The 62,353-nt window shown below is 36.5% G+C and overlaps 2 protein-coding genes and 1 pseudogene across 3 annotated transcripts; all 3 read right to left on the reverse strand.

Moving 5' to 3' along the window:
• Positions 1 to 1,311: 1,311 nt before the first annotated feature.
• LOC112703288 (histone-lysine N-methyltransferase family member SUVH9-like) lies at positions 1,312 to 6,927 on the reverse strand (annotated as a pseudogene).
• A 12,409-nt stretch (positions 6,928 to 19,336) lies between these two features.
• LOC112703289 (UDP-D-xylose:L-fucose alpha-1,3-D-xylosyltransferase MGP4) lies at positions 19,337 to 44,628 on the reverse strand. 2 transcript variants are annotated; one of them, XM_072199524.1, is made up of 5 exons: positions 43,918 to 44,628; positions 21,648 to 22,299; positions 20,728 to 20,889; positions 20,406 to 20,621; positions 19,337 to 20,124 (listed from the first exon to the last, which is right to left on the reverse strand). In XM_072199524.1, exons 2-5 carry the CDS (start codon positions 22,125 to 22,127, stop codon positions 19,939 to 19,941), a joined length of 1,044 nt encoding a protein of 347 aa, XP_072055625.1. In that variant the 5' UTR covers positions 22,128 to 22,299; positions 43,918 to 44,628; the 3' UTR covers positions 19,337 to 19,938. The 2 variants fall into 2 exon arrangements, with proteins under 2 accessions (XP_072055625.1, XP_025610465.1); XM_025754680.3 differs by having other exon boundaries at positions 19,337 to 20,148.
• A 914-nt stretch (positions 44,629 to 45,542) lies between these two features.
• Positions 45,543 to 60,287, reverse strand: LOC112703290 (ATP-dependent zinc metalloprotease FTSH 12, chloroplastic). The gene is made up of 19 exons (XM_025754682.3): positions 59,656 to 60,287; positions 57,864 to 58,048; positions 56,015 to 56,241; positions 55,327 to 55,601; positions 54,773 to 54,850; positions 54,415 to 54,657; positions 53,757 to 53,897; positions 53,490 to 53,657; positions 52,802 to 52,914; positions 51,074 to 51,290; positions 50,929 to 51,000; positions 50,254 to 50,373; positions 50,054 to 50,170; positions 49,488 to 49,664; positions 48,237 to 48,356; positions 48,077 to 48,151; positions 47,645 to 47,752; positions 46,103 to 46,183; positions 45,543 to 45,869 (listed from the first exon to the last, which is right to left on the reverse strand). The coding sequence occupies exons 1-19, from the start codon at positions 60,085 to 60,087 to the stop codon at positions 45,792 to 45,794; spliced, it is 3,027 nt and encodes a 1,008-aa protein (XP_025610467.1). The 5' UTR covers positions 60,088 to 60,287; the 3' UTR covers positions 45,543 to 45,791.
• Between the last annotated feature and the right edge of the window lie 2,066 nt (positions 60,288 to 62,353).

The following is a 62,353-nucleotide window of genomic DNA, read 5'->3' on the forward strand; positions in this document are numbered from 1 at the left end:
GTTCTGAAACACCATGAACGTCATGGTGCATGAAACCACAAACAAAAACGGATTCTGACACACAAACCTCACTCCCTCATGAATATTTCGTATAATCTCACTGTTGCAATCCACTACCAAGTTTGCGGTATCCTCAATCACACCAGAAATACACTCAAACAACTCTTTTCTTCGCAATGACATGGTACTGAGCTTGGCTTTATATAGGCAGAGCACTCAACACGCATACCACGTGTTGCATCGCCATGGAATCACAGTGACACGTCGGCAATATGTACCGCACGTGTTGAAGCTGCCCTCCAATCACACTTCGACACGTCATCAACACTCCCCCCACGTGTTGGAAGTGCCCTCAAATCAGACGTTGCCACGTCAACACGTGTTAAGGGCAGGGACGGATCTATATATTATGTTGTGGGGGCAAGCGCCCCCACTACAATTTGAAAATTTTTTGAGTAGCATATGATAATAATATTTATTTGCCCCCATTAAATTATTGAATTTGACCTCACAATAATTTTTTATTTAATTTTTGGTATTTAATAGTCAGTTTAAGAATTTTATATTAGATGTTTATTAGAATGATCAATTTTCAATTTAAATAAGATTGATGTTCTTTCTTAGAAGTGAACTCAAAAAATATTATTTATCATTTTTTTAAAATTAGTTTTAGTTTTTTCTGTAACAACTACATTAATTGAAAAAAAAATTTTAACTATAAATATCACCGAGAGTTGGCTTTTGATTTTATGAGAAATGAATTTCTAATAATTGTTTGGTGATATATATATATATATATATATATATATATATATATATATATATATATATATATAAGAGGCATTTCATTTGTATTGTTAAAAAAATTATTTAGTTTTTTTAAAAAATATGAATCCTAAAAATTTGAATTATAAATTTTATATTATTGTTTAAATTATTATTTTAATATTTTAATTTGTAAATTATATATTTTGATGACTAATAATATTTTATAATAATAAAATATAATTATAACAATAATTATGCTATATGTATATAAAAAGTAACTATCTGTATAGAATACATATAGAATACATATTGAAATACAAAATATATATTAAAAATGAATTAAACAATAAATATATTTATACACAAATACATAATGGTTAATGAATAATTTTATAGTTAATTTTTAAATATAATATTTTTATTATAAAAATTATTAGAGTTTATTTATTGTGTCCTAAAAGCACATATTAAGATTACAAATTAAAAATATTTTTGTTGAAAATACAAAAAATTTAAGTTTTTAATGTATTTATTTTACAATTATTAAATAAAAAATTTAAAATATTTTACTAATAGTAAGTTTGTCATGTGTATTTTAAGACACATATTAGCTAAACCTAAATTATTATGTTACATATATTTTGCCCCCACTATCAAAACTTTCTAAACTTTCTGAATCCATCACTGGTTAAGGGTGCCTCGAATCACACGTTGTCATGTCAGTAACACGCCCTTCACGTATTGCCAGCTTGCCCTTCATGTGCTGCATTAGCACACCCCTCACGTGTTGATACTGCACATCTGACACGTCCACCAACATGCAAATACACAAAAAAAACGCCTATTCCCATTCAAAACACCAACATACTCTCCATATTAAAAAAAAATGAGCCAAATATCTAAAGTATATTCTATGGGCCAAAAATACCCAGAGCCTATGATGATAGATACCAAGTTTGCTAACACATTTTGTTTCCAAAACTAATTAGATTTGCTGCATTCTATCCATCCATCATTGCCAACCACAAGTATCATCCCTGTACTAGCTTTGAACTTACATTATATACAATGACAAAAACAGGTTAGCGAAGCCGGGCTACTTCCTAGAATTGGTGGTGACAAGATTTGCAAATATTTTGCCAGAAACCAGGTATCGAAGAACAAATGATGGCAGCAACAACTGAGTATATTTTCAGATTTGTTCCAGTTGAGGAGAGGAACACTATTTCCTGATCTTCACCATGCAGAAAAGGCCATGAATTGGCCAACAGAAGTTGGATAAAACGATTATGTAATATAGCTATTACGCGATTTACGGTACCCTAAGGGTTCATAAGCAGGCACTCCAATGGTTCCACAAAATCTGAGTACGTTGAACCCTTCTGAAAATCAAGCTAAGTCTGCAAACAAATACAAGAATGAGTCAGTGAGTATCTATTACTAAGCCTAGTGCAAAGTACATGTGCAATCTAAACTCGGTTAGTCAATTAAACACAAAAGTCAGAGACAAATAGATACAATATTATGAACAATGTTAAAAACAATAAACCGACCCAGCTACCTGACAATTTTATAAATTATCCATTTCAGAGTTAAGTTGGGTTGCTGGATTATCCAATGATTAAACCTACTTAAACCCTTTTTATTCATTTTTAAGTACATTGACCTACCAAATATATGAAAATAACAACCCAGGATCCGGAGTTCCTATGTGTGTAGAGCTCAATAATAGAACCTAATGGAAGAGAAGGATGCAGAACTTATTCACTTGTGCATAAAGTTCGGTAGACATGGTCAAACTATTGTTACCCTAAAAAGTAGAATACTGTGTTTTAATAGTCCCTTTTTCAAAACGCCTAAATACATGAATGTTTCAATGAATCTAAAAGAGTGAAATTGAAAGTTGCCTATCTTTTTTGGTTTTTCAAAAGTCATAAGAGTTATGTTTGCTAAAACAAAATAAAAGTAGTTTTTAAAAAGCGTAAGTTACAACAATAGTGTTTGGTGAAATCACTTTTAAAATTTAAAATAATTATAATAGACATAAATATAATAAAGAATAAGAATATATTTGGATATTCATTAATATATAAATTTATATGAAACTTTTTAATTTGAATCCAACTTTGAAAAGTAAAAAACACAAGCACAAGATATATGTTTTTTACAAAGTGTTAACTTAGGCTTTTGAAAAGTTCATAAAGGTGCCAAGATTTGTAACGAAGGCATGCTAAGGTAGAATAAGTCCATTCTTCTACTTTTTTTTTTCTATTTCATTCATTTGTATCTTTGAGAAGGATGCCACCAACGACCACATTTACGTTGCGCCACTAGAAGAGAAACCACCTATTAAGTATGGCTTGGGGCCTGCTTGGACACCAAAGCCCAAAGACTCTTTTGCAGTGGCTTGCATGCATTTCTACTCATGTCATGGGGGGTTCGGCTATATTTTTACGTTGGGCATGCATTTCTACTAATCAATTTAAATTTTTAAGAGAATTGATTCACAATGGCATCTTTCCAAGGAGAATGTCTTTATCAAAGCAATTTCTACTAGCATTGCATTGAAAAGGAATAATAGTTAGTGGTCCATTCAAGCATTTTTTCAGTATGAATAGGTCCTGTTACAAACACAAATGTACCCAACCTTTCCTGGCAGGAAAAGCTTAGTTTGTTGTATTTATAGAATGCTAAGTTAGGTTTGACTCCAATTCCTAGTTTGATGGTTAATTGTAATATCCAAGTCTGAGTTGTATCAAGCAATGAATTTTCTAGGAGCTTCAATTGTCAAGTAAAGGCCTAATATTGGTTTATAAGAACCTAGTTGGCTACACATATGTATATTAAGAAACTTGTTATGATAAAGAGGGTTATGTTCGAAGAGAGACAGACTATATATATATAGACAATGGTATTATAGTAAAGCTCTTCACAAATTACTAACAAACTAAGTTCAATAATTAAACACTAGGCACAGAATGATTACCAAATCAGAAAATCACCAGATATGAAAATCACATCAACATGAATATGGGAATTCAAAACACAAAATGAGTGTATAATTACACGAACCATTTTGCAAAGGAACCGAATGGGAAAAAGTCAAGTCAGTACTCAGTAAGGGACATTTGGCTATGTGAAACAAGTTTTAAGGGGATATTCAGTAAAATATCACCCATGGAAAGCAGATGAAAGTAATTATGAACTGCATAATATGTTAATATATCAGTGAGCAACCATGGTCATAATGCGTTTGCATTTCGCAATGCAGACTGCAAAAAGATACTCAAAAGACAACAAGGTGAGGTCAGTCATCACCCTCACCGCAAAATGTCTCCAACATCCAAGGTGTTTGAAAACACCAGAATACTAATATGATATTCCGATAAGTCACTATCATATGGATTATGATATTAAGTCAACAGTTTGCAATGGAAACTGCACAAGAATGGATATGCAGATGACATAATCTAATGAAAGATAATGGTGAAACCAGACGAGTTAAACAATATAAGATGGCTTTACCTCAGTGAAACAATGCCTGAAACTCCACTTCAGCAAAAAAAGAAGGGCTTGAATCTTATGAATTCACCCATTACATATAGAGAGCTTGCCTGTCCACTCATTAGCCACCCCATAATCAAGGCTGAGCTCTCTCAGTGGAGGGATATTCTCCATTGCAAACAGCATAATGTGAGGGAACATCAAATTGTTGTGATCATACAACAAATTGAACCATAACATTTGGACTTGAACTATGGCTCATATAGCAAGCAACGTTTCGGACTGTTGACACATCCAGAGAAAAATCCAGAGGAGGAATTGACGGATAAGATGGACGCACATAGTCCAAGTTTACCTGAGACAAATCACCCCATTCTGCCCACCTTTCAGAAAACCGATTAGGATATATCAACGAGTCACCATTCATCGTCAAAAGCTGTGCTTGCTCCCTAGTCAAAACAACACCTGAATACTCACAGATAAAAGCACCAGCATGAATAAGGTCCAAGGACCTTACTCCCCAACCTGTCTGCTTCGACCTAAAAACTTCCAACTTGTTCTTCACCCCATTCTGCGACACACGGTTCCTACATTGAGGTGGACAACTGCAAAAAGGGCCACACTCAAAAATCAAAGGCTTCCCCCTCACAAGGATCGCCTGCTGATTATAAGGAAACTCGCCTCCATTCTTCATACTGCAAAAGCATCCATCCATACAACCGCCAATACAATCACAGCCAGTAGCTGTCCCGCTCTGATGAAACACAAATGGAGGGAAAATAGTTGTCAGAAGATAATCAAAACAAAGCGGCTCCTTACTATCATCAATATCATTAAAGAGCCGAACCGCAACCTTCTCCTTCTTATTCGAAATATCAACAGAAAGACAATACATTGGTTGAAAATCCACTCCACTTTTCCTAATGCTCCTAGCTTCCTTAAGAATAGCACTACCCATCTTAGGCTGCCATTCAATCCTAACAAGCTTATACTTATAAACACCAAAACCGGACTTTCCAACATCAAACCAGCACTCAGAAATCCTATATAAACCATCATAGACATAAATCTTACCGGATTTTGCAGCGGCTCCCTCATACTTCATCCCTCTAATCACTCTAACCTCAATATTATGATACATACTCCTCTCCAATGCCAGGTTCCCACTCTCCAACTTCTGGTGTGTGGCTTGCCTCACGGAATTCGTGGCCTGCCCGCCTTGTCCAGTGTAGATTATAACATCTCCTTCGTCCATATCATCCTCGTAGCCACCGGAGACAATGACACTCGTTGCAATTGGTTCATTGTTGGGGCTCATGGAAGCTGCCAGGTAATCAATGCCAGCTTGGATCTGACCGTGCAATCCAAGGACACACAATTCCATCCGAAAGAGGAACACGTCGCCAACATACACACCGGGAATCGCTCCGACGATTCGCTTATCGCAGTTCAGCCAAAGATGCTTCAACCTCATCATCTTCGCCGCACGAATATCCCCTCTTTGCCGCATCCGCCGCGCCATCTTGGCATCAGCTTCGCCCCTGTTGACTGTTTTCGGCTGTTTATTGCCGGCGCCATTGTCGGTCGCCGATTGTTGTTCCCCGGCGGATTCAGGAGCTGGCACGGCAACAGAGACGGTGGTTTCAGCTGAGGAAGAACATTCAATGGTGGATTCAGATGCAGCGAACGGTTCATCAGCGGCAATAGTAACAACGTCAGCGACGGCGGCAGTTCTCTTCTCCTCGGCAGCTCTTTTCTCCTCCTGGACGCGCTTCTCTTCCTCGATGGTGCAGAGAACGCGGATCGAGTCGTAGATCATTCTCGTTCGCCTCACGACCTCACGGAAATGAAGCTGCTCGTGAAGGCGGAGTTTGGAGACCCTCACCAGCAACTTCTTCTTGCTCACGCGCTTCGAAGGAGCCGCGACGACCAACGACGAAGATGGCGGAACGGGAACCAAGGCGCGTGAATCCGCTTCGGGCGTTGCCTCAACCTCAGCCTCAGGTTCAGGTTGGGAACTAGAAGCATAGGAAAGAGAATCTTGAAAATTCGAGTGCGACTGTGACTGTAATTGTGGCGTCACGGGTTCCGGAACGGCGTCCTTTTGGAAGAGAGTATCAGAGAAAGCTGTACGGAAGAGCTGAGAGACTCGGAAGAAGTGGTTGTAGAGTTCGGAGTCTTCTTGTTCTTCTGGAGAAGAAGACGCGAACGGTGGCGCGTGTAACTCAAACTCGTTGTTGTTAGGTTGGGGTGGTTGTAGTTGTTGTTGGTGAGGGAACCAGTGAGGGCGTTGTTGGGAATTATTAGAAAAGAAGAAATCGTCGAGAGGCTCTGGTTTTGGAACTAGTAACGGCATTTGTGTTGGTTGTAACCGTAACGGCGTTGGGGTGAGGCCTGGCGGTGAATGAGGGTGTGGGTTGTTGCTTGGGGTTTGGAGTGAGAGAAGAGAATCCATCGTTTGAAACGGGAAAAGAAATGAGAAAGAAAAGAAGCTACATTGGATGCATTTTATTAAAGTTCTTGTTTCTTGGGAAGAAATGAAAGAAAGAAGCGAAGGAAGGAGGAGAATGAGCTATGAGGTGGTGCTTTTTTGTTGTAAAGAGGAAAGAGTGAGAGTGCCGAAAGATGAGACAAATGGAGTTGGAGTTTTGTTTACAGCAAAATAAGTTAAGCAGCGCAAATTAGTAAATAAACTATAAATTATCTATAAATGTAAATAAAATATTTAATTTATTTATTTAAAAAAATTTAAATAAAGAAGACTGACGAACCTTAATATACTGAAAACAAAAAATATATATATAAAATTATAAATCTACTTAATATATTAGAATTAAATTTTTTCTAACTAATAAAAGTGAGATGTCAATACTTCATTAATCTATTTTTCCGTTAGAATAAACGCACTATTTTCGCTTCTAAGTTTATTTTATAAAAATATATTTATTATAATTATACTATAATTAACATTTAAATAATAATACATAATTATACTAATTTAAAAAAATATTTTTATTATAATTATATAAAATCAATATTTAATACATTATTAAATTACTTATCAATTATTAGTCAAAAATATTTTTAATTATTTTAATAATAATAATAATATTTATATAACAATGGCATCAATTATTAATAACCAATTATATTTCTCTAAATAAATTTATTTTAAAAAATATTTTTATTATAATTATATTATAATATTATAATTCATATTTAATTAATAATGCATAATTATACTAATTTAAAAAATATATCTTTATCAAAATTATATAAAATTAATATTTAATACATTATTAAACTAATTATCACTCGAAAATATTTTTAATCATTTTAATTATATTGATACAATTTTAATTCTTATTCATTATCCAATGATTTTATTAATGGCAAGTTGTTATCTTAATGGTGATCCATTTTTGTTAATAATAATAATAATAATAATAATAATAATAATAATAATAATAATAATATGAAGTGCCCCAATTACTCTTTTCATGATAAAAAATAATAATTCTAATCATAATATAATATGATAAAATCATATAATTTTAACAAAATAAATTTATGATGTATTATTAACGAAAATAATAAAAAATTATCTTAATAATATTTTAAAATTTTAATCTTTAAAATTATTAAAATTAAAATCGTCTTTGATATTTTTATTTTTTAAATTATCTCTAATTTTATAATAAATTTTAAACTGGTCTTTTTGTTAAGAAGTTCTATATTTTGGACAAATTTACCTCCTTTCCACTTCTGTCTCACTTCCACAACTCTCATCACTAATATGATTCATCCCTGATTCTTACCACCACTATCACCTCTCTTTGGTTGATATCTATTTCTCTTTATTTCTTGATGATCTATATATGGATGTGATGTGACTGTGCAAATTGAGATGAGTAAGTAACAGATGGAGAGTTTATATCACAAGAATAATTTAGTCTCAAGGATCATTTTAAAATTAATTTTAATGATATGGACAACTTTTAAAAAAAACATTTAAGACAATTTTGATTTTTACCAACAATCTTCAGAATCAAAATAGTATTTAACCCTGTATATAACATGTTTGACCCACTCAAAAATCACACTCTAATTAGGATCAAAATCATCCATATCTTGCTCATTGTGGGTTATGGGGTTTTAGGTCGTTTTGTAGCTCGGAATTGGAGATATATAACTCAAGCTTTTATATTTGTTGTGATCAATGTTTTCTAATTGTTTGTGTATATGCTTCTGAGAAGAAAAATTCGGGGTGTCAAATTTATGGACAAATAATGACCAGTGATTATCACAACGACTTGATTCGAATGGGTATTAATCCCTCCCTGAATGCTGGTAATGTTAGGTGAGAAATCTAGTTGCTTCCATCATTTTGTTTTTGGTAATTAAAGGTCAAAGGAATATAACACTTGGTTATGATCAACGTGAATGTTATTGGTAACCCTGTGAAAAGTGAAATTTACTTGGCAATAGGAAAATTTTCTCATATAGTAGTTGTATTCTTATGCGCTCATGTAAATGATAATGGATCATGTAATGAGATGGGTTGCAAATATGATCTGTCTTTTTTATTTTTTATTCACTTACCTTAAAATACTAGTTTCTCGATCTAAGTTACTATGTAGTAAACTTGCAAATTATTTGAAGGTGATTGCTATAGTGTCTAAAAGTATTTGTTTAACTTATCAAAAAGAGTTAAAAATTAATATTTAATTTTAAAAGTATAAAAATAAATAATTATTAAATATTTAAAAGTTGCCATAAAAAATAAATTAGGCAAAAGTTAGACACCAAATTATAAGCACCATAAAATTCACCTTGTTTGAATTGCTTCATTTGTTCAATTACATTACTTATATTTTTGTGTTCAAATCAATTACTTTATATGGTCAAGTTTATGTAGAGCTTCAAGGTTTATTGATTTATGCTAATGAGATATACTTCTTTCCTTAGAATTTTTCATTTGTGCCAATTGGGAGAGTTGATATCCTTCTAAGAGCTGAAAACATGGTACTAAAATCTGCAGGGCTCTAAATATTCTTTATGAGGTTCAAATTATCCCAATTAAATATTTTTCTTTTAAATTTATCTAATCATTGCTGATATGCTTTTTATCTCAATGCAACCTTGACCAATTTAGCAGATAGAGGTGCGCACAACTATTATATATTAACGAGATCAGAATGTCATTGCATTTCTACCCATTTTTTCTATTTGGTTTCTCAACATTTATTATTGAAATAATATTAGAAAGCTTTTTTAGCTAAAATTAACCAAATTTTTAAAAGTTATTTTATTTATCTTAATTTTAAATTATAAATCATAAATCATAAAACTTATATTCTAGACTCTAAATTTTTTGTCTATTACAACACATCACATCTACACAACACCCTCATACACACTACACTACACTACATGGTTCTTTTTTCCACAAGTGAAATTTGAATCCACATGTGGTTTGTAACACTCTACCATACAGAGTCTTATGCTTAAGTCATAATTCAAAGATGACAAGGTATTACGACCTCAAAAATAAAAGTTTAGTACATATAGTAGTATGAATGATTGATTATAACTAGGAGCCTTTGTAGAAAAAGGGGTAAACAAAAACCGCAACTCGAAAGCGCAACACTCCGATCGATAACGTAACGAACAAGGATAACCAACGCGAGAATTATATATATACAAAGGAGTGTCAAAAACAGGAATATCAAGACTCAAGATCCGGCTGCGAAGATAACCGGTCCGAGCATAACAATATATACATATGATAGAAATAAGGAAAACCCCAAAGGAAACCCAAAGGGACACAAATACATAAAACCTATTCTCCAAAATCTCCCATAAGAGGAGTCATCACAGTTTGTATTATTTAATGGAGATAAAAGTATCTAAGCAGAACATATAACCAAAACATAAACCCCAAGAACAAGGAATCTTCGCAAATCTAGAAGTCTCCAGCATGCCTCAACGGGAAACATCACGTCCTGCATCTGAAAACCACAAAATCCGCATGGGTGAGAACCAGAGGTCCCCAGCATGGTAACAGCTTCCACATATATAATACATAATAATGGAGGAAAGCCGAAGGCAATCCTAGAACTCCCTCCAAATAATATCAAGCTTATAAACAAGTTAAACCATAAAAGGGCATCTGACTAAAGATACTTCAGTCTAACTAATACTTCCCTTTCCAATTCCTTCAGACCTCCCAACCACCAGTAGGAGTATAATGTAGCAAACACAGTTATATCAAGCAAGAGATATACAATTAGGAACAAGTAAGGCATTTAGACAATTAGCAAGTAATATGCAGTCAAATAGGCAATCTCAAACAATTCACATAATATGCATATGATGAATGCCTGTCCCTAGTGGCTGATGATATCATCTGTCGGTTATAGAGCCAACCCGACAAGTCCTGGTAGCTAACCATTGGACTGTCCCTCTGTCATGCATCCCCAACTCGAGTTATACTCGTCATAAACTTGATCATAATCATGATCTATATCCATCACCCTCACTGGTGAATATTTACGGGGGCGAGCTCATCCGGGTCTTTCACAGTGCCCGGCCACACTTATGACATAGGGTCAAAAGAGTATCAAGTCTCAACCTGGAGCACATGGTGGCTAGCCACTGCTACTACCCAGGGAAACTCGTATCTCCGATAGTGGAAGTGCAAATCACAATTATCAATAATTCAGCATAAACATGCATGAATTCTCATCCATGGATCAACATCCATATCAGCCATCCGGCTCACGGTTAAATCCATAACCAGCCAATATCCATAGCATACACAGCTATTCCGGCTCACGGTTCAATCCAGAACCAGCCAATATCCATAACATACACAGCTATTCCGGCTCACGGTTCAATCCAGAACCAGCCAATTCATAAACAATTACGGCCCTTCGGCCAATGGCATAACAAGCACTTCCACCACCATCCTCCACATCTCACATAATCATCAATGATCCTCATTGATTATTCATTTCCCTTGCTTCACTCGCAAGTTACCACATCCACTAGCTCCTTCTCTCATAGCTAGGCATATCATAATGATTTAAGATATAAGTGGTGAGATCGGAGGCTTAGAAGTATGAAATTTGGCTTTTAAAACTCAAAAATCAACTTTGGGATGAAAACAGGTCCACGCGTACGCGCACTCCACGCGCACGCGTGAATGGCCTCAAAACTTCATCGACGCGCAAGCGTCATGCACGCTAACGCGTGGATTAAACATTTGTCAATCGACGCGCAAGCGTCAACCACGCGTACGCGTGGGTGTTCTCGTGCCCCAGGCACAACACTGGCACAGTTCTGGCATAACTCTCTGGAAAATGGCTGGGCATTGGGTGCAGCACCATCGGCGCGCCCGCGCACATCACGCTCACGCGTGGATGGCATTTTCGGGAAGAACGGCGCGCACGCGCCAAGTGCGCCCACGCGCAAGGGGTCATTCTGCTAAAAATTTTCTAAGTTAAAAGCTGCAGAATTCACCAATTTAAACCCCAATCTTCCAACGGACATAACTTTCTCATTTTAAATCGTTTTTCACCCGTTCTTCGAACGGCATGGACATCCCGGATCCAATTTCATTTCTAAACAGATTTGGCACAAAACAGAGATCCGTAGTCCAAGTTATGTCCAATTAAAGTATGCCCAAAAACCATATTTTCATACAAAACCACAATATGCCATTTTCAAAACAAGCCATTTTCAACTCTTTTCAAAATCAATCAAAACATGCCATTTTCATCCCTTTTCTTTGAAATCAATCAAAATATATCAATTTCAACATCAAGCCTCCTCAACTCACACATTGACACTTTACCACAATATACAAAATCACTATCTCATCATTTTAACCCACTTCACCCAAGTGGCTCAAACTCAAACATATTGACATATCATAGACTCTTCCTCATGCCAATTCCAACAACACCAATCCCAATAAATCATTATTGTACACAATCAACATCATACTCACCATAAACATGGTTCAACCCACAATTCAACCATAACCAATCATCAAGCATATAGCACAACATGCATATTTCTCATACATCATACCACCAAGGCATCATTAATCATCATCACATATATGACCACATCATATATATCAACAATTCAATAACACCAACCATTCAATGCCTATCTTAGGGCCTCTAGCCTAAGTATTTTCTACCACATTACATATTAGATACGGGAAACCAAAACCATACCTTAGCCGCTTTCCCAAGCTCCACCGGAGCACTTTCAAATCACTTATCCACAAGCTCTCAAGGCCTCACACCTCCAAGAACAGATTTTTCACCACCAAACCCTTTTCAAGCTTTTCAAAATCACCAATCAAGCTCCAATATTCACATATACACAACCTAAGCCACAATCATCATACCCATACACAACATCTCAATACCCAAACATCATAGAACAACAAAATTACACTAGGGTTGAGAATCTTACCACACCCAAGGTCCAAGGAGACAAGATTAACCTTCTCCTTCAAGAGAGTTGGGTCCTATAACATCAAAGAACCCAAAATCTCAACATTTCACCCATGAAACTCGAAAATAAGGGCTGGAATTTCGAACAGAAACTTGTGGCTTACCTCAAGATTGATTGTATGGATTTTGTAGAGCTCTCCGCGGTGAACGCGTGGCCGCAAACGGAGCGGCAATCGGAGCTCTAGATCAAAAGTTATGGTGGTTTGAAGATCAAGTGAGAGATAGAGGTTTGAGAGAGTATTCTTCCCCCATTTCTTCTCTTTTCAGCGTGTTTGGTGTTGTGTGAGGAGAGAGAGTGCTGAAAACTAGGGTTTTGGTTAAGTTGTGTTGGGCCAAGGGCCCACTTTGGGTCCAATTGGCCCGGTTTGGCCCGTTCGGTCCAATCTTGGTCCGAATTCTATAAAATTGGTACCGAAATTCTCGTCTCAGTCTCCTCTATCACATTTAGCCATAAAAATCACATTTTAGGCTTTCTAGAATAAATTCTCATTTATGAGTTAATTAGCCGTTAATTAACCGGGTTTTACATGGTTGATTGAGAAGAATATAATATGCCACTTAAACCAAACTTTCAACTAAACTTTAAATTAAATCCTAAAATAAAATTAGTTAATATTGAGTAAATAAACAAAAAATACATGAAAGAATTTGAAGTAAACAAAAAATACACATCAAAATTCATAAATATCAAAATAGAATTAAACTCCAAAGTGGTCCTGAGATTCACGATTTACACCAATTTAATCCCTGACTTACCAATTGCATCGTTTATGTCCCCGACTTTGTTAAAATTGCACCAGGGTCGTCCCTCCCCACATCTCCGGGCAAACTAACTGCCGCCGGCAGTGACATGGCGCTAAGATACCACGTTGGATGCCACGTTGGAGTGTAAATTTTGGCGCTAAAAATATGGATGGATGAAACGGCGTCGTTTGAGATATGTTTAGAAACAAAATCCAAATAACCTAACGTCTGTGATCACTTCATCTTCCTCTTCGTCTTCTAAAAACCAAAATAATGCACCATGAAATCCTGAGTTCTGACCACTATATAGAGTTTGAAGGTTGAAAACGTTTGGCTCCGTGGAGTTTGCTGCCACTGTGATAGTTTTGTGTGATCGTTGTCGCTGACGAAAGGAGAAGGAGTTCATTGCGAGCACACGAAGGTATGTCTGAACTCGCAAAAATAATGCTTTTCAACAAAAAGATATGCATCAATGTCTGTATTTTTTGAGAATTTGATTTTGGTTGATGAAAGTTTAAAGTTTTTCATTATCTGTTAGGGTTTTTGTGGGTAGTGAAAAAAATTTTTCCATGCTCTGTTTTTAATGCAATCTTAGTTGGATTGGTTGATGGGTGTTTCTGGTGTTTTGTATGTGGTTGAATGTCAATATTTGTTTTCACATGTGTGAATCTGATTGTTTGATTCCTCAATTTATTTTTTTGCATAATGCAGATGGAGACATTGATGGATATCATGTTCCATCATGAGGGAACATTTAAAAAAATGATGATAGAATACTAGTGTACTCACCAGATAACAGAACTTGCTTAGGAGATTTAGATGAGGACACATTGGATGTGTTCTTCATAAGGAACTATTACAAGGAGCTTGGGTATGACAACATACTTCAGTGTTGGTGGCTGCCTCTGGGGAGGAGCTTAGATGGTGGACTGATGGCTCTTACATGTGATGGTGAGTTAAGAGAGATGTGTTTTGCTGCACAGAAGAATGATGGAGTTGTTGATGTGTACTTTGAGCATGGGGTGTCCACACTAGAGGTGATTGCAGAAAAGGAAGTTGTAGTATGGCTTGATGATACTTGTGAAGGAGACTTGGTGAGCAAGAAGAACACAAGTGAGGGTCCCAAAACTGATGGTAACACGTCGAACCCAACTACAGAACCGAATCATATCCCAAATGCAAACCCAAGCCCCATAGATAATCCTATTCCAACCCTCCTGAAACCAACCCTGTCACTATTCCAAACCCCATTGATGATAACACAACCCCTAATCCAAATTCTGCTAGGGCTCATGACAAACCCATTCTAAAGCCCAATTTTAATCTAAAGCCCAAGCCTAAGTCAAAGCCCAACCCAACATCCATCTCCAAACCCAAACTGACTGAAAGGCCCATTCAGAAGCCCAACCCAAGACTGAAAACCAAGTTGAGAGAGACTACCAAGGCATGCTCCACAGCAAAAGGCAAATGCAAATAAAAAATGAAGTCCAAACCTCGGTTCTTACCTAGGAGAATTACAAGATCTCAAACTGCTGGAACATATAAAAGGTTTGTTAATAAGGGCAAGGAAGCTCTTCATGTTGACTTAATTGTAAATGATGACTCCAGTGATGATGATAGTTCAGAGGATAGCTCCTTTAAGCCAATCCAAGAAGACAGCTCTAGTAGTGAAGACAATGCAAGTATGTCCAAATCAAGAAATAAGAAACTAAAAAACATCAAGAGAGGTGCATAAGCTGTTGCTAAGACAAAAGAGAACATAATGCAACCAGATGATGCATTGGTTGATGATGTGTCAAATGGAGAGGTGGACTTGGGATTTGTGGAAACTCCAGGGATTATTGATGTGTATGAAGCACTTGAACCATGTGCAGAGTCTGATGGTGCTAATTCTTGGCACTCGGAGGAGATGAAGACTCCTCCTAATTTTGAAGATAAGCTGCAATCTGATGAGGATTCAGATGAATTTCCAATCTTTAGAAATGGGACAAGATTCGGTGAGCTACAACTACAAGTGGGTATGAAATTCAACACCAAATATGAGTTCAGAGAGGATGTAAGAGAGTATACTATCCAAGAGGGGAGGAGAATTAAGTTCAAGAAAAATAAAAATATTAGATGCAGGGTTATGTGCAAGGTGAAAGAGTGTGCCTGTGTTGTGTATGCCTCAAGGGATTGTGACGACTCATGTTGGCAAATCAAAACTTTCAATGACGATCATACTTGTGCGAGGGAGAACACCAACATGGCTGCTAATAGGGCTTGGGTTGCTAGTAAATTAGTGAAAAAGGTAAGGAAATACCCCAATTTCAAGCAATGCGAGGCTGCTGTGTACTTCAGAACAAAGTGTGACCATATGCTGAATAGGAATTCCATTGCAAGGGCACTGGCAGATGCAAGGAATGTATGTATACGGGGATGAGAAGGCACAATATGCAAAGCTAAGGGACTATGCTGAAACTTTACTGAAGACGAATCTTGGATCTACGGTTCAGATCTGTGTCGAACCTCAACCAGATGGAGAGGTCATATTTGATAAGATGTACGTCTGTTTGGACGGTTGCAAGATGGGATTCAAGGTAGGTTGTCGCCCCTTGATTGGGTTTGATGGGGCATTTCTGAAGATACAATTTGGAGGTCAGATCTCGGCTGCTGTGGCACAAGATGCCAATCATCACATTTATGTGATTGCCTGCGCTATAGTTGAAATAGAGAATGTAGACACTTGGAAATGGTTCCTGGAGCTGCTTCATGCTAATCTTGGAGACTACAGGACTAACGGATGGTGCTTTATTTCTGATATGCAGAAGGTAATGTTTTTTTCATGTGCTTTTAACAATCTATGAGTCTCTGGATGTAAGTGAATTGTCTTGGAAAAATAGTTGTTAAATTTGTATCTTATATATGTCCTCTGAATTTTGTATACATGATGTTGGTTGCCGATATGCACAGTTAGTTATGTCCAAATAGTACAAGGGATGAATCGTGCATTTTACACCTAAATGAAGGGATTGAATTGTATTAAAATGCGAAAGTCAGGGACTATATTAGGGTCATTAATATAAACTCAGGGACTATTCTGTGGCACGATAAAAGTGTGTACATCACTTTTTGGTTCTAATACATGGTGTAACATTGTCTTGCAGGGTTTAATTCATGCTGTCCAGGAGGTGATGCCAAGAGTTCACCACCGTTTCTGCGTTTGGCACCTCTGGAGGAACTTCAACAAACAATGGAAGGACCTTAAGTTGAGGGGACTGCTTTGGGAATGTGCCAGATCAACAACATTTTAGGATTTCATTGATAATCTAAACAAGATTAAGATGATGAATGAGGAGGCTTGGACATATCTCAACAAATGGCCTAGAGAGTCATGGACAAAGTTCTAGTTCAGCCATAGGCCAAAACTGGACAACATTTACAATAACGCCTGTGAAATTTTCAATGCAAGAATCAAAGAGGCCAGAAGCAAACCCATCATCATATTACTTGAGGAGGTGAGAATGTTTGTGATGAGAACTATTGCGAAGAATAAGGTAAAACTGGCAAATCATGTTGGCATACTCCCCCCTGTAATTCAAAGTCTCCTAGATAAAATCAGAAAAGAATCAAAGAACTAGATGCATATATGGACCGATGATGAAGACTATGAAAAATTTGAGGTTCCTGGCCATCCAACAAACATGGTGGTGGATCTTGGAAAAAGACTATGCACTTGCCAATTTTGGATGCTGACCGGTGACCTTTATCAATCTCTTTAAATTAATTATTAATATTTGTGTACTTTGATGATTGTGATTGTCTTACTCTGCATTTGTGTTATTAACTGTAGGCATTCCATGTGTTCATGCCTGTGCTGCCCTTGCAAGGGTAAACAAGAGGCCAAAAGACTTTTGTCACCAACTATATACTATGGAGGCATACAACAAGATTTATGTCCATCACATTAACCCTCTTCCTGACCAATCATTGTGGGAGAAATTCATGTACACTCAGCCACAGGCCCCTAACATTAGGAGGAGGCCTGGAGCTCTAACAAAGAAAAGGAGAAAAGATGCTGATGAAGGCAACAATGGTAATAAGAAAGCCAAATCAAGTGGAAGTTTGAAAAGGCATTTGAAGCCATTCACATGTAGGTATTGTGGGGTAAAAGGACATACTAAGAGAGGGTGCTCAAAGAAAAGACTGGATGAAGTAGCTGCTACAGATAAAGCCAAATCAAATGCTACTGCCTCTGCTTCTAAGGTTGGCCCTCAACCTCATACTGATGCTGTACCAGTTGATAAACCTCCTGCTGTGGAGATTGAGATATCACAACCAAACTATGAAAGATCACAGGTAATACACTTCTTGACATCACAACATAACAAAATATATATTTTTTGTTATCTGGGCTCATGTGTTGAACTGTTTTTCTACTGTAGGACATAGCAGGATCTGCTACACCTACACCATCAAGGCCAGAGAAGTTGCCCACCAAAAGAAGGAGCCCACCACCACCTCAATCCATTGGTGTGGATCCAATGCAAGGAGCTATTGTGGCAACATCTTTCAGATTGGCCAATTTATGAAGTTTGTTCCAACTCCCATTTCAAAGCACCAAGGAAAAAGAACAATTGATGATTTTGACATCATGATGTTTATGACAGTACTTTTTTGTTTTGTTAAAGGCAGTTAATAGATAGTAGCTTTGTTTAGGATAATTGTCAAAACTTTTGTATTCCCAACCTTGATATCTTAGCTATGACACTTCTTTTGTTCCTTTAATGTTTGCAACTCAAACATGTTAATGTTTGCTACTCAAATATGTTTATCTTTGCTACTTTTGTAATTATGCATTATGCATTATGCTATTATGATATTAGATGATCTGTAATTATTTCTCTTTATGATAACTAGTCTATCAAAAACAGGGCATATAACTGAAGATAAAAAATCAACTCTTATTTTCATTCATCCATGAACACATTACATACAACATTGTCAGAACTTCAAAGTCATAACCAATACAACAACTATAGGAAAAAACACCACCATGCCTAAGAATTGTATCATACATTTTTGGGTCCTCACTTCAGCTTCTAATTTTCCAATTTTCCAGGCTAAATTGACTCACACTTGCTCATTGTCAATTACAGTTGCATCCACTCTTCCTTCATGTTCCTCTTCTTCTTCTACATCATCAACCCAGAGAAAAAATCTACACCATGTTTTGCCCCTAGTCTGAATATGAGATATGATAAGTAAAGAACAGAAAACCACTAAACAATTTTTCTTACCAAAAACTCACATTGTAATTCGGACAACCGAAGAAGGGCTTATTTGGGTTGGTATTTGTTCCAGACCAATGAAGCACGGGCCGGCAGCCGCACCCACAGCACTCTGGCACCTGCGACGGTCTAGTCCGACTCCATGTTCTCGTCGTCGATCGTGTAGAGCTTCCTTGACCCTGGCTCGCATACCCAATCATGGTTTTCGTTTCAGTTCAACGAGTAACAACAACAAAGCAAGAGAAGAATGTTGCTGGGTAAAAGCAAGAAGATGAAGAGGGATAATGATGTCATCCTGGAAATTAGGGTTAAAATTAGGTACATGGATCATATTGGGTCAAACAGTTTCAATTGCCACCTCAGCTAGCCGTTATCTACGCCAACATGGCATCTCAGCGCCATGTTACTGCCGACGGCAATTAATTTGCCCGGAGATGTGGGGAGGGACAACCCTAATGCAATTTTAATAAAGTCGGAAACATAAATGGTACAATTGGTAAGTCAGGGACTAAATTAGTGTAAATCGTGAATATCAGGAACCGCGAGATTTAACTCTATCAAAATACATTCCAAAGATTATTTTCAATGGACAAAAGTATAAAAAATATACCATAAGCCTCACAAATCTCCTGACGATATGACATTTTTGTCAATAAAAAAACAATATTTCAGGTGTAATTCAATGTATATGAATCTTGTGTACTTTTTTTCTATCCTAAACTTTCATATATACTTATCCATTTACTTGCTAATATTGGTTAATTAAAAATTCATTTCCTATAATTTCTCTTGTAAATATGATTTTAAGTAGCGTTTGTAGTCCAACTACAAGAACCAAATAAATTCTATCCTTCTCTTCTATGGACTTGTAAGTCTTGTAATACAATCCAGCATCTTTGAAGCACCTTTTTCCGCACAAAAATGAAACACAAACTTTGTCTGCCAAGGAATCGTTTGTCGGCTGGTATGAGTGCAGCACATGTTGATAGCAAGAGTTCGGATGTCTCCATCAACCCTCCACCAGATAGGTGGCTGAATGCATTGGTAGAAACCATATTCTAATTTCCGAAAAGCAATGGTCTAACAAAATCCGACGATAAACTCGAGACATCTAAGGGTCATATTCTACCAAGCGGGGATTCATCAGCATGATCATCCACCAACCAGAGGCCATAGTCGCGAAATCGCTTTATCTTCTTCTCAAAACCTACTATATAGTTATTGTGAATGATCACATGCTTTCCTTTAGTTTCCTTAACCCATGTCTTGTTCTTGAAATATAGCCCACCTGTAGGAAAAGCTGCCTGCGGCAACAAGTATAAATCCACCTGTAAAGAACATATACAGCCTCTTACTTGTTATGAAGAGTAAACTGGTTATATAACAAACTTGAGATCAAGCAATTAGTACAAATATCAGAACAATTGACATTTTCCTGTTTTCTGAATTGAAGGTCTCTCCCTTGTAATTGAACATAAATCATGTAGTACACTACCATGATGCCATAAATAAGCTTTGGTCATATATTGGTCTATTTAAGGTATATAAGTTATCCACACTGGAAGAGGGAAAAAAAGGGACAAACCTCTTTAGCTGTCTTCATCAAAGCCCAGTTAAAAGCAGGTTGATCATTTGATTTCTGGGTTCTAGACCATGGTTGATTCTGAAGTTCCTGGATCCACTTTCTCAAGACTAGCTTTGCTCCGCCTGTAGGGCGAAGGAAAATCATGCAACTGCATATGTAAGGGCGGCCCTTTTTTCCTGGTGGCGGTAAAGCATGAGAATGGTTTAATGACTTGATCTGATCTCACAAGGTAACAAAAAGAAAGTAAAAAAGTCAGTAATACCAAGAATGAAACAGAAAAAGCACTAGACCGCAGCATATGTTCATATATCATCACACTTACCGGAATCATATCATCTGTAAAGTACACATCATGATTCCCTTCTAACTGAAGCAATGGATCCCCCAACCAGACCATGTCAACATCATTGTACATTACACTATATCCGAGCTCCAAAATCTTCAGAAGATGGCTAGGCCTTCTGGCCGTGAAGTTGAAGAAACCCTAGACAGTGAAAATAAACAACAGATTCTAAAATTCAGCAACACATGCAGGAAATAAAAAGATCAAGATAATTAATAACACTTCACACATAACATAAGCATGAAGAGTAACACAAAGGACAAGATATATGTGAATTTCCGAGATGCATCCAATACAATAACAAGAATTAAAGTAACCACACGTTGAGAAACATGTAAGAGAAAAGATACTATAGATAGAAGGTAAAGAATATGAAAATTTACTGGGACAAGGTAAGCAATACCATTGAGGTTCACCCCTGTATAAGGGTATGAAATGTTAACTAAGGCTTGTTTGGACGAGCTTCTAAGAAAATATATTTTTTTGAGTTATCTTTTTTTTTAAAAGACCTTATACAAAATTAAAAGTAATTTTATGTTGGATATCTCATGCAAAAAGATTTTTTTGTCTATCAATTATGTTTAGGTATAACAATATAAAAGTACTTTTTTATTTATTTTTAAGAAAAAAAAATCTTTTGCTATTAAAAATTTACCAAACACACTCAAAACTAAAAAATAAAATATTTTTTTCTATCAACTTAATGGCACCCACACGAGCACTAAGCATGTTAGAGCCATTCATATAACTAATTAATAAGGTCAATTTCTAATAACTGGTAAAGCAAACTATAATAAATCATGATCCATATATTACTAAATGAAAGCTCAATTCAATTTCAAAACACATGAAAACAACTAAATTCCAGTTACTAATAAAGTAAGAGCATACATACAAACCTTAGATCCAAACTTATGAGCAGATTCAGCATCAAGCACAGGTGGAATAAGAACAGCATGGCCAGGCCAACGCTCATTAATCTTATAGAGTGAAGCATAGTCCTCAGCAATGACAAGAACCATATCCTGGCGGTTCTGCCTTCTGATACTGATCAACCAGTTGTTGAGAAACGGCAAGTAAGGCTGACTCACAATGCAAACTATGACAGTTCCATTTTTTGCCACAAAGGAGAGAGCTTGGTCCAATGTGTATGAGTTCCACTTTGAAACAGCAGGCTTGGAAACTGAGAAGATTCCATGGGGGATAGTGACCCAGGGGCTGAAGACACCCACCACCATGACGAGGCAAAGGAGGACCAAGAGTGTCGCTGGGTTGAGGATGGAGATGGGTCTCTTGGAATTGGCGGAGGAAGGTGGTGGAGCGGCAAATGGGTTCGAAAAGGCATTGTGCAAGCTTCTTTGATGTAGAAACATTGACATCGTAGCTCGCAAAGAAGAAATGGAGAAGTGGGGTTTATGTGGAAAAGGGAAAAGATCGAGACTTTGATGAAATTATTGGGGGTTCGAGATTTGAGATCGGAAGATTCAGATTAAGCAAGAAACAGAGGTAGTGACGGTGGCAACACTTGAATGGATCCAATCAAATTCGACCCTTACAAAAGAAGATTAAAGTAAATTTCAGTACAATAATCAATTGAAAGTGGAAGTATAAGGAATTCAAGGTTCTGGAGACCGAACCGCTAATCATACTGTTTTAATTACTAATTTACTGTTAATTTTTTGTTTTAACGTGTTGAATTGAAAATTTATTTTATAATAAAATAATAAATAAAATATAAATAAAAATATGCATATAATTTTTTTTTTGGAAAAGAGAGAGTTCCACACACTAAATTGGAGCAAGTAGGAATAACAAAACAACAGTGAAACTAAAATAAAGACACAAGGTATAATTTGTTGTTATTTCCAGCATTGTCATCAACAATCAAATGGATCAACATCACACTAATCTATGTAACTCAGACACGACTTGTTCTTGATGTCATCAACACCTGTCTCAGATTTCTGAAAAATTCTACTATTTCGTTCTAACCAAATGTTTCAGATAACAGTAAAGAACCCTATCAACCACTTCTTTCGCTCAGAGTTGCATCTAGGCACTTCAATCCAACTCTCAAACAGTTCTTTGACAGTCCTCGAAATAATACATGCTCTATTTGCACACGTCAACCAGGCACACCACGCCTGCCAAGTAAAATCACAACCATGAAACAAATGGTGCACAAATTCTATTTTCTTTTTACACAAAACACAAATTTTATCACTATGATGTATGATTCCTAGCCTACTCAGCCTCTCTATAGTGTTGATCCTGCCTACTAAAACAAACAATGCAAGGAGTTCAACTCTTGGAGGAACCACTCCTCTCCAAATGGCGCTAGTGAAGCTGTAGCTCGTGATGTCCTCCGAGAGAGTCTTTTTCTGCAACACTTGCACAAATGAATTAGTAGAAAAGATACCAGTTTTGTCAAATTTCTATACAATTGCATCCTCTCTACTAGGCGACATTCTTACTAGTCGTAATCGTTCATGAAGTTGATTAAGCAACTCAAATTCTCCTTGTAATAACTCTCTCCTCCATTGAAAATTCCACACCCACTCTATCTCATCCCAGAACCCACAGTCTCCTAAGACGGATCCTTATTGATTTGAAACAGAGAAAAGTCTCGGAAAACTATCTTTCAAAGTACCACTTTGTAGCCAATCATCCTCCCAGAACTGAATACGTCTGCCATTTTCCACCTCCATAGGCAAACCACAGATCATCATACCTCTTGCCTGTGGCTCTTTAATATTAAGCTGACAAATATCTTTCCACGGACCACCCTTTTAACGGTAATGGCTGTTTTGACAACATTACAGAAGGGTTCAAATGATTGCAAGAACATACAACCTTCTTCCACAACGGACAATCTTCTTTCAAAAAATGCCACCATCACTTGAACAGAAGCGACGCATTTCTGATTAATACATCCCCCACTCCCAAACCGCCTAACTTTTTCAGAGTTTGCACCATCTTTCATTTCACAAACGGGTATACCGTTATTACCATCTTCTTTACTCCACAAGAACCTTCTCTGTAGTCCGATTATCTTTTCTGCAACCGCATTTGGCATCTTGTACAAGTTTAAGCAGTAAACTAGTAAATTATTTATAACATATTTTATCAGAACCAGCTTGCCCACTTTGTTAAGGGACTTGGCTTTCCACAAGCTGAGCTTATCTTCCACCTTGTCTACGATTGGTTTTCAGGTCTTCACCAACTGGGGGTTTGCACCTAGAGAGATTCCTAGGTACCTAACAGGTAAACTAGCTTCGGCGCATTCCAACAATGCACACATATTTGTCACCCATTCCTGCTCACAGTTAACAGAAATCATATTTAACTTATCAAAATTAATACTTAGGCCAGACATCAACTCAAAACAATGCAAAAACCTCTTATAGTTCAGTATTGTTTCCGTATCCTGTGGGCAAAATAAGATTGTGTCATATGCAAATGGAGACGCGACAATTCTATGTTGTCCATTCCCACCAACACTGGAGAAATGCGTCCTTTTCTGACTGCCTCACCTATCATCCTGTGCAAGACATCAACCACAAGAACGAACAGAAAAGGAAAGAGAGGATCTTCTTGTCTAAGACCTCTCTCCATCTTGAACGGCTTGGATGGTGACCCATTAATCAACACCAACATAGACGTTGTAGTCACACATTCCTTCACCCATGCCCTCCATCTACGACCAAAGCCCATCTTTTGTAGCACAACATCCACAAAGCTCCACCTCACTCTGTCGTAAGCTTTCTGAAAGTCTAGTTTGATAATTGCCGCCTGCTTCTTGCGCAGCTTTAACCATTGGACCGTCTCACAAGCAATGAGAGCACCATCATGTATTTTGCGACCCTTTACAAATGCAAACTGAGTCTCTCCCACTAAACCTGGCATCACTGACCGCATTCTTCTCACCAAAACTTTAGATATCACCTTATAGACACAACCAACCATACTAATTGGCCTTAAGTCTTTAATTTCCTTAGATCCCACAAATTTTACAGCTAGTGCCACCCATGTTACATTAGCATCCGATTGTAGCTTCGCACTTTGAAAAAAGGCCAACACAGCTTCAGTAAACTCCTGGCTAATCTCATCCAACATTTCTTTATGAAGTTCATATTGTATCCATCACTTTCCGGTGCTTTACTGGAGTCACAATCCCATAATGCCTCTCGTATTTCCTCAGGCGATGGCATCACCTCTAACTCTGCTGCCTCTTCCTCATTAATCTGCTTTACCAACCCATCACGGATTCCAATCCTCGGAGTATATTCCTGTCGATATAACTCTTTGTAAAATCTTGTAATTGCCACTTTCATTCTGGCCTGGTTCCTCACCACTCTGCCATTAACTACTAAGAAATCAATTCTGTTGTTCCTTCTTCTAGCCGATACTAAGTTATGGAAGTATCTGGTGTTCTTGTCCATATCTCTAGCATGTTGAGATCGCGACATCTGCTTCCAATGGATCTCCTCTAGCATACCACTTCGCACAACAAGTCACAAGAGCCTTCCGACTAGCCTCCAATGTTCCATCCTAACTACTAGCACTAACCATATCATCAATCTTTTTAATCTCTTCCTCAAACTTCTTTATCCTATCATCAGTGTCCCCAAAATTGTCCTTGTGCCATCTCCTCAGTGGCACCGTCAATGCCTTTAGCTTACTAGTAAATTGTTCATCACCCAAGTTTCTCCACTCATCCTTCACCATCCTCAGAAACCCTTCATGTCTAAACTAGGAGTCTAAGCTTCGGAACGGTCTTGGACACACACTAAGTCTTGCATCTTCTAGAATCAACGGGTAATGGTCTGACAACCCTCTAGGTCCTCCTCTCAATCGAGTATATGGAAACTCCTCCAGCCACTGCACACTGACTAGAACCCTATCTATACGGCTACACGAACGACCTCGAAACCATGTGAATTTCCAATCAGTTATCGGTAAATCCACTAGCTGTAAATCTTCACCCATTCCTTAAAGTCTCCCAAGAAACAAAATGGAACTTGACATAAACCCACAATATAGCTTAACTCCCCCCCCCCCACATCATTAGTTTCTCAATCCGAACATGTGCTCCATACACCAAACAGAATGCACAACTAAAGTTATTTTTTGTCAGCAAACCTTGAACGCAAAGCCAACCATCTCCTTTATAGCAGTTCAATTGTTTAAACAACAAATTGTCCCACATTAATAATAAATCACCAGAGGCTCCTACTGATTCCACATAATCCCGACCCACCGTGTCACAACCCCATAGTCGAACTACATCAAATTTAATCACTACCTCCCTCTTAGTTTCAATCAAACCTAGCATATTTAATCTAAACTTTTTTTTAACTCTTTCACCATACTCAATTTTCCATCCCCTCTTAGTCCTCTAATATTCCAACAACTATAAACCATTTAAAAGAATTTTCACACCTTGTTATGTTGTTTGGGTCTACTCCTCCTAGCTTTCTCCTTTTGTTTTGTCGTTCTTCTTTTTGCCGCCATAGCTTTATTTTGCCTTTGTAAGATTGCCATAATGTCTTCTTCTTCATCATAAAAAATCGCACCAGACTCCACTGCCAACTTTCATGTTTCTTTATTTTCGGTTAACTGACATTCCTGTGTAGGTTTCTGATCAACATCTTGATTTGTTTCTTCCTCTCTTGCATTGGATCCTAAGCCCTCTGTACCCCTTTCTTCAACAATTTTATGTTCCCCAGTCTCGTCTCCAGCTCCGACCTCTACATCATTGTTTTCATCTTCATGAGATTGCACCCTTTAGCCATCCTGGGTTTCCCGGTTCGCTCTCCTGCAATCCGACTCATCCACTGTCGGTCCTTTGTCCTGTCCAATCTCATACACCTTTGCTGCCAAGCCCTCCACGACAATGTTGTAGTTGCCTCGCATTTGGCTTCCGAGATGGGCATCCGTATCATGTCTCTTTGGCTCAATGGAACGCGAGAGTCCTTCTATCATAGCAGCGTGATCAGGGAATTGAGTAGGCTGAGTCGCACAACCCGTTCCGCATGGAACAACATCTCTCAAAGATAGAGCCGCTTGGCCCGAATCGAAGCACATGTCCAGTTCTTGACCTGGCCCACCTTCTTTGCCGGTCTCTTGTGCCAAATGCTCCCAGCCCATCCGCTTCTCATTTGCAGGCCCAATTCCTTTGTGGCCCTTCAGGAGGCAGGAATCATAGCACTGTTCGTGGGCCTCTGAATCATTAGAGCCCATACCCAAAGCATTCCACCCTTGGACACTTACCTCAGCTCTTTTGGTCCCACTTCATTTATCAACGTCAATGTCTGTATCTATTCTTTCCGAATCAACCTGCACATAATTATTAATTCCCTTACAATCAGTCTCACCATTAATTCCATTAAATCTGAAATAATCCATTTTTTGTTGCACTTGATACTGTTTTGAATTCTCTTGATTGCATTCATTCAAAAAGATATCTGATGTTACCATTCTACCCTTGTCCTCATCTCCTTCATTTGCCCGTTCTATGAGGATCTCAACTGCCGAATTCCAAGCCGCCACCATCGCTGCTCTTCCACCAGAATGTGAACTTGAGCTTTCACATATTTTCCTTACGATTGCACCTTCCAACAAACAAGTATCTCCATATACCTCATGCCCCACCTCCTTTACAAAGACATCAAAACCACTAGTACCTACGGTGATATGCACCCATTCCTTATTCACGTCGGATGCACAAGTATCAATTAGTACTCGACCAGAATTGAACGATAAGGCTGACTTCGTCATTTCATCACACTTGACTACTTCTCCCCATAGGACGCCTATCGTGTTGAACGTTTTCACTGACCAAATATATAAAGGAACTCTATAACATTCTAGCCAAACTCTTCTAGTCTTACTACGTTCCGATTCCTCCCATCTCCATACACTATGAAAGAATTATAGAAAACTATTCATTTTGAACGTGAACGCTTCCTCTACATTCTTCACAATGTCAAAAACTAGCAAGGCTTTGTAAGCTACAAGTTCTCTGACTTCAACAACTTGCAAGAAATTCTTTCTGAGCTCTCTTTGTAGCGATTTGAAGTTAATGGTCATCGTCGTTCCTCCTACTAGACTCCTCAGCAGCCAATCAAAATTCTCTTTTGCTATTGAAACTTTAACCTTCTTCGTCCAACCGTTTCCATGTAGATCCTTGACAGATGTATCCTTCTTTTTTTCTTCCACCCTTGTAGAACTTTTACCTCTCCTAGGTTGCTTGTTCTCTACATCAGTTCTTACAATATCTCCCTTTCGTATCCAAGTGGTTATCCCCTCCCTTGGCCTTCTATACTTAGCCTCCCCTACGGGGATTATCTTCTCCCCTTACACTTATATGATGCATTTCTGCTATAGCCTTCATCGCCCCCTGTCGTCGTGTATCGAACGAATGCAAACAAGTACACCTTCTCATTTTTTAGTTTCTGAGCTAAATAGATGTCATTGATTTGCCCCGTCAAATGGAAATTTGAAATAATTCCTTCTTTGAAATATCTTGTGTCAGATTGGTGATAAAAACAGAGAAAGAATCGTTTTCTAAATGTAAATACTCTTCTCGATTCCAAACCTTAGGATCCCTAGTTCTACCCCACTCTATGTTCCTCTCTCTCTCTCTCTCTCTCTCTCTCTCTCTCTCTCCTCTCTCTCTCTCTCTCTCTCTCTCTCTCTCTCTCTCTCTCTCTCTCTCTCTCTCTCTCTCTCTCTCTCTCTCTCTCTCTCTCTCTTAGTTATGGTATCATTCGATTTTTTTAAGTTTTCTTTCAAAAGTTTAGTAAAGTTAAAACTGTTGAGATAAGAAATTAACTAAATTAATTAGTGATGACAAACATTATTTTTGGGTAAAATAAATTAATTAGTATTGAGTGATAATAATTATATGTTGCTAATTATTTATTGAACATTGCAGGCCAAAACTTTGTCTAGCAGCCCAAAATGGAATAAAAATAAAACATCAAGGCTAATGGGTTGGTTAATCAAATGAAGTCCAAAAGAAACAAAGCCAAAGAAACCAACGGGCTGAACTTAAGAAGAAACCAATCCAAGCCCGAGTTGATTTCAAATCCTTCTATCTTGCTTCCAAAGCAACGTTCCTCTCTTCTCTGTCTCAGTCAAATCACAGAACTCAGAAAAAGTAAGAAAGAGAGCTTAGTTCCTAAGCTAGTCATAAAAGAAGAAGGAAAGAGAAGGTTAAGACAAGAAGGGTAAGGTCTAATCAACCATTTCAAACCATATCAAGAAAAGATCAAAAGGTTAAAGGCGACCCATTTTCTTATACATGCAACACACTTTCTTCTCTTCATCTTCAACTCTCTGTCACTCTATTTTGAGCTATATGGAAAAGAGGATTTTAGTTTCTCACTACTGTGTATCTACGGTCACAAGTGATTCTTGGAGACCAAGTACTTTCTCAATGGCTCAGATTTGGTTTACCATTGAAAAACTACTGTGGTTGCTGTTTTATGGCTTTCGGTCAAGATAGAGAAGTCAGAAGCAAAGTTTCTACTCTGAGAAAAACTCCAGGTTACACACGAAGGCACTAAACAAGTCAAAGAAATGAGGATTGATATGCTGCGAAAAGAGTACGAGATGTTTAACATGAAAGATGGAGAAAGCATTGATGAAGCGTTTGAGAGATTCCCAATCATAATCAACAACCTTGATGCTATGGGTACAAACTACTCAGAACAAACCTTGGGGAGAAAACTCCTTAGAAGCCTCACAAAAGAATGGAAAACCACTACCACTGTCCTAATCGAGAGCAACAACCTAAGCCCCATAACCTATGATGAGTTGAGAGAAAAACTCCTTGTCTATGAAACCACACACACAAACCCGGACTCAAAGAAAAAAGGAATAGCCCTCCAGTCAAAAGTAGAAACCAAAGAGAGTGAGTCTAGTGATGGTATTTCAGATGATGAAATCATGTTTTTTGTTAGGAGATTTAGAAGAATGATGAAAAACAAGGGCAAGTACAAGGGTTCAAGCTCAAAGGAACACAAGATGGACTTGAGCAAAGTGACGTGTCATCATTGCAAGGAGGCTGGACACTTCAAGCTAAATTGTCCCAAGCTCAAAAAGGAGGACAAAGGCAAGAAAGAAAGGAAAAGAGTGCTCATGGCAGCTTGAGAGGATCTTGAGAACGACTCAAATGAAGAAGAAGAATCTGAAGGTGAAGACAAAGATTGTTTCATGGATTGAAACAACAATCTTGATGATGTAAATTACTATGATTTGACCATAGAAGATTTACATACTATTATTGATGATCTCACTTTAAATACATCAAAGTTGCTAGATAAATACAATAAGTGCAAATCTGAAAAAGATGTGTTGAAAGCTGAAAATGAATTTTTAAAAGAAAAAGTGAAGGAAACAGAAAGTGCTTTGGACATTATTGAACAAAACAGATTTCTAAAATCTGAACTTAAAAAATTAAAAGGAAAGCACATTATGGATCCTTCCCAAGAGCTAATTGCTGAAAATGAAAGATTAAATGATATGATTAAAAGGCTAAATGGTGACTTAGCAAAATTTGCTCAAAATTCTAGTAACTTGGATAAATTACTTGCAAGACAAAGACCATTGTTTGAAAAATCTGGTTTAGGTTACATAACCAAGGAAAGTGCAGTTTTTAATGATTCCTCTATAAAATTTGTGACTTCTTCATCAAATACAAAAACCACATCTAACAAATCTGGTATTGGGTATATTCCCACACTTAAGGAGAAATTTGATGAAGTTCACACAAGTAAAACTGAGTCTTCACCAAGAACCGAACCTACTTCAAACAGGCCAGGTTTGGGATTCAACTCGAAAAATGAGGTAGCTTTCAAGAAACCATCTTTTTACAACAAAACCTCATTTTCGAAAAATCCAAAAGTTTTCAAAAATTCTGGTGAAAATGCTTTTGCAAAGAGGAATAATTATAACAAAAATCAGTTTGTCAAAAGAAATGCACCTCTTCCAAAAATCAAAAAATTTTAATCATTTACTCATTTCCAGCATGGTAGCTTATCTAAATTTTAGCAACATGCATCAGAAAATCACTGTTTTAATTGCAAAAAATTTGGTCACTCATATGCACAATGTTTCATTGAAAAGAGAGTTGTGGGAAACCAAATTTATAATGTTGTTTGTGATTTCAATGCACTTCGGCAACCAAGATGGATTAACTTCAAAGGATCCAAATTAATTTAGATACCTAAGGCTACTTGAAACTCTTCATGCAGATGTGCCTAGCATCCAAGAACAAAAAGGACATAGGGTACATGGATAGTGGATGCTCAAGGCACATGACTGGAAGGTCAACTTATTTCATCAAAATAAACAAGTATGTTGGAGGTTTAGTGACCTTTGGAGATGTTGGTAAAGGTAAAATTATTGCTGTTGGAAAAGTAGGTAAAGAACTATCTACTTTCATTGATGATATATTTTTGGTATGTGGTTTAAAGCACAATCTTTTGAGTATAAGTCAGCTGTGTGATTTAGGATATTTAGTGACTTTCAAAAGACTTGAATGTTGTGTTGTTAATGAGAAAACAAATGAAGTACTTTTTGTTGCCAAGTGTTTTAATAATGTGTGTGGACTTACTCTTGATGAACTAAAGGATCAAAATGTAGCTTGTTTTCATTCTAAAGAATCTGAAAAGTGGTTACGGCACAAGAGATTGGGCCATGCAAGTATGTTTCAAATAAATAAACTTGTAAAGAAAGAATTAGTAAGAGGTCTTCCTTTGATAAAGTTTGACAAAGGCATCACTTGTGATGCTTGCCAAATGGGAAAACAAACAAAAAGTTCTTTTAAACCAAAGGAAGACATCTCTACTAAAAGACCACTTGAGTTGCTACACATTGATTTATTTGGTCCAACAAGAACTCAAAGCCTAGGTGGTAAACATTATAGTTTAGTGATTGTGGATGACTATACTAGGTTTGGTTGGGTTTTATTTCTTGCACACAAAAACGAAGCCTTTTTAGCCTTTGAACCTTTTTGCAAAAAAATTCAAAATGAAAAAGGATTTAAAAATCTCTTCTATAAGAAGTGATCATGGAACTGAATTTGAAAACAATTTATTTGAATCCTTTTATGAGGAATTTGGAATATCTCACAACTTCTCTTGTCCAAGGACACCACAACAAAATGGTGTTGGGAAAAGAAGAAATAGAAGCATACAAGAAATAACAAGTGCCATGCTTTGTGAGAGTAATGTTCCAAAATTCTTTTGGGCTAAAGCAGTTAACACAGCTTGCCACATTTTGAATAGAACAATCATAAGGAAATTTTTGAAGAAAACCCATTATGAACTTTGGAAAGGTTACCCACCAAACTTAGACTACTTGCACATCTTTGGATACAAATGTTTTGTTTTAAATAACAAGGATAATTTGGGTAAACTTGATCCAAAGGCGTATGAGTGTTTGTTTGTAGGATATTCCACAACTAGTAAAGCATATAGAGTCTATTATCAAGATGATAGGATTATTGAAGAGTCCATACATGTTACATTTTGTGATACTAACTTAGTGCAAAGTATTTTAGAAGACTGTGATGCAGGAAATCAAGCTCAAAAGAACAATAAAACTGCACAAAATCATGAAAACGAAAATTCTGGACAAGTTGAACCAGATACTGCAGCTGCTAAAAATTCAAGAGACAATTCTATTTTGTCTCATGAGTCTGAAGAAAATCTTGAAGCTAGCAGAACCCAAAATTCCTTGGTATCTGAATCTGCCTCCAAGTCCACCAGAACTCGTGAATGGAGATTCTTGAAGAATTATCCTGAGGAATTTGTTATTGGGGACGTCTCTCAAGGGGTTAGAACTCGATCTTCAACTAGAAAGGCAAATGAAGGAACAAAAATTGCTCTTCTCTCACAAATGGAGCCTCAAAATATTAAGGAAACTCTTAGTGACCCTTCTTGGATAAAAGCAATGGAGGATTAGCTTCTTGAGTTTGAGAAGAACCAAGTGTGGACTTTGGTTCCAAGGCCAAGTGGAAAGAAAGTGACCGGCACTAAGTGGATATTTAGAAACAAGTTAGGCGAAGATGGCAGTATTACAAGAAACAAAGCAAGGCTAGTGGCACAAGGATATGACCAAGATGAAGGAATAGACTTTGATAAATCCTTTGCCCCTGTTGTCCGAATGGAGGCCATAAGATTTCTCTTAGCTTATGCTGCATTTTGTGGTTTTAAATTATATCAAATGGATGTGAAATGTGCATTTTTGAATGGTGTGATAGATAGAGAAGTGTATGTGGAGCAGCCACCTGGTTTTGAAAATAAAGAGCATTCTAATCATGTTTTCAAATTATCCAAAGCTCTCTATGATTTAAGACAAGCTCCTAGAGCTTGGTATGAGAGACTTAGCTCTTTTTTTAATAAAAAATGGTTTTCAAAGAAGCACCACAGACACAACTCTATTTATCAAGAATTCTAATGATTCTTTTATTCTAGTCCAAATATATGTTGATGACATTATTTTTGGATCAGCCAATGAATCCCTCTATTCTGAATTTGGAAAACTCATGACAAGTGAAGTTGACATGAGTATGATGGGTGAACTTAATTTTTTTCTTGGGCTGCAAATTAAACAAACTGAAAATGGTATTTTCATTCATCAAGAGAAGTATGCCAAGGAATTAGTTAAGAAATTTAGTATGGAAAATGCCAAACCCATGGGAACTCCCATGCACCCTAATTCTAAATTAGATAAGGGAGAAACTGAGAAAGATGTAAATGAGACTAGGTATAGAGGAATGATTGGTTCTCTTATGCACTTAACTTCCTCTAGACCCGATATTGTTCAAAGTATTGGATTGTGTTCAAGGTTCCAATCCAAACCTAAAGAGTCACATCTTTCAGCAGTTAAGAGGATCATTAGATATGTTCATGGCACATCCAACTTTGGTCTTTGGTATCCTAAGATTGATGATTTTTCTGCAGTTGGTTATTGTGATGCAGATTTTGCCGGTGATAGAGTTGATAGAAGGAGCACTTCAGGCCTATGTTGCTTTCTTGGAAGGTCCTTGAATGTTTGGTCAATTAAGAAGTAGCCAACAGTGGCTTTATCCACTGCAGAGGCTGAGTATATAGCTGCTTTTTCATGCTGTTCTCAGCTTATGTGGTTAAAAACACAGCTTCCTGATTACAAATTAAATGCTGAAAATATTCCCTTGCTGTGTGATAATGTGAGTGTCATTAATATTTCTAAAAATCCAATTTTACACTCTAGAACTAAACATATTGAAGAGAAATTTCACTCAATAAGAGAACATGTCAAAAAAGGGGATATTAGTATTCAATTTGTTAAATCAGATGAGCAATTAGCAGATATTTTCACAAAATCACTCGCTGATGACAGATTCTGCATGCTTAGGACTAGTCTAGGAATTTTGAGTTATGATTCTCTGTTTGAAAATTGCTGATGAATTTGTTGGAGCATTTTGTCTCATAAACAGGTATGAGACAATTCTGGGCATGTGAAGAACGTTCCCTTCAATCTGCAAGTTCTGGCCTTGTTGCAAGTGAAAATTGATCTAGGCCAACCTCAAAAATCAGATCTAGAGTGGTCCAATGTGTTTCCTTAAATTCAACCATCTCAGGGCCCAAATATGAATGTTAGATTTTTTATTTGGTTTATAATTTTTTGTTGGCTTGAGTGTTTAAATCTTTTTTGAAAGTGTTTTCATTTAATGTTTTCTGGTCCAAAAAGATTTTCAGTTTGATTTAATTTTTTTAAAAAAAGGTTTTCAAAATTTAAAATTAATTTCCTGTTTTATTTTAAAATCAAATAAAATCTTTCTTTTATGAGGTCATGTCTTTTCAAGTCATTTCAAAAGGTGATGCAGTTGCATGGTTTGTGAAAAACTTCATCTGGGTACGGTTACCAACACTCCCTCTCTTCCCTCCATTAACTTCTCCTCAACTCCTCGGTTTTCTCCACTATATTTACTACTTATCTTCCCTCAAAAGCCTAAAACTAACTAAATGAGTAAGAAAGTTCTTGCTAAAAGGCCTCCACGAGAAAAGGTTTACAAGCTTCCCATGAAACCTTCAACCCATTCCCAAGACCGAACCTTCACTCCATCTCCTTCTCCTCCTACCTCTCCTCCTTGGTGTGATCCCATGGCTCAAACCAAAAATCCTTCTAGGGTTACACCTTCAGCTAAGCAGACACCACCGCCGAAAGAGCCTCCATCCAAGTCTGGTTCATCAAAGCCGAGTTCCTTAAGAAGGAAAAGACCTGCAGTGCCTGCACCTGTCTCTGAGCCTCCTCAACCTAAGTCGAGGTTTGTCTCATTGCGTTCTCAACGAGTTCAAACTCGATTTCCTCTTAAAACTGTTAAAGAACCAGACGTTGGCCCTTTTGATCACAAATCTCACTTCCTGACCTCTTATTCTAACTATAACCCTTATAGATTTAAATATGTCATGAATAATGATTTTTATGATGGAGTTATTAAGTACCGTACCCTATGTCCCTCTTTTCTTGCTGATTTTCCAACTTTGAAAAGAAAATATTTTTTTGTTGAAAATTTGGAATTTCTGGACTGGCATCATCTCTTTTCCATCAAAAAACCTGTTTACCCTCTTTTCGTCAAAGAGTTTTATACTAACATGACTTATCATGAAGGCAGTATTCACTCTTATGTTAAGGGCTGAGACATTATTTTAAATGATGAAACAATTAGTGATTCTTTGAAGTATACTGATGTTGGGCCTTGTGCTTACACTTCTGTTAAGTGGGATGAAGGAGTTGGTATTTCTTAGAATGATGCTTTGGCTCATATCTATGAAGATGCTTCCTTGATTGATGGCATCACATCCACTCACAGAGCCCTATGATATGAACATGCTCAATTGCACCGCATTGTCAACCACATTATTCTCCCTCAAAGCGGTTCATATCAAAGGGTTTCTTACACAGACACACTTGTTTTGTATGCCCTGCTCACCAAAACAGAAATTTCATTTGCATATTTGATGGTTAGATACATGTTTGACTCTGTTAGAAGTGAAAAAGACAAAGCACTACCATATGGCATGTTTCTAACTTGCATTTTTGAGCATTTTGGTGTTGACTTAACCAATGAGGATCATCAAAATAGACATTCATATCTAAAGGGAGGTGGTGGAGTGAAACGGCCCAAAGGACCTACTTGATCTGAGAGGGTGGTCTTAGATGATGATGATGATGACTTTGTCCCTGAGGAATCTCCTCTTCCTTCCACCGAGGGTACTTCCATCTCTACTGGCAAGAAATTTGCTCTGCTGAATGTAGTCAAGGATGTTGTTCAAGAGTTTGTCTCCCAATCCAATCACATGATTGCCATGAGCAAGGAGCAAAGAAAGCTAGCAAGCAAGCATGAAAATTTCCTAAGGAAATCAAGGGATCGAGTGGCTGGGTTCATGACTTTCATTGATAACCTTCAAAAGGATGAAGACATTGCCACTGATATTGAAGAGGAAGCTGATTCGGAGGGGAATGATTCTGATGCCTAGGATTGTCTCATCCAGATGATGCTGTTTATTTTTTGTCTCATGAATTCTGTTCAATTTGTTACTGTTAAACTAGTTTTTTTGTCTGGGATAACTGTAATAACTTTGGCTACTACTGGACTTTTGGTACTTTATTTCGTATTTTGAACTATGCTCTAACACTCTTTTGCAGGATTTATGGTGCTATTTTTGTTGATCTTGCTTATTAGCCGCCCTTGATGACAAAAAGGGGAGTAATAGCTAGAATGCTGAATTTGACTAATGAATTTTAATGATACTATTGCACCTACTATTTTTTGTGGAACCTACTGTTATTTTTGTGGATTTTGTTTGACTACTGCTGATAGTTTTGAGCATATAGTTAATAATTCTTGTTTTACAAATGTGCTGCTGTAGGGAATGTTGTTGACATGAATTTGCAATTGTTTGCTACTGCTATGATTGTTTTATTGGAACCTATTTTCATGACATATTAAACTCTGGGCTGAAATTGTGTTTCTAGTTGCTTAATCTCCATTAGTTAAAGAGAATTTTGTGTAGATCTTTACTATGCTCTGTATAAGTTTAATGTAAATAGGAAAGAAGAGAAGAGCATAAATCCAGGGGGAGCTACTCTTGAAAAGGAAAGGGGGAGCAACACACAATCAACATCATTCAAAGGGAAGTTTTCTAACATTACTAAAATTCAATTCCTTTTGGTTATTGCTTAAATATGTTTGTCATCAATGGGGAGATTGTTGAGTTAAGAAATTAACTAAATTAATTAGTGATGACAAACATTATTTTTGGGTAAAATAAATTAATTAGTGTTGAGTGATAATAATTATATGTTGCTAATTATTTATTAAACATTGCAGGCCAAAACTTTGTCTAGCAGCCCAAAATGGAATAAAAATAAAACATCAAGGCTAATGGGCTGGTTAATCAAATGAAGTCCAAAAGAAACAAAGCCAAAGAAACCAATGGGCTGAACTTAAGAAGAAATCAATCCAAGCCCGAGTTGATTTCAAATCCATCCATCTTGCTTCCAAAGCAACGTTCCTCTCTTCTCTGTCTCAGTCAAATCACAGAACTCAGAAAAAGTACGAAAGAGAGCTTAGTTCCTAAGCTAATCATAAAAGAAGAAGGAAAGAGAAGGTTCAGCAAAGAATGGTAAGATCTAATCAACCATTTCAAACCATATCAAGAAAAGATCAAAAGGTTAAAGGCGACCCATTTTCTTATACATGCAACACACTTTCTTCTCTTCATCTTCAACTCTCTGTCACTCCGTTTTAAGCTATATGGAAAAGAGGATTTTTGTTCCTCACTGCTGTGTATCTACGGTCACAAGTGATTCTTGGGGACCAAGTAGTTTCTCAATGGCTCAGATTTGGTTTACCATTGGAAAACTCTTGTGGTTGCTGTTTTATGGCTTTCAGTCAAGATAGAGAAGTCAGAAGCAAAATTTCTACTCTGAGGTTTAATGAAAAAAAAAAAGTGAACGGATGGGTTGGTGAAGCTCAAGGCTCAAGGAGTTGACCTAGGAAGAAGAACCCAGTAACATGCAAGGAGATAAAAGAAGACTTTCTGTTCATTCAGAAGCCAAGGAGAGAAAACCAGAGTTTGGTAAGTTGTGTTCTGTGAAGAGTTCCCTGAAGAAGTTCCTCTACTTGGATATTGCTTTCTTTCAAAGAAGCATTCGGCCAACACTGAAGAACTAAATCAGAGGCTTACAAAGCTGGTTTATCACATAGCAAAGAGGCTGTTGATGAAGTCAATCACCTTCATGTTTTACAGATTGTAATGTACTTTTCTATGTTTATCTTTCTGTAATTTCTTGTGTGAAAAGGCATATTGAGAGAGCTCAAGTAAAGGCCATGAGTGGAAAAAGGCTGAGTGATACACTTGAGAGAAAAGCCTAGAGTTAATTTTAGATTTCTTTAGGTATGTCTATGTCTTGTATCTTGTACCTATGAAGTATCCCTTTCTTAGTTGGGTTAGCACTAAGAGTGAAGAGTTAGATATTAGCATAGCCAATGTCAAGTTATGTTAGAACTTGAGTGTGAAAGGATTGTGTTAATCCTGTGGAATTGGTGTATGTAATACTTTTAACTATAGTGGAAATTTTTCCATTGTTATGGAGGAGACTGGACGTAGGTTGCATTGCACAATGCAACCGAACCATGATACATGATGGTGTTAGCTTCTTTCTTCTCTGTTGTGTTCTGTTTTCTGATATTCATGAGACAAAAATAAATTGTCTCATAAATTTTCACTGCTGAGTTCAAACAGAATCAAAATTGAAAGTTTGTTTAAAGGGGTCATTTCAGTAACTTAAAGAAAGGCATAGATTTAACCCCACATTCTCTAAGCCTACCACAACCTTCAAAAACAATACTAACAAGTTACAAAATTGAACTGTTAAATAATAAATCAAATGAATTTAGTCAAAGTAACTATTAATAAGTAACTATTATTTAATATTATTATTGGTGAAAACTCAGGTGCAGTCGACTTCACGTAAAGTTGATAGCTGAGAGCCGTTAGATGAAAATTTAGTCAAATTAGTCAAATCATCTAACCGCTTTCGGATATCAACTTCACGTGAAGTCGACTGCACCTGAATTTTCACCATTATTATTACTACATTTTCTGTGTAACTTGTTTGATCACTTCTTTCCTTTCATTCTTTTCAACAAATTGCTAGAATTGAACTAGTCAATAAATAAGTAGAGTAATTGATTCAATAGTTTAGAAGTTTAATTAGAGTCCAATCAATTTAGTTAAATATTAAAATGTGATATATATTTTTAAATATTTAAATTTATTCATTTTTAACATTGATAAAATTTAAAATTTTACAATTTCACATAATAAATTATTCATTAAAATTTTACAAACAACCTTAAACATAACTAATAAAAATAAAAAATACACACAAATAATCAATACATCATGTTCTACCACCATCACTTTATTCCAGTTTCATAAAAAATAAAAGAAAATAAATAAATAATAACAGTATATCATAGCACCATTAACTGAAAATAAGAAAAATCAGAATCAGAACCAGAATCAACAACTCAGAGAAACAATCAATCTTGCAATTTTCAAGAAATCACTAAAAAGGTTAAATAAACAAATAAGATCAAAAGGAGCTAGAGAATCCAATTAACAAACTTCAAACAATAAAACTCTGAAAATAAGCAGAGAATCCAGTTTGAATCTAATATCCATAAAATTAATCCAGAATGCAGTATCCATACAATTAAATCAGAATTCATACAATTAACTCAGAAGTCAGAATCCATACAACAATCATATAAAAATTAACTCAGAAAATATAAAAATTAATAAGAAAAAAACGTAGGACTTCTTTGCCTCTTCTAAAACTTGTTCTTTTCAGTAAACCACCACCAAATCTGTAAGAAGTTATTTTTTATTTTATATTTTGTGTTGCTTGTTAAACTCCTTCTCTTTATTATTATTTACATCCCATGTTGGATTTGGAACTCAGTGATAACTCACAAAAAGTAAATGTGTTTTAACTGAAGAACAAGTAAATAAGTGCTTACCGGAGAAGACGCGTGGAAGTGATGGTCGAGCAGTGGAACGGAGGTGACGGTGAAGAGAAGACGACCAAGTAGGCACGTTTGTGATGGCAAGGAGAACAGGGCTAATTAGACGTCGAGCAGCAGAAACGTTCGGCGGCAACGACGGCAACCTCGGGCTTGATACGGGTTCAGGGCAGCCGATGACGACGAGGACAGGTCTGGGCTTAACGAAACCCTCGAGATTGACGACGCGAGGAGGAGCGAGGAGAAACGAGCAGACCTAACCCACGGTCTATCTCTGCCGTGGCGACAGCAACCTCTACCGGAGGGAAAGAGTTTGGCGATGGAATGGTGGCTGGGTTCGTTAGGGTTAGCACTAAGAGAGAGGGGCGTGTGTGGGTACGGTGGGTACTGGGTAGTGGGTAGCTCTGAATCCAGTCGATTCCGACGATGTGAACCGCCAATTTGTCCGGTTCTTAAATTGATTTTTTGTAAGACGGTTCTTTATATCAATCAAACTGGATCGGTGATTGGTTTCTAATTAACTTAGTTAAACCAGTCGGTTTGGTTCGATTTTCAAAACATTGCTACTTGATATTCTAATTAGAATAAGATTGTTATCAACATGCTCCGATAAGAAATATACTTGTCCGTTGTATAATTAGAAAATTGTTATTTATATCCTAACTAGACCCTAGCCAAGCACCACAAATGCCAATAATACTAAGATTTTCAATATGCACAATGCATAGTAGCCAGCATCATTCCCATCTCCGGTCAAAATGTCACGACCTACAATTTTCAATTAAATCAAGCTAATAGCATTGATTTAAGATACTAGTGCCCCCTCCCTACTAAGCATACATCCCAATTATCATTTCTACAAGAGAAAAATACATTCATAGTCCTCAGATCTCAAACTGTATCCGTTAACTTACATATGATTGTCTATGAATTTTTTGGGCAATACTTTTTGTACTTTAAACATGAATGTTCCATAACTCAGATTACATTATTATATTTTTCTATTATCATTCAAATATCTCTCATCATGTTAGATATATTTTCATAATATTATTTAGTCATTCATAGAACAACAACAATAACAACAACAACAAAACCTTGTCTAATTAAGTGGGGTCGGTTACATGAATCAAATGATGCTATTGAAGTCTATCATGTATCATGTCTACAGAGAGACTATTTATATATAGATCTCGTTTGACCACCTCATGGATGGTATTCCTAAGTCTTCTTCTGTCTTTCACCCCTTGTCCATCTTCTATCTCATCCACCCTCCTGACTGGATACTCTGTCAATCTTCTTCTCACATGTCCAAACCACCTGAGATGCAATTCTACCATCTTTTCAAGAATAGGTGCTACTCCAACTCTCTCTCTTATATCTTTATTCATTATTTTATCCAATTCGCATATGACCACTCATCCATCTCAACATCTTCATCTCTGCCAGATTTAACTTATGTTCGTGCTCCCCTTAGGGCGCCCAACACTCTGTACCATAAAGCATAGCAGGTCTGATAACAGTATGATAGAATTTACCTTTAAGTTTTAAAGGCACTTTTTGTCACATATAAAATTAGACGCACTCCGCCATTTTGACCAATCTGCTTGGATCCTATGATTTACATCATGTTCAATCTTTTTATTATCCTGTATGATGCACCTAAGATATTTAAAACTTTTAACTTTTCATAGGATGTTTTCTCCAATCTTCACCTCTGTATTAGGGTTTTTCCTTCGGCGGCCAAACTTACATTCTATATATTCCATCTTGCTACGGCTTATGCGCAGACCATACACTTCTAGAGGTTCTCTCCATAAATCCAACTTCTTATTTAGGTATTCCACTGACTCTCCTATAAGGACGATATCATCAGCTAAAAGCATGCACCATAGCACAGGCTCTTGGATATGCTCTGTGAGTACTTCCAAGACTAATGTGAAAAGGTATGGACTTAAGGATGATCCTTGTTGTAATTCTATACCAATAGAAAATTACTCTGTCACATTACCTTGAGTCTTCAAACTAGTTATAGCCCCATCATACATGTCTTTAATTGCACAAATATATGTGATCCTTACTCTCTTCCTTTCCAAAACCTTCCATAAGACCTCCTGTGGCACCTTATCATACGCTTTTTTCAAATCAATAAACACCATATGTAGATCCTTATTAGTACAATACCTCTCCATTATCCTTCTTAACAGGTATGTAACTTTAGTGGTGGATTTATCAGGCATAAAACTAAATTAGTTCTCTGTTACTTGTGTCTCTTGTCTCAACTTCTGTTCTATCACCCTTTTCCATAACTTCATGGTATGACTCATGAGCTTGATCCCTCTATAGCTTCTGCAACTCTGTATATCCCCCTTATTCTTATAGATGGGTACCAAGGTGTTCTTTCTCTACTCATCTGGCATCTTCTTTGACCTTAAAATCTCATTAAAAAGCTTGGTTAACTGATTGATGCATTTTTCTCAAAAGTCCTTCCAAACTTCAATTGGAATATTATCGGGTCGTCTGATAAACCCCAATTTTGTGGTTTATCTTATGTTGAATTTAGAGGATTTTATCAACTTATCTCACATTTATTCAATGAAATAGCATGGTTTTGTGAATTTCTCCTAAATTATGCTTAATAGTAAAAACATGCTTTTTAGGCCTGTAATTTGCTAAATTTAATTCACTTTGATTCCACCCAATGCCTTGATATGTTTGTTAAGGGATTTCAGGTTTAAGAGGTAAGGAATGGATAAAAAATTGTGACAAGAAAAGCATGCAAGATGGAGAATTCATGAAGAAATGAGAATTTGCAGAATTCAGGGCGACATGTATACATGGCCTACGCGTATGCGTAACAAGCAACACGTGACCAACTTAAAGGCAATATGCTGGGGGCGATTTCTGAGCCATCCAAGCCCAGATCCAACTCATTTCTGAACTATTTGAAGCCAAATTCAAGAAGGATCGAGCGGGGAGCAATTATGGTAGCTTAGGACCATGTTTTAGGGTTGTTTCTAGAGAGAAAAGCTCCCTCTTTTCTCTAGAAATTAGGGCTCTTAGTTTAATTTTCTCTTTAATTTTTCTCTTTAATTCTTGTTTTAGTGTAGTTTCATTTATGTTTTCATGTTCTAGCAGCTTAATTCTCCTAGTTCTTCTTGTTAATTTCCCTTTTATGCCACTTTTTAGTTTATGAACACTCTTGTCACTTTTGATTTCATTTAATGTCATTTGATGTTTTATGTTCTTTTAATACTTGTTTGAGTTGTTATTGTCATTTTCTTGTATTGAGTAGTTGTAGAATTTATTATTCCTTGCAATTTTACTATATTTTCCTTTTATGCTTTCTAAGTATTTGACAAAATGCTTGGCTTAGGTTTAGAGTAGATTTTGAGCATTTTTTGCTTGGAAAGAGAAATTAGGCAATCTTGAATCATTAATACCCAATTTAGATTGGTGATCTAGAGTGGTTAGTTAATCTTGTTTCCATTGACATTACTCATGACTAAAAACTAAACTATCCTACCATTTTTCATTCGCTTTAAAGCCTCTTTTACCTCGAAGTCTCGAATCCTTTGATAGTAGTCGAAGTTTTGATCTTCTTCTCTCATACATAACTTACCAAGGTTCGGAAGAATCCTTTATGCACTTAACTAGAACCATTGGAAGATTAATTTTGCAAGATACGAAGTTACACAAAGTAGAACTAAATAGCAAACACACAAAAATTAACCAGCTTTTCTTTTAACAAATTCAAAATTAATAAATGCACCCAAAATCAGCAATCAGCAGCATAACTAAATTAGTAATTAGCAAGCTTCGCATTCAACAAATTTAAGTCTCCCATTTAACAAATTTGGCAAATTCAGGTCTCATCATAAATTCGAACCAAGCAATTAGTCAACTACATTATGACATAGCATCATAAGAGATCAGAGCTCACAAACGCACGCAAAATTAACTAATTATTTTTAACTAAATCATTCTGAACACATTAAAAATTAAATTAACCAAATCACATTTTTTATAAACAACAAATTAAAAACAAAAAGAGAAAGCAAGAAAAATTGACTAACCTTCGGTGGTCTTCGAACGGGCATAGTATGAAGGAGAAGTGGCAGTCTTATGATTGCAATGCAGAGAAGTGGCAGCATATGAGGGAGAGGGATTTGGAGCAGAAGAGGGTGAAGCAGAGGAGGGTGGAGCGCAATGGAATGGAGAAGAGGAGGGTGGAGCGCGGCAGAACCGGAGAAGATGAGGGATGGAACGCGATGGAACAGAGCCGGCGCGGCGGAAGAGCGATTGGGTGACAAAGGAACCACGCGAGACGAGTTGCAGTGCGGACGGTGCCTTCGAGTAGTAGACGAGCAGTGGGAATGGCACCTTCGAGCAGATGCGACGACAGCGTTGACTCTCACTCCTTGTGACGGGGGGAAGATTACTATAAGCTAGGGTTGTGTTTTGGGAAATGAGGAAGAAGCGCGGAGCCATGGACGACCAAATAAAGACACGGTGGTGTCTGAGCGCAATGGACGACAGCGTTAAACGGTAAAGGAGTAACCTAGGATTTGTGTTTTGGAGGGTGGGGGCTGTATTTGAAATTCTGAATGAGGAAAAGGGGAAGTGGGGAACCTACGCTACACTGCTCAAGGGGAAGGAGAAGGCTTTCCTTTCTTCAGGAAAGTACAAAACGACGCCGTTTCAAAAAAGCTGGCCAGTTTTAAATGTTGATCCGAATCGTAGAATGAGACAATCCATGATCAGATTGGTCTATTTGGTCCAATTTTAAGAACCATAGTAGTAATGATTCATGTCTTTATACACATATGCATGTGTATAGTAGTTTGTTTCATTTTAGATTAAGAGGTATGTATTCTAGTGATTATCCATGATCGATTCTTGATTGTAATAATTACTAAGTTACTAGAACGGGACACAATGTGTACAAACTTTTTAAGAAATTTTTATTAAGTTTCTATTTTTTCTTTTTTCTCCACGGTATCCTCCAACCTAGCACCTAACAAGCCAAATACTAATTTGCCGTGAATCTAAACTCCATTTAAGAGTTTTTGGAGCTGGCTAATGGATTTATATTATACAATTAATGCAAAAGCCTATTGTCAATACTCAAGGATCGAATCAAAAAAATTTATAGTAAGATCTAGACAAGCAACAAGAAGTGGGAGCAATATAATCTATTATCTAATTAGGGGTTGGAACCACTCTTAAATTGAATCATTCCTCTATCATATTTCCATGTTAATACAAAAGGATATACACTATTCATCACATGTACGTCAAATAGTTTTTCTTTCTCTATTTAGTGCTTGTTTGGATGTCATTTTGATTAAAAAAAAATCTTTTTCAATGAAAAGATCTTTTTTTATTTTTTAGTGTGTTTGGCAAATAATGAAAAAAGATCTTTTTTTTATTTTTTAGTGTGTTTGGAAAATTTCTAGTAGTAAAAATAAAAGCACTAGAAAAATCAGAAAAATATCCTTTTTGAGAAGCTGTAATTTACATTTTTTTTTAAAAAATATTTTTTCATAAAAAAAAAGATATTTTCTATGTAATAAATAAACAAAAAAGTTCTTTTATATTATTATACTCAAACATAATTGATAAATAAAAAGATCTTTTTGCATGAGATACCCAAACATAAAATTACTTATACTTTTCTATAAGATCTTTAAAAAAAAGATAACTCAAAAAAAGATCTTTTCTTAGAAACTCACCCAAACAAGTCCTTAATAACACAAGTTTGATCAGTTTCAAAGCATAAACAGCATGAAGATTTCATCAGCTGAGATATTATCCCTGGACCATTAAGAGTGAAAATGTACACAAAGCTCCACTATGTTCTACCCAATCCATAATCATCACTAAACAGGTTCCTGTGTCTGTAACTAGTTCTGTCAGAAGTGCTGTGGAAATATGGGATCTAAATGTGTCAGCATCTATGGAGAGGAGCAGGATACAAGTCCGGTGGCTGATATCGCACGTGATCCTTATGAGGAAGTGGCCCCTCCTGCATTAATGAAACTATAGTAACTAAATTGTTTGGAAGAAAAAACAAGTGCATCATCCTACAAGTTTCTTTGAAGATCAACAATTGTTTAACATGATTCCAAATTTCAACATGTCCAAGGAGAATAAAAAATGTATGGTTTTGATTCCTAATTTGCTTATTCTAGCTCCCAAATGCATGATCTTACCAGAGAAAGGACCGGAAGGAGATTGAAAAATATCAGAAGAAAGTACCTCATCTATGTTTATTTGGAATGGCTTGACGAAGTCCTCAAACATTACGGGAGACAATGGCTTCATTTTCTCTTCAACCTCCTTTAAATGTATGAGTTCAAAATAAAAGACAATATGCCATATAAATGTTCACATAAGATAGAAATATACGAAGGGCACTTCTATTACGAGAACCAACCATAAACAAAAATGAGGAACAGAAAACAAGTAAACAACTATATGATACTTATATATCAATCAGATCCCACTTCTTCTATTGAAAGAATTATGAAGACAACAAAAGCAGCAGCAATGCCTTCTTCTATTAGGTGGGATCGGGTATATAGATATGTCATATATCATGTTTAAAATAAACCTATTTATTAGACTTCTCCTGATAACCTCATTTAGAGTGTTTAGTCTCTATTTGTCCATAAACATTGGTCCATCTCCTATCTAATTTACTCTCTCACCGGATGTCTTACCGGTCTTTTTCCCACATGTCCAAATCATCTAGTATGAGATTCCACCATTCTTTCAACAATAGGTACCACCCTAACTTTCTCTCTCAAGTCCTTGTTTCTTATTCTATCCATTTGCATATGGCTACTTATCCATCTAAGCATTCTTACTTCGATCACACTATACGTATATTCATATTCACCTTGTACCATCCAACACTCCATTCCATACAACATATTAGGTCTAATGACAATGCGATAAGCCGATATCATTTACCCATAAATTTTAAAGATGCATTTTTGTTTCAAATGAAGCCCAAAACACTCCTTCACTTTTACCAACACTTGAATCCTATTGTTTACATCATCATCTATTTCTCCATTGTCTTGAATAATACAACCAAGATACTTAAAATCTTGGATTCTCTAAAGTTTGAATTTCACTTTAGAGAATAAAGTGTGATCTCTCACCATTTATTTTATAGGTGGGACCAAGAATAAATGAGAGAAACCATTCAAAGGCAAAAGATTCACTTTACCCTCTAAAGTACAAATTTAAAATTTAGAGGATCCAAATTCCTTGATTTATGGTATGTTATTTTCTCCAATTTTCACTTTTATGTTTGAGTTCTTTCTCTTGCTAAATTTACAGTAGACACACTCAGTCTTATTGTGACTAATACGTAAACCGTGTACTGTCAAAACTTGTCACCACAAATTTAACTTCCCATTTAAATCTTCCTTGACTCACCTATAAGTACAAATATCATATGTAGAAAGCATGTAAGATGGTACGGTTTCTTGCATATGTTCAATAAGCACCTCCAATTAGTATGAATTATGAAAAGGTACGCTCTTACAACATCTTGGATTCTCACACTAGTTGTAACCCTATCGTATATATTTCCTTAATTGCAAGAATATAGGTTATCCTTACTTCTTTTCCAAGACCTTCCATAGTACCTCACTTAGTAACTATTATATGCCTTTTCCAAGTCAATGAAGACCATATATAAATCCTTCATATGACTCCAGTATATCTACATTCTTAACCAAAATTCTTAAGCCAAAAAAATGTGACAGCTTAAAAAGTGTATCATACCAATCCAGTTATTCTTGACTTTTCCAAGAGCTCCCTAGCAACCATGTCCAATATGTGCCTATTATCCATCAAAGCATTCATTGCAAGTTCTTCTGTTTCTTCAATGTACTGTCATTGCATAAGAATCAAACAACATATCAAAAATGTATTTAAATTATTTAAGGTACAGGGATCACAATCGTAAGTCATTACTTCACATATTCAAGAGTATTATGATTGTTCTATCATATAGTTCCAATTAGAAAGTAAATAGACATATATCGAAAGCATATTATATTAGCAATAATAAATTGAATTCCTGCCACAAATGAAAACTTTTTAAAATGCACCAAATATATTACACATGTTTCAAAGTTTATTCTGCTTTGCATCTTAATAGAGTTACTTTCAAAAGCGAAAACAAAAAGACAGAGAAAGCATATCAGAAGTTACCCTTGTCAACTCCCGTGTAAATAGCTCAGATACCTCTAGTGTCATATTTGCAGGAATTACCTGAGGATCATCCCACTGCACAAGTATAAAGAGAAAGAAAAGCTAAATTACATTCACGAGGAAAATCATATATTACCTACTTCAAAGAAGAAATATATACCCTATATCTTATCAGCTCGCCATCTGGACTGTCTGGCCGATCGAGTAATCCAACCCTTTTTGTTAATGCCATTAAACCCAACCTTGAATTTTGAGGGCTGATAACCATCTCCCTGGCAATCTGAAATGAGTTTCAGTGAGAAACAAACTAATGAAAATCAAATGAGTTTATTACCATATACTACTGTGGAAAGGTAATCTCTCAAATCAATCAAATTTATAAAGAAAAGTAACTGAACTTTAGAGGCAAAAAGAGGTCATGCATAAAATAGTGAAGTGAGATCCACCACCAACAAACCCCTTCCCATGTTTTTCTTTTGTGTGTGTGTCTAATAAATGAGGTATGTCTAATAAATTACATTTATTTAGTTCACTAACAGCTTCAATAACTTACAAGCACATAAAAAATTTATGTACAAATTAGTAGGTATGTTTTGGTTTGTTATTTTAGATATTACATTCGTTTTTATTTTGGATGGGGAAAAAATAGCAGATAATATAGAATTTACAGATGAAGATAAACTATGTTCAGACATAGATACAAAAGGTATAACTGAGAGCCAAAAAGATAAGCTATGTAACAATGAATGTTAATCCCTTTGAATATCATTTAAGGTCCCCACTAAATAATGTGCTGAGTACCAAATGGAAGGCAAAGGTATAATCCTATCCAAAAGAAATCAACAGTTGAAAAGGCATAGTAAAAAGGGGGTATAATTCCTTTCTAACCATACACCATGACATTACAAAAGCCAACAACTCTACCACAGAATCTTAGCTAATTTACTCAAAGCCAAAAGCTTTGAACTTAAGGAGTAGAAACTGAAAAAAGTCCATAGGAAAAAAAAAACTACTCAAATATAATATAAATGTACCACTTAAACTAAGCTATTGGCTGAATAGTGTCACTTTATAGAAGCCAGAAGAACAATTCGCTCTATAAGAAAAATTATGATATGTGAGTTTTTACTAGGTTCTATAATTACAGTCCAGCCGAATAGATCAAATGGATCCAAAGACTGCAAAATGCCATAGATCTTAAGTTGTTTTCAACATCATCTTGATCTATCTTGATATATGCCTCAATAACCAACAAAAGGGATAAATTTATCTTCTCCAAATTGATAAATTGGTAGACATCTGAGTCGCATAGTTATGATGTGATTTCTTAAATACAGCCTATAATAACCATATCAGTATTTATAATTTCCAAGAGGTACCAAAATTCTCAAAATATAAAATTACTGATTACCTTTGTTATCTTTTCAAGATCATCACTGCCTCCATCAGTTATATCATCACCATAGACAACACGTTCAGCACATCGACCACCATGTGCTACTACCATTTGCATCATCATGTAACCGAAGGTTGTATAACCTTGGTCTATCATATCTTCCCGAGGGTAGAATACAGATACTGCTGTTTCCTGATTAAGCAGAACAAGAATTCAATAGTGTTAAAATATAAGCCACTCATCCTTCTTTATCATAACAGATTAAGTTTTTGAGAGAGATGGATCATGACACGACATCAAAGCTTCCATGAGTAAGTGGTCTACTGTTCAATTCTTGGCAGCACCCTTTTTTGAATAAAATCAATTAGTTATATTCGAACACAAGGTACATGAGCTTGTGCATTCTCCTTGCTTCAAGCCTAAAGGGCTCTGGTGTAGGCAGGAGGTTTAAACATATTAAACAACTCATTTTATATCTGACAATTAAAGTTTTTTGATAGGGAGAGATGATGAGAAAAGGCAAAAGGAATGGCAAAAGTCCAATATGATCATTTCCATATTGCTGTAACAAGATAGCATACCTTACCACCAGGCAGGAGCTGTGAAAATGCATGCCAGTCAAACCGAGGAAATAAGTGAGCTAACACGACATGACCAGCTTCATGAACAGCAAGTAGTTTCTTCTTTTCAACAGATACCTAAATTACAGTAATGAGTTCAACATATAAGATGTTTCACTATCACCAATTCAGATGAGAAGAACTAATGGTAATACACGTACACTTTCTTCACATTTCTGTTGCTCTTCCTCAGTGAGAAGCACACCCATACCCTCAAGCAGTTGTTTATCTAATACATCAACAATGTCCTGCTGGGAAATTTTTGAATGCCCTTTCCTCACCTGCAGCCAATAATAGAAGCTTTAATTTTGCATCTTATCCTGGATTACTAATACAGTAACAGAGGGAAGGGCAGCAAGGGGAATTTACCATGTAAACTGCATACAAGATGGCCAGAAGCTATGCAAGGATTTGATTATGGCTATTCATGGGACTGGGCTTTCATAACTACTACTAGCACTCAAAAACACTAGGTTAAGGCTTTGTTTCTCTATAACAGTTTCCTACTATAAATGAAAAATACATGATTGTCAATTCTCATAAACTGAATGAGAAGATTGGACTATGCTCCAGCTCACTTTGAGCCTTCTCAGATTAGAAAACAAATAGATGCTGCTGCCCTTAAATGTTTTGTAATGCATCAACTCTATCATTTGTACTTTAACTCCCCTTACCCAAAACCTATATAGTTCTTAACCGTGATTAATCACATTCCCTTACACTACAGACATATTAAAGTCACACTGAAGACAGCACCATGATGTTGCATACAGCAGGTCTAAATCTGGAAGTTAGTAGGACAACAAAGAATAAAATCAAATGCAGCAGAAACCCACCATCATTATTGCTGCTTCATTGACAAGGTTTCTTATATCTGCTCCCGAGAATCCAACAGTTCGGAAGACAAGCTGTTGATGTAGAAATCAATGTATGAGTTCAATGGAAAAGAGAGAAGTGAATTTGAATAGATAAGCAATATACCTTTTCAAAATCAACATCCTCTGCAAGTTGCTTTCCAGAACTATGCACACCAAAAATTTGGACTCTTTGCTTGGCATCAGGCAAACCAATGTACAGACGACGATCAATACGCCCAGGACGAACAAATTCAAGATCTAATTCATCTGGTCTATTTGTGGCACATATGAATATGACAGCTTGCCTTAAGGATAAACGGTCAACACCGGTTTTCTCCTTCCTATTGTAATGAAAAAAATATAAAAATAAAATATCAATGACACCGACAATGTAATGAAATCAAAATAAAAAGAGATTCCTAACATATGTAGCTCTACTGCAATGACAAAAGTGAAGTTCAATAAATAACTCAAATAAGGAAGACTTCGATGGTGATCACTATGAGCCGTAACTTAGCTAAAAGAGTAAGCTACCAAAATGGTATCTGAAAGTTTGCATCGGTAACAAAATGAACCCTAAAAGACACTAACGACAAATAAGCCCCCAAAAGATTTAAAAACACGACAAAAAGAACTAGATATTAAATATATATTTTAAAAAACGACTTTAGAAATCAAATTTTGATGCAAAATTTTGCAATCATTAGAAAAATAAGATCTTTTTATCCTTAAAATTTGGTAATTTTTTGTCAAGTGAATTTAAAAAAAAATATTGTGAATGATCATATTGTTTTTGAAAAATAAAAAAAAAATAGAGATCAAATTTTGCTTTGAATTTTTTTGTGCACCTTCTAAATATTTATTCAATTGTTGCCACAAAAATTTAGAGCTAATGGATAAGCCGTTTGCTAAATATGAATTTTTTTATTACTTACAAAAATTATAATATTTATTGGTTCTTTTTGTCGTATTTTCAAATCATTCAGCGTCTGTTTTGTCGATAACATCTTTCAGGGACCTTTTTGTCAGCGACTGAATCCTTCGAATATCGAAATTGGTAGTTAACCATAGCTAAAATATACCAAATTCTAAGTTCCATGTAATAAAATGCAAAAATAAATAAGACTACGAACACAACAACAAGCATCAAAATCTTTAAATGAAGATATGCTTCATTATAGCCCAAACCCCAAGAGCTACCACTTGAGAAATAGAGAAGACAAATTTCTGACTCAATGGGATTTATTTGAAACAAGCAAGAACAAGTATGTGAGAAAAAAAAAAATTCTGCCCCTTGGAAGTTTAAAAAGAATTATACAATTTTTTAAGAATCAATTCCATATTTCCTTTTATTAATTTCTTTGTTTAATTAGGATTAGCGCTTTTGTACTATTATAAATAAATATCATCTTTATCTTCTATCATCGTCATCATCATAATATATCAAATTCCAATAATAATGTTAAAAGCAATCTCTCCTATAAGTTTAAGTTGTGGCTACAGATACATGAATAACTTCATTTCTAACACCCCTCCTCACTTCGAGCATTTTGAGCTTGGAGCAAAGAGATTGCACAAGGCCACCTATCTTGTGCTGAAACTTATTTTATTACAACCAGAATCAACTCTAGATCATTAGACAATAAAAACTCCAATACTATGTAATGAGTCATCTCCTAAAAGCTTAACTTTTGGGGTAAAAGTACACGAGTGGCTTCATATCTAACATATATATCTATCTTGCCTATTCTTTCACTTCCTACCTAAGATCCATAATCTCAACAAATATAAATTATGATGATATAAAAACTTCAAATGATATATAGTTTCCTATTTCAAAGTAATAACTTACTCCCCATCAAGCTGTGCAATGAGAGCTTCAAAAGTTGCCCTTCTACGTGGATCATTCCTAGCATGCCTACCGGCAATGGCATCTATTTCATCCACAAATATAAAACAAGGTGCCTGTAGAAAATGAAAAGTATTTGTAAACTACCTTGTCCAAGCTATAAATGATAAACAACATCAACTGAAGTAAACTTGTGCAGCAAAATAGAAGATTTATTAGGAGAGTTTATCTAAGAGAGTTAGGGTTGAAGGCCACGAGCCAAGGTTGTAAATACTGCTGAAGAAAGTTTCCTTTTGGCAGTTTTGCAAGGCTTAACAAGCCCTCACCTCCTGGGAAAAATTATCTGTTGAGACTGCACTAGTTAGTTACTAGTAAGCTGCATAATAGGAGGAAGGAAAATGGGGGGTTTATGATTCAGTCTTGGGGAGGACTCTACAGTAACCTCTAATCTTTGTAGGGTTCAGGCCTTCAGGAGTCGGGATCACATTGATCAAGATCTCAATGAATAATATTGATGTTCTAAACTTCTAATATATGAATTTCAATTTATCAAACAAACAGGAAAATTTGATCAAATAGGATTACAAGACTATATATCCAATTCTATGTAACAAAACTTTAACTGACATCTTCATTCAAGATTATTTAAAATGCATTTGATATTAGAGCTAGAAAATGCTTATTGGCTTACATTTCTCCTAGCAATGGTAAACATTTCATTGATTCTAGCTGCTCCACTTTTTTCACTATCCGTGAACTCAGCACCTGAAGCAAAAACAAAAGGCAATCCACTTTCCTTTGCGAGTGTCCTGGCAAAAAGTGTTTTCCCTGTTCCTGGGGGTCCAGAGAGTAGAACACCCTGAAATATGCTTTCTCATCAAACAACTTACATAATATCATGTCACAACATAATAGCATTTGAGGGATTAATTGGCTGTGCAGATATCAAATGTCTTACCCGCACAAACTGCACGCCTCTTTCGTAGAACTGCATAGGATTTCCCATATAGATCATCAACTCATCAAGAAGATCCCAAACATCACCTCCCAACACAACTTCCTTGTACATAGATTTTGTTTCACCAACTTCTCCAACAGGCTGACAAACAATAGAACTTTCACATAAATAGAAATCAGAAGAAAGAAGTCAAATGACATGAGAAAGAAAGAAAGAAAGAAAAAGGAAATCACTATAAATGTAAACATGTATCCATCAATTCATTATTCTGATGGAGACTTAACATCTAAATATATCTTTACAATATGGGCTTTTGGTTGTTGCTAAGAACATGGCATTTGACCAAATAACTTTAGCGATATATAGCGTTGACAGGAATAAATACGCCTTTACATTTTCAAGGGCAAAAGTAGTGACACAGATTGTTTCCTATGACCAGTATAATCCAAACCACTAAACCTCCATCTTTTCCCATGATTACTAATCACAAGCTAAATACATTCCTCCATGGGTTATATTCTTACATGCTATATATCTGACATATCAGGATACTAATACAAAAATATTTCATGGCTAAATAGAACAACCATACAAGACATTTTATGCACAAAAATAAACTAAATCACTCCCAACAGCTTATCAGATATTAAAAGCTTACCAGAATGAAGTTTTCAGCATATGCCATATCAAAGAGTTGATTATACTTTTTGTAAAGAAAACGATGGGAAGTAATGTGCAAAAGCATCACAGACTCCCTTATGAGCCAGAGAATCAGTATTCCGGGTACTAAAGCGATCAGAACCTTCATAAAATAGTGGATTTGTCGCTTCTGAAGCAGATCTACTTCAACTCCAGAACTTGTAATAATGTCAAACAGATAAGGATCAAGAGGGATATCAACCTACCAAATAAGAACTTTATTAATCAATCATTTTCCCCAAAGGGACAACAGATGGAAAACCTTGGAGAGAGATTTCAGATTTCTGACCAACAATAGCAATTTTGATGCAACTTACGATAAATTCCATTGGAAAACCTTCTTTCATCGTCACATACAATCTTTTCAAATCTTCAGTGAAAACAACAGCTGCTACCTGTTCAAAAGAATGTAACTGAGCAACTGCCATCAATCTTCTCAGAGAATTGCTGTGTGTAAAATTTAACTTGGCATGGACATGGTAAAGCAACATTTTTTTTTTCAAATAAAGAGGAATATTATTATGAAGATATCATACAAAACGGTCGGGTAACAAGAAATCCCCTGTTGAAATTTACTGTAATGCTGGAACTAGAATCTATAATGTTCAACTTTATGTATTTAACTCTTAAGATAGTGAACGAGGAACAGCTTAAGCTAGCTAGTAGTAGTCTTTCAAATAAATAGTATGTATACCTGTAGAGAGTGGATTCTGAATTTTCACTCTTTAGTTTTGGAAATATTGTGTGTATATTGTATTGCTACAATTATGCCTCTCTCAGTTTATATATTCCACAAAACGTCTAAAATGAAAAATCAACTTATAGTTAAGAACATACATACTACTTAAAAAGTTAATCTATGAATACGAACCTCTGAGCTATCAAGTTTGTCAAGAAAGTAATTGTAAGGAAGTTTAGGACGATAGCGCCACCACCTCTTAGCTATCCACAAGGCCCTAGCTCCATGTGCGGATGTTGCCTTTTCCGCCACATCCTTGCGAAGATTAGCTTCAACCTCTTTCATGTCAAATTCGACTACATATCTACTATTTAAGGAATCCGATTGCTCAACAAGACGCTCGTTGCTAAGGACTTCCCTCCATTTATGAAGTCTCTCACGCCATGTGCCCGCAGATTTAACTTCGCCTGCTTAGAAGCATGTAAACATATAATTAATAGAATAAAAAAGAGGGAAGTGATGCAATGTGTGTGTGTGTGTGTGTGTGTCTGGGTTAGAGAATCTTTCTCAGAATGAAGGTACAGGACTGAAATTATACCAAGGTATGATTTTTAATGGGCAAAGCCCAACTCCACAAAATTATTAGAAAAAAGAGATTCTGGATAGGTGGACCTTTTGGGGAAAGCACTCAACAATTGTTTGAGAGTTTTTTCCATTGGCCATAGTTTCAACACAAGACACAAGGGCTCCCATATTAATAAGGCAATTGATTCCATACTTCATCGTCTCCAAACCAGTAACAACCATTCAGTGTAAACAACTCGCAAATAGCAAAATGTAGAAAATAATAGATGAATGAAATGGTTACAGTGAAAGAGACCTAAAATGCCCAAGCCTTCCACCAGTCTATTCTTCTCTTCTTTGGTTAACCTTCCATCATCCTCTATAACTTGTTTTACATGTTCCTTGGAAGCCTCTTGGTCATCCTCCCATGCATCCTCTCCAACATACGAAGTATCATGAACAAGGGTTCCACCAGGCTGTTCAACAAGCTTCTTCATTTTCAAGCCTTTTGGCATTGACTTCCTCCACATGCCCTTCTTAAATCTGCTTACAAAACATTAACAAAAACATGCCACAAAAAAAAAAAAGCACAAGGTTGAGATCATGAAATTGCTTTATAGTATCCAATTCACTGTAAAATAAATTAGCATTAATCACTAACAACAGCAACCATTTGAAGATGCCAAATTATTTTATAGCAAATCATGCCAATAATCAACCCACTAAAATCTAACTCTCTTGTGATGCTTCCGTCTCTAGATTTTCCTGGATTCCCCTCTACATCCAGCTATTGGACTGTAGAATTTGTAGGAGATAAAAGAGAAGAGGAAGTCAAACAATGTGTGGGAGATGTGCTTATATTCAAAATGCCATTTAGTACTATGCCATTTGTTAAGACATATAGGTAGCTAGCAGCATACATTAAGCACATGCAAAATATTACTGTATATAATGTATACATGTTATTGCATATATTATATTTCCTAAAATAGATTAGAATCAGCTTAGCAATCTCTAGCAATTAGCCTACACATAAATAACCTAAGGATCCCTAGAAATTAACCTACATTTCAGCCAATGATTTTTGTAATTTCATCTATATATTGAAATACCTAGTCCAGCAAAAGGAAGACAGTTGTTTTCCAATTGGAAATCAAGTTTTGTTACAAAATCTAATAGCCATACATTATTCTCAACACTCCCCCTGAGGAGACAGTTCTCCAAATTTTATGCTTACTGCAAATGACGTCTTCACAAAGGGAAAAACTCAAATGAACTCTCGCAGGAAGTTGATAAGTTAAATGATCTTAGAGATTTGTTAGACAATGTTAGATGGCACATTCATGAAAAACTGGCTGCTGTGGGTAGCTCAAAGAAGAATTGGCATGGAATTGTTCTTCAGAACCACCAATTTCAACATTTGATTTCCTTGTACCCCTCCACATCTATCTATTGAGCACCGGATTTTGTCAGAGATAAAAGTACATGAGGAATTAAAACAATGAGTGAGCGGGAAATGGCTATGTGTGAAAGAATTGATCTCTGAAACCACTAGTTTCAACTTTTGATTTCCTTTAGGCTGCATTTGGATACTATCTCTAAGATAGAAATACGAAAAAATGGATACATAATTCCTATATTTTCTGCTTCCTAAAAGCAGAGACAGAAAAGATCTGTCTTAGAGATAGTATCCAAATGCAATCTTATACATTGAGTAATCAGAAGTATAACTTGGGCAGGAATGGTTCAGATGCTAATACTAGTACCATGCTATTTATTCTTTCCCTTGGAAATCCATTTCTCAAAGCTATACCATAAACCTTTGCTTTCCTTGAAGGTACCAAGGTAAGTGATGGCTATCACTTTAACTTTGAAGGACTATTGGGTAGGAGACTCCTCTTTAAATTTAACCTTCCCTCGTCAACTACCTTCCCTGCATAACATTCCTATCCAGATTTTAAAAGTAGTCCACATTTTTCACAACCTGAATAATATAATCCTCATTTTATAGATTCTCTTTTAGCAGGATTCCTTTACTATCAAAAAATAAAAAAGCATATAGAAGAAATAAACATGTGAGAAATCAACAATTTAATTTGTGCTAATTATGAAAATAACTATTTGATATGCCATTAGCATAAGCATATAAATGAGGATTAACTAACCTTCTAATGTTGGTTGGGGAAGGCTCCGGAATTAATGCTTCCATGTAAGCTTCTGTCAATTCTTTTCTTTGGCGATTTATGTAAGGTGCTTGAATTATGACATACATTCCTTTACAACAACATGCCACAACAAAGATATAAAGAGCTAGTACACCAACTCGCTTAGGGTCCCAACTGTTGACATTCTAGTACGAGAAAAACAATACTTATTTAGTTAATAATAATAATAATAATAATAATAATAATAATAATAATAATAATGGGGACAAAAAGGAAATGCAACAGAAAATTAAAAATAACTGAAGCCAATTATAGATTTTATTTTCCTTTTAAGAAGAATAATTTATGAAGGCCAAGAAAGGAGAAATACGGGAGAGAGCATAACATGTATGCTCCCAAGAGGAAAGGGGCAGCCCAAGTCAAAGCATCCTGAGTAGCGTAGGGTCTAGTGAAGGGCCGCACCCAAAAGGTGTGATGTAGGCAGCCTAACCTATTGCAACCATCAATGACTAATTCCAGGCTTGAACCTGACCTTGAGGTCAAATGAAGACAACTCAACCATTGCTTTAAGGCTCCTTTTCTACCCTTGTAAGAAGAAACCAAAAGGAAAAATATAGGTCCTAGGAGACTGAGTCATGTAACAAGTCATGCCAAGTTGTCAACCTCTCACCAAACAAAGAATGACCTCCAAAATGAACATTTTCAAAACTCCATGTAGATGCTAAGACCTTAAAATGATAACCTTAACACAAATGTTTTCCATAGATGAAGTAGCTTCCTTGAGGAAGGTTAAGAAAGAGGGACCCAATGAATGAGGTTGGGGATTGAGATTTAACTACATGGAGAATTCATCCATCTTTTTGGAACTTTAAAGTATATAACTATTATGTTTGTTCTTCTTCCAATAAAAGAAAAAAATTTAATATGGGAAGAAATGGGACCTCTGTTGATGTTGCATGCTCTCCAAATAGAAAATGAAGACAAAACAACAAAAGAAAGAGAACACCAGTAAAACTTAGTTATGTCGATACTCAATATCACCTCATGGTATATCTAAATAATGGCACCACACCACCCTCTAAACACCCATTATCAGAGCAACCAAAAAGAAAAAAAAAAACTTAGACGCCACAAAAAATGTACCAGATGAAAAAAAAATAGAAAATTTCTGTCTAATAAATCTTTCATTGTGCTTTAATCAAGAAGTATCATGTGATATTTCTAATCTCCACACCGCACTTACATGTTAGACTATAGTTATCTCCCTGATATATTAGTATTAGAATCTAAAATGTGATCGGATACCATCCAGCCTATAGTTAGGCAGAATGTTGTACATATTTTCCAAGCATGTCTATCACCCAGGTTTCTACATATTTTCCTATAGTTAGCATGACTTTTTGACTGTCATGTAACTTCATTTAAGCCCGAACATTGTGAAAAATCTACTTCAAGTCTTCAACAACAACTAGCATCAGCTTGCATCACATAAAACCAATATCCATTACATCAAATTGTTTTTCACCTACCTTCTTTCAAAAACAGCAACTAACAAACAATGCGAAACGTATATTCCCACTCTTATTTAAAAAAAAGACCTTAATAAACTTCGAAAGTCATATGAATGTTATAAACTTCATTTATTGTGTTAGCGAAACTCTTCAACTTAACCACCCACTACTTCAAAAGTAATGTATATCATAAATTTTGATTGAATGAGAGTGCATCAAAATCAAACATATAAGAAGAAATTAACAGGGAAAATGTCAGTACAGCAATCAATTGAGTTTACCTTCCAGTGTTCCCACCGATTCCAATCAAGAAACTCGGAAACCCAGTGAGTCCCAGACCTTCCCAATTCATCTCCACTCGTTTCCACTTCATCCCTCACGCGCCCCACAAACTCGCCCACCTTCGCATTCCCATCTCCCAAGTCAAAACCCGTCTCCTTCTTCACCATCTCCCCGAACTTCAACCAAAACCGCTTCGAGCCTCGCCGAAGCGACCGGGAAATGTTGGACCAAGAAGAAGCCCCGCCGTCGCCCCCACCATCAGGGTCAGCCGCCGAAGTTGACGATGCTCGGAGCTTGAGCTTTCTGCGGAGGGTTTTGGGGCAGCGCGGTGTGGTTAGCGCAAAGAGGTTGGGGTTCAAAGGGACCACCACCGGATTGAGCGGTGGCGAGGGAAGAAGAAATGGATTTGGATTTGGGCTGATGAGGCCCATTGATGAATTTCGAAGGTCGATTGAGTGAGATTAGGCGCGCTTATGCATCTCTGCTAAATGGTTTTGTTCTTTATCAAATGGAGAATTGAAGATTGACTTAACGTTATGGGGTTTTCTTTGGTGACAACGTTATGGGGTTTATTTAAGGGTTTATCCGCATCACGCTGCAGTCTATTTTTTAAATAAACACTCAAAACATTACAATAGAGAGTAGATTCCGATTTTTTATTTAAATAAATAAAATAGATGTTTTAATTACTAAAATAAATGAATAAATGACCATTTGTACCCATGAGAGATGAAAACGCTGACATTTGTATCCATGAAAACTCGAAACTAATCTTGTACCCATGATAAATGCTGTCCGTGTGACAAAAGTGCCCTGACTTAGATCTGAGCTTGGTTCGTGGGTTTCCGAACCTACGTGGCACTCCCAACCTCCCCCCTCCCAAAATCTGAGCTAACCATTCACCATTTTCATCTTCATCTTCTTCACCATCACCATCACCATAACCTCCATTACCATCACCTCAGCACCGCCACAGCCACCTCCCTTTACCACAACCTCCGGCGACAAAAACACATGACATACACACTAACAGAGGAAATAAGAGAGCAAGGAGGAAGAGAGCAGAGAAACGAGAGATTCAGAGACTGAGGAGAGAGCACGAGAAGAGATCCGAGAGGGGGTATCGCGCCGTCACCAGCCACCATCGCGCACCACCACCGTCGTGAGCCAGAGACGCCACAAGGGGGAAGAGGAGCCATCGTACTCTGCCACTGTCCAGCCACCATCGAGCTAGGGCCGCCATCGCGCCTCACTATGCGTCACTGTCGAGCTTCGAAAAGGGAGAGAAAGTGCGCGAAGATGAGAGAGAGAGGGAAAGCCGATCCTGTCACCACCGCAACACCCAGTCGCTGTCATCATCACGGGAGCTCGTTGCCGTCACTAGCGGAAGTCGCCGCCGCTGTCGCCGAAACCACTGTCTCTGTTTGTTGCTCAGCATTGTCTCTGTTTCTGATTCCTCTCTTGTGTGCTGAAATCGCTGCTGTCGTGGTGGTGGCCGTGGGGTTGTTTGTGCTTAAACGAAGCTAATACTGCTGCCGCTCCATTCCTATGTTCTTTTCAAGTTTTAGTAAGTTGTCCTTGTTCCAAAACCCTCATTGTCACCGTTCTATTTTCATGGTTGATTGAGAATTTTGAGACATTATTGCATTAGAGTTATGTCAATACCTTTGCAAGTTGTTCGATGGCATTGCTGTTGCGGGAAGCTGTTGGTGCGGCTAATGCCGCTACTACTGCTGACTCGATATAAAGTCGTTGTCGTCGGAGGTTGTGGTGAAGGGAGGTGGCTGTGGCGGTGCTGAGGTGATGATGATGGAGGTTATGGAGGTTATGGTGATGGTAATGGTGAAGAAGATGAAGATGAAGATGATGAAAATGGTTGGCTCAGATTTGGGGGGGGGGAGGTTGGGAGTGCCACGTAGGTTTGGAAACCCACGAACCAAGCTCAGATTCAAGCCAGGGCACTTTTGTCACACGGACAACATCTATCATGGGTACAAGATTAGTTTCGAGCTTTCATGGGTACAAATATCAGCGTTTTTATCTCTCATGGGTACAAATGGTCATTTATTCAAAATAAATAATTATAAAAATTATGATCGAAATATGTTACGTGTATGTTTATTTCGTTTACACGGTAAACAAGATACGTATTAAATTAATGCGTTTACAGTATAAACGAGATACAGTAAGACAAATTTTCAACTGCTATAAAAAGATGTATAACCTTAGCATTTTTCACATACATTTCATATTTTTTTTCTCCCATTTTTCTTACAAAAAGTAGGCAAAAATGTCAAATAATAACGGATATGTAGTTGCCTGTGTGTACCACAATTGCGTATGAGAAACAGCGACAATAGGGTGATATTTGAGTGTGAGAATCCGTTACTATTGTGCACTCGGCGCGTAAGTTAGTTGTTTAAGTTGAAAAGTTTGATATTGAGCAACCTTGGTAGCACAGGGAGAAGAAATATCGGAAGGGTGGGTATAGGTTACTAGCACCGTTGGGTAATGGAGTTTTCCAGTTTAGACTATTTTGGCTCCTCAGCAACGAGCATGTGCGACTCATGTTCAACATCCATAGGAGAATCATGGCGGAACAAGCAATGGAGCTTTCCGCCGAGGTTGGTGATGTTGTTGGTGGTGGTTCTGTACATACGACATTTGTACAAGATAACCCACCTCTCGCACCACCAC

Source organism: Arachis hypogaea, chromosome 7 (assembly GCF_003086295.3).
Source record: "Arachis hypogaea cultivar Tifrunner chromosome 7, arahy.Tifrunner.gnm2.J5K5, whole genome shotgun sequence".
Classification (NCBI taxonomy): Eukaryota; Viridiplantae; Streptophyta; class Magnoliopsida; order Fabales; family Fabaceae; genus Arachis; species Arachis hypogaea.

Coding starts and splice junctions, on each gene's coding strand:
- LOC112703289 (XM_025754680.3), bottom strand. CDS start 22,127: ATGTCAATGTTTCTACATCAAAGAAGCTTGCACAATGCCTTTTCGAAC. Junction 20,890..21,647: donor CTCATAAGTTTGGATCTAAG/GTTTGTATGTAT, acceptor TTCACTGTCTAG/GGTTTCTTCAACTTCACGGC. Junction 20,149..20,405: donor TGATGAAGACAGCTAAAGAG/GTTTGTCCCTTT, acceptor TGTTCTTTACAG/GTGGATTTATACTTGTTGCC.
- LOC112703290 (XM_025754682.3), bottom strand. CDS start 60,087: ATGGGCCTCATCAGCCCAAATCCAAATCCATTTCTTCTTCCCTCGCCA. Junction 51,291..52,801: donor ATTGCACAGCTTGATGGGGA/GTAAGTTATTAC, acceptor TCATTACAATAG/GAAGGAGAAAACCGGTGTTG. Junction 46,184..47,644: donor AGTCAAGAATAACTGGATTG/GTATGATACACT, acceptor ATACATTTAAAG/GAGGTTGAAGAGAAAATGAA.